The sequence below is a fragment of the Pleurodeles waltl genome, chromosome 5, assembly GCF_031143425.1.
Source record: "Pleurodeles waltl isolate 20211129_DDA chromosome 5, aPleWal1.hap1.20221129, whole genome shotgun sequence".
Taxonomy (NCBI): domain Eukaryota; kingdom Metazoa; phylum Chordata; class Amphibia; order Caudata; family Salamandridae; genus Pleurodeles; species Pleurodeles waltl.
In genome coordinates this window covers 1,088,448,107-1,088,520,195 of record NC_090444.1, presented here as the reverse complement: position 1 = coordinate 1,088,520,195, position 72,089 = coordinate 1,088,448,107, and positions in this window count along the sequence as shown.

Sequence of the window (72,089 nt, the reverse complement as noted above, 5' to 3'; positions counted from 1 at the left end):
ACCCGCGACAGGAATCACCTAAACACAACGTGAACACATCCCGTTTTTTGACAGAAAACAGAGGTGTTTTTTGCAAAGTGCCTACCTGTAGATTTTGGCCTCTAGCTCAGTCGGCACCTAGGGAAACCTACCAAACGTGTGCATTTTGTAAAACTAGAGACCTAGGGGAATCCAAGATGGGGTGACTTGTGGAGCTCTGACCAGGTTCTGTTACCCAGAATCCTTTGCAAACCTCAAAATTTGGCTTAAAAAAACACATTTTCCTCACATTTCGGTGACAGAAAGTTCTGGAATCTGAGAGGATCCACAAATTTCCTTCCACCCAACGTCCCCCCAAGTCTCCTGATAAAAATGATACCTCACTTGTGTGGGTAGGCCTAGCGCCCGCGACAGGAAATGCCCCAAAACACAACATGGACACATCCCATTTTTTTACAGAAAACAGAGGTGTTTTTTGCAAAGTGCCTACCTGTTGATTTTGGCCTCTAGCTCAGCCGGCACCTAGGGAAACCTACCAAACCTGTGCATTTTTGAAAACTAGAGACCTAGGGGAATCCAAGATGGTGTGACTTGTGGGGCTCTGACCAGGTTCTGGTACCCAGAATCCTTTGCAAACCTCAAAATTTGACTAAAAAAAACACATTTTCCTCAAATTTCAGTGACAGAAAGTTCTGGAATCTGAGAGGAGCCACAAGTTTCCTTCCACCCAGCGTTCACCCAAGTCTCCTGATTAAAATGATACCTCACTTGTGTGGGTAGGCCTAGCACCCGCGACAGGAATCACCTAAACACAACGTGAACACATCCCGTTTTTTGACAGAAAACAGAGGTGTTTTTTGCAAAGTGCCTACCTGTAGATTTTGGCCTCTAGCTCAGTCGGCACCTAGGGAAACCTACCAAACCTGTGCATTTTTGAAAACTAGAGACGTAGGGGAATCCAAGATGGGGTGACTTGTGGGGCTCTGACCAGGTTCTGTTACCCAGTATCCTTTGCAAACCTCAAAATTTGGCTCAAAAAAACACATTTTCCTCACATTTCGGTGACAGAAAGTTCTGGAATCTGAGAGGAGCCACACATTTCCTTCCACCCAGCATCCCCCCAAGTCTCCTGATAAAAATGATACCTCACTTGTGTGGGTAGGCCTAGCGCCTGCGACAGGAAATGCCCCAAAACACAACATGGACACATCCCATTTTTTTACAGAAAACAGAGGTGTTTTTTGCAAAGTGCCTACCTGTTGATTTTGGCCTCTAGCTCAGCCGGCACCTAGGGAAACCTACCAAACCTGTGCATTTTTGAAAACTAGAGACCTAGGGGAATCCAAGATGGTGTGACTTGTGGGGCTCTGACCAGGTTCTGGTACCCAGAATCCTTTGCAAACCTCAAAATTTGACAAAAAAAAACACATTTTCCTCAAATTTCAGTGACAGAAAGTTCTGGAATCTGAGAGGAGCCACAAGTTTCCTTCCACCCAGCGTTCACCCAAGTCTCCTGATTAAAATGATACCTCACTTGTGTGGGTAGGCCTAGCACCCGCGACAGGAATCACCTAAACACAACGTGAACACATCCCGTTTTTTGACAGAAAACAGAGGTGTTTTTTGCAAAGTGCCTACCTGTAGATTTTGGCCTCTAGCTCAGTCGGCACCTAGGGAAACCTACCAAACCTGTGCATTTTTGAAAACTAGAGACGTAGGGGAATCCAAGATGGGGTGACTTGTGGGGCTCTGACCAGGTTCTGTTACCCAGTATCCTTTGCAAACCTCAAAATTTGGCTAAAAAAAACACATTTTCCTCACATTTCGGTGACAGAAAGTTCTGGAATCTGAGAGGAGCCACACATTTCCTTCCACCCAGCATCCCCCCAAGTCTCCTGATAAAAATGATACCTCACTTGTGTGGGTAGGCCTAGCGCCTGCGAAAGGAAATGCCCCAAAACACAACATGGACACATCCCATTTTTTGACAGAAAACAGAGGTGTTTTTTGCAAAGTGCCTACCTGTTGATTTTGGCCTCTAGCTCAGCCGGCACCTAGGAAACCTACCAAACCTGTGCATTTTTTAAAACTAGAGACCTAGGGGAATCCAAGATGGTGTGACTTGTGGGGCTCTGACCAGGTTCTGGTACCCAGAATCCTTTGCAAACCTCAAAATTTGACTAAAAAAAAGCACGTTTTCCTCAAATTTCAGTGACAGAAAGTTCTGGAATCTGAGAGGTGCCACAAGTTTCCTTCCACCCAGCGTTCACCCAAGTCTCCTGATTAAAATGATACCTCACTTGTGTGGGTAGGCCTAGCACCCGCGACAGGAATCACCTAAACACAACGTGAACACATCCCGTTTTTTGACAGAAAAAAGAGGTGTTTTTTGCAAAGTGCCTACCTGTAGATTTTGGCCTCTAGCTCAGTCGGCACCTAGGGAAACCTACCAAACCTGTGCATTTTTGAAAACTAGAGACGTAGGGGAATCCAAGATGGGGTGACTTGTGGGGCTCTGACCAGGTTCTGTTACCCAGAATACTTTGCAAACCTCAAAATTTGGTTAAAAAAAACACATTTTCCTCACATTTCGGTGACGGAAAGTTCTGGAATCTGAGAGGAGCCACAAATTTCCTTCCACCCAGTGTTCCTCCAACTCTCCCGATAAAAATGATACCTCACTTGTGTGGGTAGATCTAGCGCCCGCGACTGGAAATGCCCCAAAACACAAAGTGGACACTTCCCATTTTTTGACAGAAAACAGAGTTTTTTTTTTGCAAAGTGCCAACCTGTAGATTTTGGCCTCTAGCTCAGCCGGCACCTAGGGAAACCTACCTAACCTGTGCATTTTTGAAAACCAGAGATCTAGGGGAATCCAAGATGGGGTTACTTGTGGGGCTCTGACCAGGTTCTGTTACCCAGAATCCTTTGCAAACCTCAAAATTTGTCTAAAAAAAACACATTTTCCTCACATTTCGGTGACAGAAAGTTCTGGAATCTGAGAGGAGCCACAAACTTCCTTCCACCCAGCGTTTACCCAAGTCTCCTGATAAAAATGATACCTCACTTGTGTGGGTAGGCCTAGCACCCGCGACAGGAATGGCCTAAACACAACGTGGACACATCCCATTTTTTGACAGAAAACAGAGGTGTTTTTTGCAAAGTGCCTACCTGTAGATTTTGGCCTCTAGCTCAGCCGGCACCTAGGGAAACCTACCAAACCTGTGCATTTTTTTAAAACTAGAGACCTAGGGGAATCCAAGATGAGCTGACTTGTGGGGCTCTGACCAAGTTCTGTTACCCAGAATCCTTTGCAAACCTCAAAATTTGGCTAAAAAAAACACATTTTCCTCACATTTCGGTGACAGAAAGTTCTGGAATCTGAAAGGAGCCACAAATGTCCTTCCACCCAGTGTTCCTCCAAGTCTCCCGATAAAAATGATACCTCACTTGTGTGGGTAGGCCTAGCGCGCGCGACTGGAAATGCCCCAAAACACAACGTGGACACTTCCCATTTTTTAACAGAAAGCAGAGGTTTTTTTTTGCAAACTGCCTACCTGTAGATTTTGGCCTCTAGCTCAGCCGGCACCTAGGGAAACCTACCAAACCTGTGCATTTTTGAAAAACAGAGACCTAGGGGAATCCAAGATGTGGTTACTTGTGGGGCTCTGACCAGGTTCTGTTACCCAGAATTCTTTGCAAACCTCAAAATTTGGTTAAATAAAACCACATTTTCCTCACATTTTGGTGACAGAAAGTTCTGGAATCTGAGAGGATCCACAAATTTCCTTCCACCCAGTGTTCCTCCAAGTCTCCCGATGAAAATGATACCTGACTTGTGTGGGTAGGACTAGCGCCCGCGACTGGAAATGCCCCAAAACACAACGTGGACACTTCCCATTTTTTGACAGAAAACAGAGGTTTTTTTTTGCAAAGTGCCTACCTGTAGAATTTGGCCTCTAGCTCAGCCGGCACCTAGGGAAACCTACCAAACCTGTGCATTTTTGAAAACCAGAGACCTATGGGAATCCAAGATGGGGTTACTTGTGGGGCTCTGACCAGGTTCTGTTACCCAGAATCCTTTGCAAACCTCAAAATTTGCCTAAAAAAAAGCACATTTTCCTCACAATTCGGTGACAGAAAGTTCTGGAATCTGATAGGAGCCACACATTTCCTTCCACCCAGCGTCCCCCCAAGTCTCCTGATAAAAATGATACCTCACTTGTGTGGGTAGGCCTAGCGCCCGCAACAGGAAATGCCCAAAACACAACGTGGACACATCCCATTTTTTGATAGAAAACAGCGGTGTTTTTTGCAAAGTGCCTACCTGTAAAATTTGGCCTCTAGCTCAGCCGGCACCTAGGGAAACCTACCAAACCTGTGCATTTTTTAAAACTAGAGAACTAGGGGAATCCAAGATGGGGTGACTTGTGGGGCTCTGACCAGGTTCTGGTACCCAGAATCCTTTGCAAACCTCAAAATTTGACTAAAAAAAAACACGTTTTCCTCAAATTTCAGTGACAGAAAGTTCTGGAATCTGAGAGGAGCCACAAGTTTCCTTCCACCCAGCGTTCACCCAAGTCTCCTGATTAAAATGATACCTCACTTGTGTGGGTAGGCCTAGCACCCGCAACAGGAATCACCTAAACACAACGTGAACACATCCCGTTTTTTGACAGAAAACAGAGGTGTTTTTTGCAAAGTGCCTACCTGTAGATTTTGGCCTCTAGCTCAGTCGGCACCTAGGGAAACCTACCAAACCTGTGCATTTTTGAAAACTAGAGACGTAGGGGAATCCAAGATGGGGTGACTTGTGGGGCTCTGACCAGGTTCTGTTACCCAGTATCCTTTGCAAACCTCAAAATTTGGCTAAAAAAAACACATTTTCCTCACATTTCGGTGACAGAAAGTTCTGGAATCTGAGAGGAGCCACACATTTCCTTCCACCCAGCGTCCCCCCAAGTCTCCTGATAAAAATGATACCTCACTTGTGTGGGTAGGCCCAGTGCCTGCGAAAGGAAATGCCCCAAAACACAACATGGACACATCCCATTTTTTGACAGAAAACTGAGGTGTTTTTTGCAAAGTGCCTACCTGTTGATTTTGGCCTCTAGCTCAGCCGGCACCTAGGGAAACCTACCAAACCTGTGCATTTTTGAAAACTAGAGACCTAGGGGAATTTAAGATGGTGTGACTTGTGGGGCTCTGACCAGGTTCTGGTACACAGAATCCTTTGCAAACATGAAAAATTTGACTAAAAAAAACACGTTTTCCTCAAATTTCAGTGACAGAAAGTTCTGGAATCTGAGAGGAGCCACAAGTTTCCTTCCACCCAGCGTTCACCCAAGTCTCCTGATTAAAATGATACCTCACTTGTGTGGGTAGGCCTAGCACCCGCGACAGGAATCACCTAAACACAACGTGAACACATCCCGTTTTTTGACAGAAAACAGAGGTGTTTTTTGCAAAGTGCCTACCTGTAGATTTTGGCCTCTAGCTCAGTCGGCACCTAGGGAAACCTACCAAACGTGTGCATTTTGTAAAACTAGAGACCTAGGGGAATCCAAGATGGGGTGACTTGTGGAGCTCTGACCAGGTTCTGTTACCCAGAATCCTTTGCAAACCTCAAAATTTGGCTAAAAAAAACACATTTTCCTCACATTTCGGTGACAGAAAGTTCTGGAATCTGAGAGGATCCACAAATTTCCTTCCACCCAGCGTCCCCCCAAGTCTCCTGATAAAAATGATACCTCACTTGTGTGGGTAGGCCTAGCGCCCGCGACAGGAAATGCCCCAAAACACAACATGGACACATCCCATTTTTTTACAGAAAACAGAGGTGTTTTTTGCAAAGTGCCTACCTGTTGATTTTGGCCTCTAGCTCAGCCGGCACCTAGGGAAACCTACCAAACCTGTGCATTTTTGAAAACTAGAGACCTAGGGGAATCCAAGATGGTGTGACTTGTGGGGCTCTGACCAGGTTCTGGTACCCAGAATCCTTTGCAAACCTCAAAATTTGACTAAAAAAAACACATTTTCCTCAAATTTCAGTGACAGAAAGTTCTGGAATCTGAGAGGAGCCACAAGTTTCCTTCCACCCAGCGTTCACCCAAGTCTCCTGATTAAAATGCTACCTCACTTGTGTGGGTAGGCCTAGCACCCGCGACAGGAATCACCTAAACACAACGTGAACACATCCCGTTTTTTGACAGAAAACAGAGGTGTTTTTTGCAAAGTGCCTACCTGTAGATTTTGGCCTCTAGCTCAGTCGGCACCTAGGGAAACCTACCAAACCTGTGCATTTTTGAAAACTAGAGACGTAGGGGAATCCAAGATGGGGTGACTTGTGGGGCTCTGACCAGGTTCTGTTACCCAGTATCCTTTGCAAACCTCAAAATTTGGCTAAAAAAAACACATTTTCCTCACATTTCGGTGACAGAAAGTTCTGGAATCTGAGAGGAGCCACAAGTTTCCTTCCACCCAGCATCCCCCCAAGTCTCCTGATAAAAATGATACCTCACTTGTGTGGGTAGGCCTAGCGCCTGCGAAAGGAAATGCCCCAAAACACAACATGGACACATCCCATTTTTTGACAGAAAACAGAGGTGTTTTTTGCAAAGTGCCTACCTGTTGATTTTGGCCTCTAGCTCAGCCGGCACCTAGGGAAACCTACCAAACCTGTGCATTTTTGAAAACTAGAGACCTAGGGGAATCCAAGATGGTGTGACTTGTGGGGCTCTGACCAGGTTCTGGTACCCAGAATCCTTTGCAAACCTCAAAATTTGACTAAAAAAAAAACACGTTTTCCTCAAATTTCAGTGACAGAAAGTTCTGGAATCTGAGAGGAGCCACAAGTTTCCTTCCACCCAGCGTTCACCCAAGTCTCCTGATTAAAATGATACCTCACTTGTGTGGGTAGGCCTAGCACCCGCGACAGGAATCACCTAAACACAACGTGAACACATCCCGTTTTTTGACAGAAAAAAGAGGTGTTTTTTGCAAAGTGCCTACCTGTAGATTTTGGCCTCTAGCTCAGTCGGCACCTAGGGAAACCTACCAAACCTGTGCATTTTTTAAAACTAGAGACGTAGGGGAATCCAAGATGAGCTGACTAGTGGGGCTCTGACCAGATTCTGTTACCCAGAATACTTTGCAAACCTCAAAATTTGGTTAAAAAAAACACATTTTCCTCACATTTCGGTGACGGAAAGTTCTGGAATCTGAGAGGAGCCACAAATGTCCTTCCACCCAGTGTTCCTCCAAGTCTCCCGATAAAAATGATACCTCACTTGTGTGGGTAGGCCTAGCGCCCGCGACTGGAAATGCCCCAAAACACAACGTGGACACTTCCCATTTTTTGACAGAAAACAGAGTTTTTTTTTTGCAAAGTGCCTACCTGTAGATTTTGGCCTCTAGCTCAGTCGGCACCTAGGGAAACCTACCAAACCTGTGCATTTTTGAAAACTAGAGACGTAGGGGAATCCAAGATGGGGTGACTTGTGGGGCTCTGACCAGGTTCTGTTACCCAGTATCCTTTGCAAACCTCAAAATTTGGCTAAAAAAAACACATTTTCCTCACATTTCGGTGACAGAAAGTTCTGGAATCTGAGAGGAGCCACACATTTCCTTCCACCCAGCATCCCCCCAAGTCTCCTGATAAAAATGATACCTCACTTGTGTGGGTAGGCCTAGCGCCTGCGAAAGGAAATGCCCCAAAACACAACATGGACGCATCCCATTTTTTGACAGAAAACAGAGGTGTTTTTTGCAAAGTGCCTACCTGTTGATTTTGGCCTCTAGCTCAGCCGGCACCTAGGGAAACCTACCAAACCTGTGCATTTTCGAAAACTAGAGACCTAGGGGAATCCAAGATGGTGTGACTTGTGGGGCTCTGACCAGGTTCTGGTACCCAGAATCCTTTGCAAACCTCAAAATTTGACTAAAAAAAACACGTTTTCCTCAAATTTCAGTGACAGAAAGTTCTGGAATCTGAGAGGAGCCACAAGTTTCCTTCCACCCAGCGTTCACCCAAGTCTCCTGATTAAAATGATACCTCACTTGTGTGGGTAGGCCTAGCACCCGCGACAGGAATCACCTAAACACAACGTGAACACATCCCGTTTTTTGACAGAAAAAAGAGGTGTTTTTTGCAAAGTGCCTACCTGTAGATTTTGGCCTCTAGCTCAGTCGGCACCTAGGGAAACCTACCAAACCTGTGCATTTTTTAAAACTAGAGACGTAGGGGAATCCAAGATGAGCTGACTAGTGGGGCTCTGACCAGGTTCTGTTACCCAGAATACTTTGCAAACCTCAAAATTTGGTTAAAAAAAACACATTTTCCTCACATTTCGGTGACGGAAAGTTCTGGAATCTGAGAGGAGCCACAAATGTCCTTCCACCCAGTGTTCCTCCAAGTCTCCCGATAAAAATGATACCTCACTTGTGTGGGTAGGCCTAGCGCCCGCGACTGGAAATGCCCCAAAACACAACGTGGACACTTCCCATTTTTTGACAGAAAACAGATTTTTTTTTTTGCAAAGTGCCTACCTGTAGATTTTGGCCTCTAGCTCAGCCGGCACCTAGGGAAACCTACCAAACCTGTGCATTTTTTAAAACCAGAGATCTAGGGGAATCCAAGATGGGGTTACTTGTGGGGATCTGACCAGGTTCTGTTACCCAGAATCCTTTGCAAACCTCAAAATTTTTCTAAAAAAAACACATTTTCCTCACATTTCGGTGACAGAAAGTTCTGGAATCTGAGAGGAGCCACAAACTTCCTTTCACCCAGCGTTTACCCAAGTCTCCTGATAAAAATGATACCTCACTTGTGTGGGTAGGCCTAGCACCCGCGACAGGAATGGCCTAAACACAACGTGGACACATCCCATTTTTTGACAGAAAACAGAGGTGTTTTTTGCAAAGTGCCTACCTGTAGATTTTGGCCTCTAGCTCAGCCGGCACCTAGGGAAACCTACCAAACCTGTGCATTTTTGAAAACTAGAGACCTAGGGGAATCCAAGATGGGGTTACTTGTGGGGCTCTGACCAGGTTCTGTTTCCCAGAATCCTTTGCAAACCTCAAAATTTGACTAAAAAAACACATTTTCCTCACATTTCGGTGACAGAAATTTCAGGAATCTGATAGGAGCCACACATTTCCTTCCACCCAGCGTCCCCCCAAGTCTCCTGATAAAAATGATACCTCACTTGTGTGGGTAGGCCTAGCGCCCGCAACAGGAAATGCCCCAAAACACAACGTGGACACATCCCATTTTTTGACAGAAAACAGAGGTGTTTTTTGCAAAGTGCCTACCTGTAAAATTTGGCCTCTAGCTCAGCCGGCACCTAGGGAAACCTACCAAACCTGTGCATTTTTTAAAACTAGAGAACTAGGGGAATCCAAGATGGGGTGACTTGTGGGGCTCTGACCAGGTTCTGGTACCCAGAATCCTTTGCAAACCTCAAAATTTGACTAAAAAAAACACGTTTTCCTCAAATTTCAGTGACAGAAATTTCTGGAATCTGAGAGGAGCCACAAGTTTCCTTCCACCCAGAGTTCACCCAAGTCTCCTGATTAAAATGATACCTCACTTGTGTGGGTAGGCCTAGCACCCACGACAGGAATCACCTAAACACAACGTGAACACATCCCGTTTTTTGACAGAAAACAGAGGTGTTTTTTGCAAAGTGCCTACCTGTAGATTTTGGCCTCTAGCTCAGTCGGCACCTAGGGAAACCTACCAAACCTGTGCATTTTTTAAAACTAGAGACGTAGGGGAATCCAAGATGGGGTGACTTGTGGGGCTCTGACCAGGTTCTGTTACCCAGAATACTTTGCAAACCCCAAAATTTGGTTAAAAAAAACACATTTTCCTCACATTTCGGTGACGGAAAGTTCTGGAATCTGAGAGGAGCCACAAATTTCCTTCCACCCAGTGTTCCTCCAACTCTCCCGATAAAAATGATACCTCACTTGTGTGGGTAGATCTAGCGCCCGCGACTGGAAATGCCCCAAAACACAAAGTGGACACTTCCCATTTTTTGACAGAAAACAGAGTTTTTTTTTTGCAAAGTGCCAACCTGTAGATTTTGGCCTCTAGCTCAGCCGGCACCTAGGGAAACCTACCTAACCTGTGCATTTTTGAAAACCAGAGATCTAGGGGAATCCAAGATGGGGTTACTTGTGGGGCTCTGACCAGGTTCTGTTACCCAGAATCCTTTGCAAACCTCAAAATTTGTCTAAAAAAAACACATTTTCCTCACATTTCGGTGACAGAAAGTTCTGGAATCTGAGAGGAGCCACAAACTTCCTTCCACCCAGCGTTTACCCAAGTCTCCTGATAAAAATGATACCTCACTTGTGTGGGTAGGCCTAGCACCCGCGACAGGAATGGCCTAAACACAACGTGGACACATCCCATTTTTTGACAGAAAACAGAGGTGTTTTTTGCAAAGTGCCTACCTGTAGATTTTGGCCTCTAGCTCAGCCGGCACCTAGGGAAACCTACCAAACCTGTGCATTTTTTAAAACTAGAGACCTAGGGGAATCCAAGATGAGCTGACTTGTGGGGCTCTTACCAAGTTCTGTTACCCAGAATCCTTTGCAAACCTCAAAATTTGGCTAAAAAAAACACATTTTCCTCACATTTCGGTGACAGAAAGTTCTGGAATCTGAAAGGAGCCACAAATGTCCTTCCACCCAGTGTTCCTCCAAGTCTCCCGATAAAAATGATACCTCACTTGTGTGGGTAGGCCTAGCGCGCGCGACTGGAAATGCCCCAAAACACAACGTGGACACTTCCCATTTTTTAACAGAAAGCAGAGGTTTTTTTTTGCAAACTGCCTACCTGTAGATTTTGGCCTCTAGCTCAGCCGGCACCTAGGGAAACCTACCAAACCTGTGCATTTTTGAAAAACAGAGACCTAGGGGAATCCAAGATGTGGTTACTTGTGGGGCTCTGACCAGGTTCTGTTACCCAGAATACTTTGCAAACCTCAAAATTTGGTTAAATAAAACCACATTTTCCTCACATTTCGGTGACAGAAAGTTCTGGAATCTGAGAGGAGCCACAAATTTCCTTCCACCCAGTGTTCCTCCAAGTCTCCCGATGAAAATGATACCTGACTTGTGTGGGTAGGACTAGCGCCCGCGACTGGAAATGCCCCAAAACACAACGTGGACACTTCCCATTTTTTGACAGAAAACAGAGGTTTTTTTTTGCAAAGTGCCTACCTGTAGAATTTGGCCTCTAGCTCAGCCGGCACCTAGGGAAACCTACCAAACCTGTGCATTTTTGAAAAACAGAGACCTATGGGAATCCAAGATGGGGTTACTTGTGGGGCTCTGACCAGGTTCTGTTACCCGGAATCCTTTGCAAACCTCAAAATTTGCCTAAAAAAAAGCACATTTTCCTCACAATTCGGTGACAGAAAGTTCTGGAATCTGATAGGAGCCACACATTTCCTTCCACCCAGCGTCCCCCCAAGTCTCCTGATAAAAATGATACCTCACTTGTGTGGGTAGGCCTAGCGCCCGCAACAGGAAATGCCCAAAACACAACGTGGACACATCCCATTTTTTGATAGAAAACAGCGGTGTTTTTTGCAAAGTGCCTACCTGTAAAATTTGGCCTCTAGCTCAGCCGGCACCTAGGGAAACCTACCAAACCTGTGCATTTTTTAAAACTAGAGAACTAGGGGAATCCAAGATGGGGTGACTTGTGGGGCTCTGACCAGGTTCTGGTACCCAGAATCCTTTGCAAACCTCATAATTTGACTAAAAAAAACACATTTTCCTCAAATTTCAGTGACAGAAAGTTCTGGAATCTGAGAGGAGCCACAAGTTTCCTTCCACCCAGCGTTCACCCAAGTCTCCTGATTAAAATGATACCTCACTTGTGTGGGTAGGCCTAGCACCCGCGACAGGAATCACCTAAACACAACGTGAACACATCCCGTTTTTTGACAGAAAACAGAGGTGTTTTTTGCAAAGTGCCTACCTGTAGATTTTGGCCTCTAGCTCAGTCGGCACCTAGGGAAACCTACCAAACCTGTGCATTTTTGAAAACTAGAGACGTAGGGGAATCCAAGATGGGGTTACTTGTGGGGCTCTGACCAGGTTCTGTTACCCAGAATCCTTTGCAAACCTCAAAATTTGACTAAAAAAAGCACATTTTCCTCACAATTCGGTGACAGAAAGTTCTGGAATCTGATAGGAGCCACACATTTCCTTCCACCCAGCGTCCCCCAAAGTCTCCTGATAAAAATGATACCTCACTTGTGTGGGTAGGCCTAGCGCGCGCGACTGGAAATGCCCCAAAACACAACGTGGACACTTCCCATTTTTTAACAGAAAGCAGAGGTTTTTTTTTGCAAACTGCCTACCTGTAGATTTTGGCCTCTAGCTCAGCCGGCACCTAGGGAAACCTACCAAACCTGTGCATTTTTGAAAAACAGAGACCTAGGGGAATCCAAGATGTGGTTACTTGTGGGGCTCTGACCAGGTTCTGTTACCCAGAATACTTTGCAAACCTCAAAATTTGGTTAAATAAAACCACATTTTCCTCACATTTCGGTGACAGAAAGTTCTGGAATCTGAGAGGAGCCACAAATTTCCTTCCACCCAGTGTTCCTCCAAGTCTCCCGATGAAAATGATACCTGACTTGTGTGGGTAGGACTAGCGCCCGCGACTGGAAATGCCCCAAAACACAACGTGGACACTTCCCATTTTTTGACAGAAAACAGAGGTTTTTTTTTGCAAAGTGCCTACCTGTAGAATTTGGCCTCTAGCTCAGCCGGCACCTAGGGAAACCTACCAAACCTGTGCATTTTTGAAAACCAGAAACCTATGGGAATCCAAGATGGGGTTACTTGTGGGGCTCTGACCAGGTTCTGTTACCCAGAATCCTTTGCAAACCTCAAAATTTGTCTAAAAAAAACACATTTTCCTCACATTTCGGTGACAGAAAGTTCTGGAATCTGAGAGGAGCCACAAACTTCCTTCCACCCAGCGTTTACCCAAGTCTCCTGATAAAAATGATACCTCACTTGTGTGGGTAGGCCTAGCACCCGCGACAGGAATGGCCTAAACACAACGTGGACACATCCCATTTTTTGACAGAAAACAGAGGTGTTTTTTGCAAAGTGCCTACCTGTAGATTTTGGCCTCTAGCTCAGCCGGCACCTAGGGAAACCTACCAAACCTGTGCATTTTTTAAAACTAGAGACCTAGGGGAATCCAAGATGAGCTGACTTGTGGGGCTCTTACCAAGTTCTGTTACCCAGAATCCTTTGCAAACCTCAAAATTTGGCTAAAAAAAACACATTTTCCTCACATTTCGGTGACAGAAAGTTCTGGAATCTGAAAGGAGCCACAAATGTCCTTCCACCCAGTGTTCCTCCAAGTCTCCCGATAAAAATGATACCTCACTTGTGTGGGTAGGCCTAGCGCGCGCGACTGGAAATGCCCCAAAACACAACGTGGACACTTCCCATTTTTTAACAGAAAGCAGAGGTTTTTTTTTGCAAACTGCCTACCTGTAGATTTTGGCCTCTAGCTCAGCCGGCACCTAGGGAAACCTACCAAACCTGTGCATTTTTGAAAAACAGAGACCTAGGGGAATCCAAGATGTGGTTACTTGTGGGGCTCTGACCAGGTTCTGTTACCCAGAATACTTTGCAAACCTCAAAATTTGGTTAAATAAAACCACATTTTCCTCACATTTCGGTGACAGAAAGTTCTGGAATCTGAGAGGAGCCACAAATTTCCTTCCACCCAGTGTTCCTCCAAGTCTCCCGATGAAAATGATACCTGACTTGTGTGGGTAGGACTAGCGCCCGCGACTGGAAATGCCCCAAAACACAACGTGGACACTTCCCATTTTTTGACAGAAAACAGAGGTTTTTTTTTGCAAAGTGCCTACCTGTAGAATTTGGCCTCTAGCTCAGCCGGCACCTAGGGAAACCTACCAAACCTGTGCATTTTTGAAAAACAGAGACCTATGGGAATCCAAGATGGGGTTACTTGTGGGGCTCTGACCAGGTTCTGTTACCCGGAATCCTTTGCAAACCTCAAAATTTGCCTAAAAAAAAGCACATTTTCCTCACAATTCGGTGACAGAAAGTTCTGGAATCTGATAGGAGCCACACATTTCCTTCCACCCAGCGTCCCCCCAAGTCTCCTGATAAAAATGATACCTCACTTGTGTGGGTAGGCCTAGCGCCCGCAACAGGAAATGCCCAAAACACAACGTGGACACATCCCATTTTTTGATAGAAAACAGCGGTGTTTTTTGCAAAGTGCCTACCTGTAAAATTTGGCCTCTAGCTCAGCCGGCACCTAGGGAAACCTACCAAACCTGTGCATTTTTTAAAACTAGAGAACTAGGGGAATCCAAGATGGGGTGACTTGTGGGGCTCTGACCAGGTTCTGGTACCCAGAATCCTTTGCAAACCTCATAATTTGACTAAAAAAAACACATTTTCCTCAAATTTCAGTGACAGAAAGTTCTGGAATCTGAGAGGAGCCACAAGTTTCCTTCCACCCAGCGTTCACCCAAGTCTCCTGATTAAAATGATACCTCACTTGTGTGGGTAGGCCTAGCACCCGCGACAGGAATCACCTAAACACAACGTGAACACATCCCGTTTTTTGACAGAAAACAGAGGTGTTTTTTGCAAAGTGCCTACCTGTAGATTTTGGCCTCTAGCTCAGTCGGCACCTAGGGAAACCTACCAAACCTGTGCATTTTTGAAAACTAGAGACGTAGGGGAATCCAAGATGGGGTTACTTGTGGGGCTCTGACCAGGTTCTGTTACCCAGAATCCTTTGCAAACCTCAAAATTTGACTAAAAAAAGCACATTTTCCTCACAATTCGGTGACAGAAAGTTCTGGAATCTGATAGGAGCCACACATTTCCTTCCACCCAGCGTCCCCCAAAGTCTCCTGATAAAAATGATACCTCACTTGTGTGGGTAGGCCTAGCGCGCGCGACTGGAAATGCCCCAAAACACAACGTGGACACTTCCCATTTTTTAACAGAAAGCAGAGGTTTTTTTTTGCAAACTGTCTACCTGTAGATTTTGGCCTCTAGCTCAGCCGGCACCTAGGGAAACCTACCAAACCTGTGCATTTTTGAAAAACAGAGACCTAGGGGAATCCAAGATGTGGTTACTTGTGGGGCTCTGACCAGGTTCTGTTACCCAGAATACTTTGCAAACCTCAAAATTTGGTTAAATAAAACCACATTTTCCTCACATTTCGGTGACAGAAAGTTCTGGAATCTGAGAGGAGCCACAAATTTCCTTCCACCCAGTGTTCCTCCAAGTCTCCCGATGAAAATGATACCTGACTTGTGTGGGTAGGACTAGCGCCCGCGACTGGAAATGCCCCAAAACACAACGTGGACACTTCCCATTTTTTGACAGAAAACAGAGGTTTTTTTTTGCAAAGTGCCTACCTGTAGAATTTGGCCTCTAGCTCAGCCGGCACCTAGGGAAACCTACCAAACCTGTGCATTTTTGAAAACCAGAAACCTATGGGAATCCAAGATGGGGTTACTTGTGGGGCTCTGACCAGGTTCTGTTACCCAGAATCCTTTGCAAACCTCAAAATTTGTCTAAAAAAAACACATTTTCCTCACATTTCGGTGACAGAAAGTTCTGGAATCTGAGAGGAGCCACAAACTTCCTTCCACCCAGCGTTTACCCAAGTCTCCTGATAAAAATGATACCTCACTTGTGTGGGTAGGCCTAGCACCCGCGACAGGAATGGCCTAAACACAACGTGGACACATCCCATTTTTTGACAGAAAACAGAGGTGTTTTTTGCAAAGTGCCTACCTGTAAAATTTGGCCTCTAGCTCAGCCGGCACCTAGGGAAACCTACCAAACCTATGCATTTTTTAAAACTAGAGAACTAGGGGAATCCAAGATGGGGTGACTTGTGGGGCTCTGACCAGGTTCTGGTACCCAGAATTCTTTGCAAACCTCATAATTTGACTAAAAAAAACACATTTTCCTCACAATTCGGTGACAGAAAGTTCTGGAATCTGATAGGAGCCACACATTTCCTTCCACCCAGCGTCCCCCAAAGTCTCCTGATAAAAATGATATCTAAACACAACGTGAACACATCCCGTTTTTTGACAGAAAACAGAGGTGTTTTTTGCAAAGTGCCTACCTGTAGATTTTGGCCTCTAGCTCAGTCGGCACCTAGGGAAACCTATCAAACCTGTGCACTTTTGAAAACTAGAGACGTAGGGGAATCCAAGATGGGGTTACTTGTGGGGCTCTGACCAGGTTCTGTTACCCAGAATCCTTTGCAAACCTCAAAATTTGACTAAAAAAAGCACATTTTCCTCACAATTCGGTGACAGAAAGTTCTGGAATCTGATAGGAGCCACACATTTCCTTCCACCCAGCGTCCCCCAAAGTCTCCTGATAAAAATGATACCTCACTTGTGTGGGTAGGCATAGCGCCCGCAACAGGAAATGCCCAAAACACAACGTGGACACATCCCATTTTTTGACAGAAAACAGAGGTGTTTTTTGCAAAGTGCCTACCTGTAAAATTTGGCCTCTAGCTCAGCCGGCACCTAGGGAAACCTACCAAACCTGTGCATTTTTTAAAACTAGAGAACTAGGGGAATCCAAGATGGGGTGACTTGTGGGGCTCTGACCAGGTTCTGGTACCCAGAATCCTTTGCAAACCTCAAAATTTGACTAAAAAAAACACGTTTTCCTCAAATTTCAGTGACAGAAAGTTCTGGAATCTGAGAGGAGCCACAAGTTTCCTTCCACCCAGCGTTCACCCAAGTCTCCTGATTAAAATGATACCTCACTTGTGTGGGTAGGCCTAGCACCCGCGACAGGAATCACCTAAACACAATGTGAACACATCCCGTTTTTTGACAGAAAACAGAGGTGTTTTTTGCAAAGTTCCTACCTGTAGATTTTGGCCTCTAGCTCAGTCGGCACCTAGGGAAACCTACCAAACCTGTGCATTTTTGAAAACTAGAGACGTAGGGGAATCCAAGATGGTGTGACTTGTGGGGCTCTGACCAGGTTCTGGTACCCAGAATCCTTTGCAAACCTCAAAATTTGACTAAAAAAAAAACACGTTTTCCTCAAATTTCAGTGACAGAAAGTTCTGGAATCTGAGAGGAGCCACAAGTTTCCTTCCACCCAGCGTTCACCCAAGTCTCCTGATTAAAATGATACCTCACTTGTGTGGGTAGGCCTAGCACCCGCGACAGGAATCACCTAAACACAACGTGAACACATCCCGTTTTTTGACAGAAAAAAGAGGTGTTTTTTGCAAAGTGCCTACCTGTAGATTTTGGCCTCTAGCTCAGTCGGCACCTAGGGAAACCTACCAAACCTGTGCATTTTTTAAAACTAGAGACGTAGGGGAATCCAAGATGAGCTGACTAGTGGGGCTCTGACCAGATTCTGTTACCCAGAATACTTTGCAAACCTCAAAATTTGGTTAAAAAAAACACATTTTCCTCACATTTCGGTGACGGAAAGTTCTGGAATCTGAGAGGAGCCACAAATGTCCTTCCACCCAGTGTTCCTCCAAGTCTCCCGATAAAAATGATACCTCACTTGTGTGGGTAGGCCTAGCGCCCGCGACTGGAAATGCCCCAAAACACAACGTGGACACTTCCCATTTTTTGACAGAAAACAGAGTTTTTTTTTTGCAAAGTGCCTACCTGTAGATTTTGGCCTCTAGCTCAGTCGGCACCTAGGGAAACCTACCAAACCTGTGCATTTTTGAAAACTAGAGACGTAGGGGAATCCAAGATGGGGTGACTTGTGGGGCTCTGACCAGGTTCTGTTACCCAGTATCCTTTGCAAACCTCAAAATTTGGCTAAAAAAAACACATTTTCCTCACATTTCGGTGACAGAAAGTTCTGGAATCTGAGAGGAGCCACACATTTCCTTCCACCCAGCATCCCCCCAAGTCTCCTGATAAAAATGATACCTCACTTGTGTGGGTAGGCCTAGCGCCTGCGAAAGGAAATGCCCCAAAACACAACATGGACGCATCCCATTTTTTGACAGAAAACAGAGGTGTTTTTTGCAAAGTGCCTACCTGTTGATTTTGGCCTCTAGCTCAGCCGGCACCTAGGGAAACCTACCAAACCTGTGCATTTTCGAAAACTAGAGACCTAGGGGAATCCAAGATGGTGTGACTTGTGGGGCTCTGACCAGGTTCTGGTACCCAGAATCCTTTGCAAACCTCAAAATTTGACTAAAAAAAACACGTTTTCCTCAAATTTCAGTGACAGAAAGTTCTGGAATCTGAGAGGAGCCACAAGTTTCCTTCCACCCAGCGTTCACCCAAGTCTCCTGATTAAAATGATACCTCACTTGTGTGGGTAGGCCTAGCACCCGCGACAGGAATCACCTAAACACAACGTGAACACATCCCGTTTTTTGACAGAAAAAAGAGGTGTTTTTTGCAAAGTGCCTACCTGTAGATTTTGGCCTCTAGCTCAGTCGGCACCTAGGGAAACCTACCAAACCTGTGCATTTTTTAAAACTAGAGACGTAGGGGAATCCAAGATGAGCTGACTAGTGGGGCTCTGACCAGGTTCTGTTACCCAGAATACTTTGCAAACCTCAAAATTTGGTTAAAAAAAACACATTTTCCTCACATTTCGGTGACGGAAAGTTCTGGAATCTGAGAGGAGCCACAAATGTCCTTCCACCCAGTGTTCCTCCAAGTCTCCCGATAAAAATGATACCTCACTTGTGTGGGTAGGCCTAGCGCCCGCGACTGGAAATGCCCCAAAACACAACGTGGACACTTCCCATTTTTTGACAGAAAACAGATTTTTTTTTTTGCAAAGTGCCTACCTGTAGATTTTGGCCTCTAGCTCAGCCGGCACCTAGGGAAACCTACCAAACCTGTGCATTTTTTAAAACCAGAGATCTAGGGGAATCCAAGATGGGGTTACTTGTGGGGATCTGACCAGGTTCTGTTACCCAGAATCCTTTGCAAACCTCAAAATTTTTCTAAAAAAAACACATTTTCCTCACATTTCGGTGACAGAAAGTTCTGGAATCTGAGAGGAGCCACAAACTTCCTTTCACCCAGCGTTTACCCAAGTCTCCTGATAAAAATGATACCTCACTTGTGTGGGTAGGCCTAGCACCCGCGACAGGAATGGCCTAAACACAACGTGGACACATCCCATTTTTTGACAGAAAACAGAGGTGTTTTTTGCAAAGTGCCTACCTGTAGATTTTGGCCTCTAGCTCAGCCGGCACCTAGGGAAACCTACCAAACCTGTGCATTTTTGAAAACTAGAGACCTAGGGGAATCCAAGATGGGGTTACTTGTGGGGCTCTGACCAGGTTCTGTTTCCCAGAATCCTTTGCAAACCTCAAAATTTGACTAAAAAAACACATTTTCCTCACATTTCGGTGACAGAAATTTCAGGAATCTGATAGGAGCCACACATTTCCTTCCACCCAGCGTCCCCCCAAGTCTCCTGATAAAAATGATACCTCACTTGTGTGGGTAGGCCTAGCGCCCGCAACAGGAAATGCCCCAAAACACAACGTGGACACATCCCATTTTTTGACAGAAAACAGAGGTGTTTTTTGCAAAGTGCCTACCTGTAAAATTTGGCCTCTAGCTCAGCCGGCACCTAGGGAAACCTACCAAACCTGTGCATTTTTTAAAACTAGAGAACTAGGGGAATCCAAGATGGGGTGACTTGTGGGGCTCTGACCAGGTTCTGGTACCCAGAATCCTTTGCAAACCTCAAAATTTGACTAAAAAAAACACGTTTTCCTCAAATTTCAGTGACAGAAATTTCTGGAATCTGAGAGGAGCCACAAGTTTCCTTCCACCCAGAGTTCACCCAAGTCTCCTGATTAAAATGATACCTCACTTGTGTGGGTAGGCCTAGCACCCACGACAGGAATCACCTAAACACAACGTGAACACATCCCGTTTTTTGACAGAAAACAGAGGTGTTTTTTGCAAAGTGCCTACCTGTAGATTTTGGCCTCTAGCTCAGTCGGCACCTAGGGAAACCTACCAAACCTGTGCATTTTTTAAAACTAGAGACGTAGGGGAATCCAAGATGGGGTGACTTGTGGGGCTCTGACCAGGTTCTGTTACCCAGAATACTTTGCAAACCCCAAAATTTGGTTAAAAAAAACACATTTTCCTCACATTTCGGTGACGGAAAGTTCTGGAATCTGAGAGGAGCCACAAATTTCCTTCCACCCAGTGTTCCTCCAACTCTCCCGATAAAAATGATACCTCACTTGTGTGGGTAGATCTAGCGCCCGCGACTGGAAATGCCCCAAAACACAAAGTGGACACTTCCCATTTTTTGACAGAAAACAGAGTTTTTTTTTTGCAAAGTGCCAACCTGTAGATTTTGGCCTCTAGCTCAGCCGGCACCTAGGGAAACCTACCTAACCTGTGCATTTTTGAAAACCAGAGATCTAGGGGAATCCAAGATGGGGTTACTTGTGGGGCTCTGACCAGGTTCTGTTACCCAGAATCCTTTGCAAACCTCAAAATTTGTCTAAAAAAAACACATTTTCCTCACATTTCGGTGACAGAAAGTTCTGGAATCTGAGAGGAGCCACAAACTTCCTTCCACCCAGCGTTTACCCAAGTCTCCTGATAAAAATGATACCTCACTTGTGTGGGTAGGCCTAGCACCCGCGACAGGAATGGCCTAAACACAACGTGGACACATCCCATTTTTTGACAGAAAACAGAGGTGTTTTTTGCAAAGTGCCTACCTGTAGATTTTGGCCTCTAGCTCAGCCGGCACCTAGGGAAACCTACCAAACCTGTGCATTTTTTAAAACTAGAGACCTAGGGGAATCCAAGATGAGCTGACTTGTGGGGCTCTTACCAAGTTCTGTTACCCAGAATCCTTTGCAAACCTCAAAATTTGGCTAAAAAAAACACATTTTCCTCACATTTCGGTGACAGAAAGTTCTGGAATCTGAAAGGAGCCACAAATGTCCTTCCACCCAGTGTTCCTCCAAGTCTCCCGATAAAAATGATACCTCACTTGTGTGGGTAGGCCTAGCGCGCGCGACTGGAAATGCCCCAAAACACAACGTGGACACTTCCCATTTTTTAACAGAAAGCAGAGGTTTTTTTTTGCAAACTGCCTACCTGTAGATTTTGGCCTCTAGCTCAGCCGGCACCTAGGGAAACCTACCAAACCTGTGCATTTTTGAAAAACAGAGACCTAGGGGAATCCAAGATGTGGTTACTTGTGGGGCTCTGACCAGGTTCTGTTACCCAGAATACTTTGCAAACCTCAAAATTTGGTTAAATAAAACCACATTTTCCTCACATTTCGGTGACAGAAAGTTCTGGAATCTGAGAGGAGCCACAAATTTCCTTCCACCCAGTGTTCCTCCAAGTCTCCCGATGAAAATGATACCTGACTTGTGTGGGTAGGACTAGCGCCCGCGACTGGAAATGCCCCAAAACACAACGTGGACACTTCCCATTTTTTGACAGAAAACAGAGGTTTTTTTTTGCAAAGTGCCTACCTGTAGAATTTGGCCTCTAGCTCAGCCGGCACCTAGGGAAACCTACCAAACCTGTGCATTTTTGAAAAACAGAGACCTATGGGAATCCAAGATGGGGTTACTTGTGGGGCTCTGACCAGGTTCTGTTACCCGGAATCCTTTGCAAACCTCAAAATTTGCCTAAAAAAAAGCACATTTTCCTCACAATTCGGTGACAGAAAGTTCTGGAATCTGATAGGAGCCACACATTTCCTTCCACCCAGCGTCCCCCCAAGTCTCCTGATAAAAATGATACCTCACTTGTGTGGGTAGGCCTAGCGCCCGCAACAGGAAATGCCCAAAACACAACGTGGACACATCCCATTTTTTGATAGAAAACAGCGGTGTTTTTTGCAAAGTGCCTACCTGTAAAATTTGGCCTCTAGCTCAGCCGGCACCTAGGGAAACCTACCAAACCTGTGCATTTTTTAAAACTAGAGAACTAGGGGAATCCAAGATGGGGTGACTTGTGGGGCTCTGACCAGGTTCTGGTACCCAGAATCCTTTGCAAACCTCATAATTTGACTAAAAAAAACACATTTTCCTCAAATTTCAGTGACAGAAAGTTCTGGAATCTGAGAGGAGCCACAAGTTTCCTTCCACCCAGCGTTCACCCAAGTCTCCTGATTAAAATGATACCTCACTTGTGTGGGTAGGCCTAGCCCCCGCGACAGGAATCACCTAAACACAACGTGAACACATCCCGTTTTTTGACAGAAAACAGAGGTGTTTTTTGCAAAGTGCCTACCTGTAGATTTTGGCCTCTAGCTCAGTCGGCACCTAGGGAAACCTACCAAACCTGTGCATTTTTGAAAACTAGAGACGTAGGGGAATCCAAGATGGGGTTACTTGTGGGGCTCTGACCAGGTTCTGTTACCCAGAATCCTTTGCAAACCTCAAAATTTGACTAAAAAAAGCACATTTTCCTCACAATTCGGTGACAGAAAGTTCTGGAATCTGATAGGAGCCACACATTTCCTTCCACCCAGCGTCCCCCAAAGTCTCCTGATAAAAATGATACCTCACTTGTGTGGGTAGGCCTAGCGCGCGCGACTGGAAATGCCCCAAAACACAACGTGGACACTTCCCATTTTTTAACAGAAAGCAGAGGTTTTTTTTTGCAAACTGCCTACCTGTAGATTTTGGCCTCTAGCTCAGCCGGCACCTAGGGAAACCTACCAAACCTGTGCATTTTTGAAAAACAGAGACCTAGGGGAATCCAAGATGTGGTTACTTGTGGGGCTCTGACCAGGTTCTGTTACCCAGAATACTTTGCAAACCTCAAAATTTGGTTAAATAAAACCACATTTTCCTCACATTTCGGTGACAGAAAGTTCTGGAATCTGAGAGGAGCCACAAATTTCCTTCCACCCAGTGTTCCTCCAAGTCTCCCGATGAAAATGATACCTGACTTGTGTGGGTAGGACTAGCGCCCGCGACTGGAAATGCCCCAAAACACAACGTGGACACTTCCCATTTTTTGACAGAAAACAGAGGTTTTTTTTTGCAAAGTGCCTACCTGTAGAATTTGGCCTCTAGCTCAGCCGGCACCTAGGGAAACCTACCAAACCTGTGCATTTTTGAAAACCAGAAACCTATGGGAATCCAAGATGGGGTTACTTGTGGGGCTCTGACCAGGTTCTGTTACCCAGAATCCTTTGCAAACCTCAAAATTTGTCTAAAAAAAACACATTTTCCTCACATTTCGGTGACAGAAAGTTCTGGAATCTGAGAGGAGCCACAAACTTCCTTCCACCCAGCGTTTACCCAAGTCTCCTGATAAAAATGATACCTCACTTGTGTGGGTAGGCCTAGCACCCGCGACAGGAATGGCCTAAACACAACGTGGACACATCCCATTTTTTGACAGAAAACAGAGGTGTTTTTTGCAAAGTGCCTACCTGTAAAATTTGGCCTCTAGCTCAGCCGGCACCTAGGGAAACCTACCAAACCTGTGCATTTTTTAAAACTAGAGAACTAGGGGAATCCAAGATGGGGTGACTTGTGGGGCTCTGACCAGGTTCTGGTACCCAGAATTCTTTGCAAACCTCATAATTTGACTAAAAAAAACACATTTTCCTCACAATTCGGTGACAGAAAGTTCTGGAATCTGATAGGAGCCACACATTTCCTTCCACCCAGCGTCCCCCAAAGTCTCCTGATAAAAATGATATCTAAACACAACGTGAACACATCCCGTTTTTTGACAGAAAACAGAGGTGTTTTTTGCAAAGTGCCTACCTGTAGATTTTGGCCTCTAGCTCAGTCGGCACCTAGGGAAACCTACCAAACCTGTGCACTTTTGAAAACTAGAGACGTAGGGGAATCCAAGATGGGGTTACTTGTGGGGCTCTGACCAGGTTCTGTTACCCAGAATCCTTTGCAAACCTCAAAATTTGACTAAAAAAAGCACATTTTCCTCACAATTCGGTGACAGAAAGTTCTGGAATCTGATAGGAGCCACACATTTCCTTCCACCCAGCGTCCCCCAAAGTCTCCTGATAAAAATGATACCTCACTTGTGTGGGTAGGCATAGCGCCCGCAACAGGAAATGCCCAAAACACAACGTGGACACATCCCATTTTTTGACAGAAAACAGAGGTGTTTTTTGCAAAGTGCCTACCTGTAAAATTTGGCCTCTAGCTCAGCCGGCACCTAGGGAAACCTACCAAACCTGTGCATTTTTTAAAACTAGAGAACTAGGGGAATCCAAGATGGGGTGACTTGTGGGGCTCTGACCAGGTTCTGGTACCCAGAATCCTTTGCAAACCTCAAAATTTGACTAAAAAAAACACGTTTTCCTCAAATTTCAGTGAGAGAAAGTTCTGGAATCTGAGAGGAGCCACAAGTTTCCTTCCACCCAGCGTTCACCCAAGTCTCCTGATTAAAATGATACCTCACTTGTGTGGGTAGGCCTAGCACCCGCGACAGGAATCACCTAAACACAATGTGAACACATCCCGTTTTTTGACAGAAAACAGAGGTGTTTTTTGCAAAGTTCCTACCTGTAGATTTTGGCCTCTAGCTCAGTCGGCACCTAGGGAAACCTACCAAACCTGTGCATTTTTGAAAACTAGAGACGTAGGGGAATCCAAGATGGGGTGACTTGTGGGGCTCTGACCAGGTTCTGTTACCCAGAATCCTTTGCAAACCTCAAAATTTGTCTAAAAAAAACACATTTTCCTCACATTTCGGTGACAGAAAGTTCTGGAATCTGAGAGGAGCCACAAACTTCCTTCCACCCAGCGTTTACCCAAGTCTCCTGATAAAAATGATACCTCACTTGTGTGGGTAGGCCTAGCACCCGCGACAGGAATGGCCTAAACACAACGTGGACACATCCCATTTTTTGACAGAAAACAGAGGTGTTTTTTGCAAAGTGCCTACCTGTAAAATTTGGCCTCTAGCTCAGCCGGCACCTAGGGAAACCTACCAAACCTGTGCATTTTTTAAAACTAGAGAACTAGGGGAATCCAAGATGGGGTGACTTGTGGGGCTCTGACCAGGTTCTGGTACCCAGAATTCTTTGCAAACCTCATAATTTGACTAAAAAAAACACATTTTCCTCACAATTCGGTGACAGAAAGTTCTGGAATCTGATAGGAGCCACACATTTCCTTCCACCCAGCGTCCCCCAAAGTCTCCTGATAAAAATGATATCTAAACACAACGTGAACACATCCCGTTTTTTGACAGAAAACAGAGGTGTTTTTTGCAAAGTGCCTACCTGTAGATTTTGGCCTCTAGCTCAGTCGGCACCTAGGGAAACCTACCAAACCTGTGCACTTTTGAAAACTAGAGACGTAGGGGAATCCAAGATGGGGTTACTTGTGGGGCTCTGACCAGGTTCTGTTACCCAGAATCCTTTGCAAACCTCAAAATTTGACTAAAAAAAGCACATTTTCCTCACAATTCGGTGACAGAAAGTTCTGGAATCTGATAGGAGCCACACATTTCCTTCCACCCAGCGTCCCCCAAAGTCTCCTGATAAAAATGATACCTCACTTGTGTGGGTAGGCATAGCGCCCGCAACAGGAAATGCCCAAAACACAACGTGGACACATCCCATTTTTTGACAGAAAACAGAGGTGTTTTTTGCAAAGTGCCTACCTGTAAAATTTGGCCTCTAGCTCAGCCGGCACCTAGGGAAACCTACCAAACCTGTGCATTTTTTAAAACTAGAGAACTAGGGGAATCCAAGATGGGGTGACTTGTGGGGCTCTGACCAGGTTCTGGTACCCAGAATCCTTTGCAAACCTCAAAATTTGACTAAAAAAAACACGTTTTCCTCAAATTTCAGTGAGAGAAAGTTCTGGAATCTGAGAGGAGCCACAAGTTTCCTTCCACCCAGCGTTCACCCAAGTCTCCTGATTAAAATGATACCTCACTTGTGTGGGTAGGCCTAGCACCCGCGACAGGAATCACCTAAACACAATGTGAACACATCCCGTTTTTTGACAGAAAACAGAGGTGTTTTTTGCAAAGTTCCTACCTGTAGATTTTGGCCTCTAGCTCAGTCGGCACCTAGGGAAACCTACCAAACCTGTGCATTTTTGAAAACTAGAGACGTAGGGGAATCCAAGATGGGGTGACTTGTGGGGCTCTGACCAGGTTCTGTTACCCAGAATACTTTGCAAACCTCAAAATTTCGTTATAAAAACACATTTTCCTCACATTTCGGTGACGGAAAGTTCTGGAATCTGAGAGGAGCCACAAATTTCCTTCCACCCAGTGTTCCTCCAAGTCTCCCGATAAAAATGATACCTCACTTGTGTGGGTAGGCCTAGCGCCCGCGACTGGAAATGCCCCAAAACACAACGTGGACACTTCCCATTTTTTGACAGAAAACAGAGGTTTTTTTTTGCAAAGTTCCTACCTGTAGATTTTGGCCTCTAGCTCAGCCGGTACCTAGGGAAACCTACCAAACCTGTGCATTTTTGAAAACCAGAGATCTAGGGGAATCCAAGATGGGGTTACTTGTGGGGCTCTGACCAGGTTCTGTTACCCAGAATCCTTTGCAAACCTCAAAATTTGAATAAAAAAAACACATTTTCCTCACATTTCGGGGACAGAAAGTTCTGGAATCTGAGAGGAGCCACAAACTTCCTTCCACCCAGCGTTTACCCAAGTCTCCTGATAAAAATGATACCTCACTTGTGTGGGTAGGCCTAGCACCCGCGACAGGAATGGCCTAAACACAACGTGGACACATCCCATTTTTTGACAGAAAACAGAGGTGATTTTTGCAAAGTGCCTACCTGTAGATTTTGGCCTCTAGCTCAGCCGGCACCTAGGGAAACCTACCAAACCTGTGCATTTTTTAAAACTAGAAACCTAGGGGAATCTAGGATGAGCTGACTTGTTGGGCTCTGACCAGGTTCTGTTACCCAGAATCCTTTGCAAACCTCAAAATTTGGCCAAAAAAAAAAAAAAATTCCTCACATTTCGGTGACACAAAGTTCTGGAATCTGAAAGGAGCCACAAATGTCCTTCCACCCAGTGTTCCTCCAAGTTTCCCGATAAAAATGATACCTCACTTGTGTGGGTAGGCCTAGCGCGCGCGACTGGAAATGCCCCAAAACACAACGTGGACACTTCCCATTTTTTAACAGAAAGCAGAGGTTTTTTTTTGCAAACTGCCTACCTGTAGATTTTGGCCTCTAGCTCAGCCGGCACCTAGGGAAACCTACCAAACCTGTGCATTTTTGAAAACCAGAGACCTAGGGGAATCCAAGATGTGGTTACTTGTGGGGCTCTGACCAGGTTCTGTTACCCAGAATCCTTTGCAAACCTCAAAATTTGACTAAAAAAAACACATTTTCCTCACATTTCGGTGACAGAAAGTTCTGGAATCTGATAGGAGCCACACATTTCCTTCCACCCAGCGTCCCCCCAAGTCTCCTGATAAAAATGATACCTCACTTGTGTGGGTAGGCCTAGCGCCCGCAACAGGAAATGCCACAAAACACAACGTGGACACATCACATTTTTTGACAGAAAACAGAGGTGTTTTTTGCAAAGTGCCTACCTGTAAAATTTGGCCTCTAGCTCAGCCGGCACCTAGGGAAACCTACCAAACCTGTGCATTTTTTAAAACTAGAGAACTAGGGGAATCCAAGATGGGGTGACTTGTGGGGCTCTGGCCAGGTTTTGTTACCCAGAATCCTTTGCAAACCTCAAAATTTGGCTAAAAAAAAAAAAATTCCTCACATTTCGGTGACAGAAAGTTCTGGAATCTGAGAGGAGCCACAAATTTCCTTCCACCCAGCGTTCACCCAAGTCTCCTGATAAAAATGATACCTCACTTGTGTGGGTAGGCCTAGCACCCGTGACAGGAATGGCCTAAACACAACGTGGACACATCCCATTTTTTGACAGAAAACAGAGGTGTTTTTTGCAAAGTGCCTACCTGTAGATTTTGGCCTCTAGCTCAGCCGGCACCTAGGGAAACCTACCAAACCTGTGCATTTTTTAAAACTAGAGACCTAGGGGAATCCAAGATGGGGTGACTTGTGGGGCTCTGACCAGGTTCTGTTACCCAGAATCCTTTGCAAACCTCAAACTTTGGCTAACAAAAACAAATTTTCCTCACATTTTGGTGACAGAAAGTTGTGAAATCTGAGAGGAGCCACAAATTTCGTTCCACCCAGTGTTCCTCCAAGTCTCCCGATAAAAATTATACCTCACTTGTGTGGGTAGGCCTAGCGCCCGCGACAGGAAATGCCCCAAAACACAACGTGGACACATCACATTTTTTGACAGAAAACAGAGGTATTTTTTGCAAAGTGCCTTCCTGTAGATTTTGGCCTCTAGCTCAGCAGGAACCTAGGGAAACCTACCAAACCTGTGCATTTTTTAAAACTAGAGACCTAGGGGAATCCAAGATGGGGTGACTTGTCGGGCTCTGACCAGGTTCTGTTACCCAGAATCCTTTGCAAACCTCACAATTTGGTTAAAAAAAACACATTTTCCTCACATTTCGGTGACAGAAAGTTCTGGAATCTGAGAGGAGCCACAAATTTCGTTCCACCCAGTGTTCCTCCAAGTCTCCCGATAAAAATGATACCTCACTTGTCTGGGTAGGCCTAGCGCCCGCGACAGGAAATGCCCCAAAACACAACGTGGACACATCACATTTTTTGACAGAAAACAGAGGTATTTTTTGCAAAGTGCCTTCCTGTAGATTTTGGCCTCTAGCTCAGCCGGAACCTAGGGAAACCTACCAAACCTGTGCATTTTTTAAAACTAGAGACCTAGGGGAATCCAAGATGGGGTGACTTGTCGGGCTCTGACCAGGTTCTGTTACCCAGAATCCTTTGCAAACCTCACAATTTGGTTAAAAAAAACACATTTTCCTCACATTTCGGTGACAGAAAGTTCTGGAATCTGAGATGAGCCACAAATTTCCTTCCACCCAGTGTTCCTCCAAGTCTCCCGATAAAAATGATACCTCACTTGTGTGGGTAGTCCTAGCGCCCGCGACTGGAAATGCCCCCAAAACACAACGTGGACACTTCCCATTTTTTGACAGAAAACAGAGGGTTTTTTTGCAAAGTGCCTACCTGTAGATTTTGGCCTCTAGCTCAACCGGTACCTAGGGAAACCTACCAAACCTGTGCATTTTTGAAAACCAGAGACCTAGGGGAATCCAAGATGGGGTTACTTGTGGAGCTCTGACCAGGTTCTGTTACCCAGAATCCTTTGCAAACCTCAAAATTTGGCTAAAAAAAACACATTTTCCTCACATTTCGGTGACAGAAAGTTCTGGAATCTGAGAGGAGCCACAAATTTCGTTCCACCCAGTGTTCCTCCAAGTCTCCCGATAAAAATGATACCTCACTTGTGTGGGTAGGCCTAGAGCCCGCAACAGGAAATGCCCTAAAACACAACGTGGACACATCACATTTTTTGACAGAGAACAGAGGTATTTTTTGCAAAGTGCCTACCTGTAGATTTTGGCCTCTAGCTCAGCCGGCACCTAGGGAAACCTACCAAACCTGTGCATTTTGTAAAACTAGAGACCTAGGGGAATCCAAGATGGGGTGACTTGTGGGGCTCTGACCAGGTTCTGGTACCCAGAATCCTTTGCAAACCTCAAAATTTGGCTAAAAAAACACGTTTTCCTCAAATTTCAGTGACAGAAAGTTCTGGAATCTGAGAGGAGCCACAAGTTTCCTTCCACTCAGCATTCACCCATGTCTCCTGATTAAAATGATACCTCACTTGTGTGGATAGGCCTAGCACCCGCAACAGGAATCACCTAAACACAACGTGAACACATCCAATTTTTTGACAGAAAACAGAGATGTTTTTTGCAAAGTGCCTACCTGTAGATTTTGGCCTCTAGCTCAGCCGGCACCTAGGGAAACCTACCAAACCTGTGCATTTTTGAAAACCAGAGACCTAGGGAAATCCAAGATTGGGTTACTTGTGGGGCTCCGACCAGGTTCTGTTACCCAGAATCCTTTGCAAACCTCAAAATTTGGCTAAAAAAACACATTTTCCTCACATTTCGGAGACAGAAAGTTAAAGGAATCTGAGAGGAGCCACAAATTTCGTTCCACCCAGTGTTCCACCAAGTCTCCCGATAAAAATGATACCTCACTTGTGTGGGTAGGCCTAGCGCCCGCGACAGGAAATTCCCCAAAACACAACGTGGACACATCACATTTTTTGACAGAAAACAGAGGTATTTTTTGCAAAGTGCCTACCTGTAGATTTTGGCCTCTAGCTCAGCCGGCACCTAAGGAAACCTACCAAACCTGTGCATTTTTTAAAACTAGAGACGTAGGGGAATCCAAGATGGGGTGACTTGTGGGGCTCTGACCAGGTTCTGTTACCCAGAATACTTTGCAAACTTCAAAATTTGGCTAAAAAACCCACATTTTCCTCACATTTCGGTGACAGAAAGTTCTGGAATCTGAGAGGAGCCACACATTTCCTTCCACCCAGCGTCCCCCCAAGTCTCCTGATAAAAATGATACCTCACTTGTGTGGGTAGGCCTAGCGCCTGCGAAAGGAAATGCCCCAAAACACAACATGGACACATCCCATTTTTTGACAGAAAACAGAGGTGTTTTTTGCAAAGTGCCTACCTGTTGATTTTGGCCTCTAGCTCAGCCGGCACCTAGGGAAACCTACCAAACCTGTGCATTTTTTAAAACTAGAGACGTAGGGGAATCCAAGATGGGGTGACTTGTGGGGCTCTGATCAGGTTCTGTTACCCAGAATACTTTGCAAACCTCAAAATTTGGTTAAGAAAAACACATTTTCCTCACATTTCGGTGACGGAAAGTTCTGGAATCTGAGAGGAGCCACAAATTTCCTTCCACCCAGTGTTCCTCCAAGTCTCCCGATAAGAATGATACCTCACTTGTGTGGGTAGGCCTAGCGCCCGCGACTGGAAATGCCCCAAAACACAATGTGGACACTTCCCACTTTTTGACGGAAAACAGGTGTTTTTTGCAAAGTGCCTACCTGTAGATTTTGGCCTCTAGCTCAGCCGGCACCTAGGGAAACCTACCAAACCTGTGCATTTTTGAAAAACAGAGATCTAGGGGAATACAAGATGGGGTTACTTGTGGGGCTCTGACCAGGTTCTGTTACCCAGAATCCTTTGCAAACCTCAAAATTTGGCTAAAAAAACACATTTTCCTCACATTTCGGTGACAGAAAGTTCTGGAATCTGAGAGGAGCCACAAACTTCCTTCCACCCAGCGTTTACCCAAGTCTCCTGATAAAAATGATACCTCACTTGTGTGGGTAGGCCTAGCACCCGCGACAGGAATGGCCTAAACACAACGTGGACACATCCCATTTTTTGACAGAAAACAGAGGTGTTTTTTGCAAAGTGCCTACCTGTAGATTTTGGCCACTAGCTCAGCCGGCACCTAGGGAAACCTACCAAACCTGTGCATTTTTGAAAACTAGAGACCTAGGGGAATCCAAGATGAGTTGAATTGTGGGGCTCTGACCAGGTTCTGTTACCCAGAATCCTTTGCAAACCTCAAAATTTGGCTAAAAAAAACACATTTTCCTCACATTTCGGTGACAGAAAGTTCTGGAATCTGAAAGGAGCCACAAATGTCCTTCCACCCAGTGTTCCTCCAAGTCTCCCGATAAAAATGATACCTCACTTGTGTGGGTAGGCCTAGCGCGCGCGACTGGAAATGCCCCAAAACACAACGTGGACACTTCCCATTTATTAACAGAAAGCAGAGGGTTTTTTTTGCAAACTGCCTACCTGTAGATTTTGGCCTCTAGCTCAGCCGGCACCTAGAGAAACCTACCAAACCTGTGCATTTTTGAAAACCAGAGACCTAGGGGAATCCAAGATGTGGTTACTTGTGGGGCTTTGACCAGGTTCTGTTACCCAGAATACTTTGCAAACCTCAAAATTTGGTTAAATAAAACCAAATTTTCCTCACATTTCGGTGACAGAAAGTTCTGGAATCTGAGAGGAGCCACAAATTTCCTTCCACCTAGCGTCCCCCCAAGTCTCCTGATAAAAATGATACCTCACTTGTGTGGGTAGGCCTAGCGCCCGCGACAGGAAATGCCCCAAAACACAACATGGACACATCCCATTTTTTGACAGAAAACAGAGGTGTTTTTTGCAAAGTGCCTACCTGTTGATTTTGGCCTCTAGCTCAGCCGGCACCTAGGGAAACCTACCAAACCTGTGCATTTTTTAAAACTAGAGACCTAGGGGAATCCAAGATGGTGTGACTTGTGGGGCTCTGACCAGGTTCTGGTACCCAGAATCCTTTGCAAACCTCAAAATTTGGCTAAAAAAAACACATTTTCGTCACATTTTGGTGACAGAAAGTTCTGGAATCTGAGAGGAGCCACAAATTTCGTTCCACCCAGTGTTCCTCCAAGTCTCCCGATAAAAATGATACCTCACTTGTGTGGGTAGGCCTAGCGCCCGCGACAGGAAATGCCCCAAAACACAACGTGGACACATCACATTTTTTGACAGAAAACAGAGGTGTTTTTTGCAAAGTGCCTACCTGTAGATTTTGGCCTCTAGCTCAGCCGGCACCTAGGGAAACCTACCAAACCTGTGCATTTTTTAAAACTAGAGACCTAGGGGAATCCAAGATGGGGTGACTTGTGGGGCTCTGACCAGGTTCTGTTACCCAGAATCCTTTGCAAACCTCAAACTTTGGCTAAAAAAAACAAATTTTCCTCACATTTTGGTGACAGAAAGTTGTGAAATCTGAGAGGAGCCACAAATTTCGTTCCACCCAGTGTTCCTCCACGTCTCCCGATAAAAATTATACCTCACATGTGTGGGTAGGCCTAGCACCCGCGACAGGAAATGCCCCAAAACACAACGTGGACACATCACATTTTTTGACAGAAAACAGAGGTATTTTTTGCAAAGTGCCTACCTGTAGATTTTGGCCTCTAGCTCAGCCGGCACCTAGGGAAACCTACCAAACCTGTGCATTTTTGAAAACTAGAGACCTAGGGGAATCCAAGATGGGGTGACTTGTGGGGCTCTAACCAGGTTCTGTTACCCAGAATCCTTTGCAAACCTCAAAATTTGGCTAAAAAAAACACATTTTCCTCACATTTCGGTGACAGAAAGTTCTGGAATCTGGGAGGAGCCACAAATTTCCTTCCACCCAGCGTTCGCCCAAGTCTCCTGACAAAAATGATACCTAACTTGTGTGGGTAGGCCTAGCACCCGCAACAGGAATGGCCTAAACACAACGTGGACACATTCCATTTTTTGACAGAAAACAGAGGTGTTTTTTGCAAAGTGCCTACCTGTAGATTTTGGCCTCTAGCTCAGCCGGCACCTAGGGAAACCTACCAAACCTGTGCATTTTTATAAACTAGAGACCTAGGGGAATCCAAAATGAGCTGACTTGTGTGGCTCTGACCAGGTTCTGTTACCCAGAATCCTTTGCAATCCTCAAAATTTGGCTAAAAAAAAACACATTTTCCTCACATTTCGGTGACAGAAAGTTCTGGAATCTGAGAGGAGCCACAAACTTCCTTCCACCCAGCGTTCACCCAAGTCTCCTGATAAAAATGATACCTCACTTGTGTGGGTAGGCCTAGCACCCGCGACAGGAATGGCCTAAACACAACGTGGACACATGCCATTTTTTGACAGAAAACAGAGGTGTTTTTTGCAAAGTGCCTACCTGTAGATTTTGGCCTCTAGCTCTGCCGGCACCTAGGGAAACCTACCAAACTGTGTGGGTATGCTTGGCGCCCGAGACAGGAAATGCCCCAAAACACAACGTGGACACATCCCATTTTTTGACAGAAAACAGAGGTGTTTTTTGCAAAGTGCCTACCTGTTGATTTTGGCCTCTAGCTCAGCCGGCACCTAGTGAAACCTACCAAACCTGTGCATTTCTGAAAACTTGAGACCTAGGGGAATCCAAGATGGGGTGACTTGTGGGGCTCTGACCAGGTTCTGTTACCCAGAATCCTTTGCAAACCTCAAAATCTGGTTAAAAAAACCACATTTTCCTCACATTTCGGTGACAGAAAGTTCTGGAATCTGAGAGGAGCCACAAATTTCCTTCCACCCAGTGTTCATCCAAGTCTCCCGATAAAAATGATACCTCACTTGTGTGGGTAGGCCTAGTGCCCGCGACTGGAAATGCCCCAAAACAAAACGTGGACACTTCCCATTTTTTGACAGAAAACAGAGTTTTTTTTTTGCAATGTGCCTACATGTAGATTTTGGCCTCTAGCTCAGCCGGCACCTAGGGAAACCTACCAAACCTGTGCAGTTTTGAAAACTAGGGACCTAGGGGAATCCAAGATGGGGTGACTTGTGGGGCTCTGACCAGGTTCTGTTACCCAGAATACTTTGCAAACCTCAAAATTTGGTTAAAAAAAACACATTTCCTCACATTTCGGAGACAGAAAGTTCTGGAATCTGAGAGGAGCCACACATTTCCTTCCACCCAGTGTTCCTCCAAGTCTCCCGATAAAAATGATTCCTCACTTGTGTGGGTAGGCCTAGCGCCCGCGACTGGAAATGCCCCAAAACACAACGTGGACACTTCCCATTTTTTGACAGAAAACAGAGGTTTTTTTTTACAAAGTGCCTACCTGTAGATTTTGGCCTCTAGCTCAGCCAGCACCTAGGGAAACCTACCAAACCTGTGCATTTTTGAAAACCAGAGACCTAGGGGAATCCAAGATGGGGTTACTTGTGGGGCTCTGACCAGGTTCTGTTACCCAGAATCCTTTGCAAACCTCAAAATTTGGCTAAAAAAACACATTTTCCTCACATTTCGGTGACAGAAAGTTCTGGAATCTGAGAGGAGCCACAAACTTCCTTCCACCCAGCGTTCACCCAAGTCTCCTGACAAAAATGATACCTCACTTGTGTGAGTAGGCCTAGGATCCGCGACAGGAATGGCCTAAACACAACGTAGACACATCCCATTTTTTGACAGAAAACAGAGGTGTTTTTTGCAAAGTGCCTATCTGTAGATTTTGGCCTCTAGCTCAGCCGGCACCTAGGGAAACCTACCAAACCTGTGCATTTTTTAAAACTAGAGACCTAGGGGAATCCAAGATGAGCTGACTTGTGGGGCTCTGACCAGGTTCTGTTACCCAGAATCCTTTGCAAACCTCAAAATTTGGCTAAAAAAACAAATTTTCCTCACATTTTGGTGATAGAAAGTTCTGAAATCTGAGAGGAGCCACAAATTTCGTTCCACCCAGTGTTCCTCCAAGTCTCCCGATAAAAATGATACCTCACTTGTGTGGGTAGGCCTAGCGCCCGCGACAGGAAATGCCCCAAAACACAACGTGGACACTTCCCATTTTTTGACAGAAAACAGAGTTTTTTTTGTGCAAAGTGCCTACCTGTAGATTTTGGCCTCTAGCTCAGTCGGCACCTAGGGAAACCTACCAAACCTGTGCATTTTTTAAAACTAGAGACCTAGGGGAATCCAAGATGGTGTGACTTGTGGGGCTCTGACCAGGTTCTGGTACCCAGAATCCTTTGCAAACCTCAAAATTTGGCTAAAAAAAACACATTTTCCTCACATTTTGGTGACAGAAAGTTCTGGAATCTGAGAGGAGCCACAAATTTCGTTCCACCCAGTGTTCCTCCAAGTCTCCCGATAAAAATGATACCTCACTTGTGTGGGTAGGCCTAGCGCCCGCGACAGGAAATGCCCCAAAACACAACGTGGACACATCACATTTTTTGACAGAAAACAGAGGTGTTTTTTGCAAAGTGCCTACCTGTAGATTTTGGCCTCTAGCTCAGCCGGCACCTAGGGAAACCTACCAAACCTGTGCATTTTTGAAAACTAGAGACCTAGGGGAATCCAAGATGGGGTGACTTGTGGGGCTCTAACCAGGTTCTGTTACCCAGAATCCTTTGCAAACCTCAAAATTTGGCTAAAAAAAACACATTTTCCTCACATTTCGGTGACAGAAAGTTCTGGAATCTGGGAGGAGCCACAAATTTCCTTCCACCCAGCGTTCGCCCAAGTCTCCTGACAAAAATGATACCTAACTTGTGTGGGTAGGCCTAGCACCCGCAACAGGAATGGCCTAAACACAACGTGGACACATTCCATTTTTTGACAGAAAACAGAGGTGTTTTTTGCAAAGTGCCTACCTGTAGATTTTGGCCTCTAGCTCAGCCGGCACCTAGGGAAACCTACCAAACCTGTGCATTTTTTTAAACTAGAGACCTAGGGGAATCCAAAATGAGCTGACTTGTGTGGCTCTGACCAGGTTCTGTTACCCAGAATCCTTTGCAAACCTCAAAATTTGGCTAAAAAAAACACATTTTCCTCACATTTCGGTGACAGAAAGTTCTGGAATCTGAGAGGAGCCACAAACTTCCTTCCACCCAGCGTTCACCCAAGTCTCCTGATAAAAATGATACCTCACTTGTGTGGGTAGGCCTAGCACCCGCGACAGGAATGGCCTAAACACAACGTGGACACATGCCATTTTTTGACAGAAAACAGAGGTGTTTTTTGCAAAGTGCCTACCTGTAGATTTTGGCCTCTAGCTCTGCCGGCACCTAGGGAAACCTACCAAACTGTGTGGGTATGCCTGGCGCCCGAGACAGGAAATGCCCCAAAACACAACGTGGACACATCCCATTTTTTGACAGAAAACAGAGGTGTTTTTTGCAAAGTGCCTACCTGTTGATTTTGGCCTCTAGCTCAGCCGGCACCTAGTGAAACCTACCAAACCTGTGCATTTCTGAAAACTTGAGACCTAGGGGAATCCAAGATGGGGTGACTTGTGGGGCTCTGACCAGGTTCTGTTACCCAGAATCCTTTGCAAACCTCAAAATCTGGTTAAAAAAACCACATTTTCCTCACATTTCGGTGACAGAAAGTTCTGGAATCTGAGAGGAGCCACAAATTTCCTTCCACCCAGTGTTCATCCAAGTCTCCCGATAAAAATGATACCTCACTTGTGTGGGTAGGCCTAGTGCCCGCGACTGGAAATGCCCCAAAACAAAACGTGGACACTTCCCATTTTTTGACAGAAAACAGAGGTTTTTTTTTGCAATGTGCCTACATGTAGATTTTGGCCTCTAGCTCAGCCGGCACCTAGGGAAACCTACCAAACCTGTGCAGTTTTGAAAACTAGGGACCTAGGGGAATCCAAGATGGGGTGACTTGTGGGGCTCTGACCAGGTTCTGTTACCCAGAATACTTTGCAAACCTCAAAATTTGGTTAAAAAAAACACATTTCCTCACATTTCGGAGACAGAAAGTTCTGGAATCTGAGAGGAGCCACACATTTCCTTCCACCCAGTGTTCCTCCAAGTCTCCCGATAAAAATGATTCCTCACTTGTGTGGGTAGGCCTAGCGCCCGCGACTGGAAATGCCCCAAAACACAACGTGGACACTTCCCATTTTTTGACAGAAAACAGAGGTTTTTTTTTACAAAGTGCCTACCTGTAGATTTTGGCCTCTAGCTCAGCCAGCACCTAGGGAAACCTACCAAACCTGTGCATTTTTGAAAACCAGAGACCTAGGGGAATCCAAGATGGGGTTACTTGTGGGGCTCTGACCAGGTTCTGTTACCCAGAATCCTTTGCAAACCTCAAAATTTGGCTAAAAAAACACATTTTCCTCAAATTTCGGTGACAGAAAGTTCTGGAATCTGAGAGGAGCCACAAACTTCCTTCCACCCAGCGTTCACCCAAGTCTCCTGACAAAAATGATACCTCACTTGTGTGAGTAGGCCTAGGATCCGCGACAGGAATGGCCTAAACACAACGTAGACACATCCCATTTTTTGACAGAAAACAGAGGTGTTTTTTGCAAAGTGCCTATCTGTAGATTTTGGCCTCTAGCTCAGCCGGCACCTAGGGAAACCTACCAAACCTGTGCATTTTTTAAAACTAGAGACCTAGGGGAATCCAAGATGAGCTGACTTGTGGGGCTCTGACCAGGTTCTGTTACCCAGAATCCTTTGCAAACCTCAAAATTTGGCTAAAAAAAACAAATTTTCCTCACATTTTGGTGATAGAAAGTTCTGAAATCTGAGAGGAGCCACAAATTTCGTTCCACCCAGTGTTCCTCCAAGTCTCCTGATAAAAATGATACCTCACTTGTGTGGGTAGGCCTAGCGCCCGCGACAGGAAATGCCCCAAAACACAACGTGGACACTTCCCATTTTTTGACAGAAAACAGAGGTTTTTTTTTGCAAAGTGCCTACCTGTAGATTTTGGCCTCTAGATCAGCCGGCACCTAGGGAAACCTACCAAACCTGTGCATTTTTGAAAACCAGAGACCTAGGGGAATCCAAGATGGGGTTACTAGTGGCGCTCTGACCAGGTTCTGTTACCCAGAATCCTTTGCAAACCTCAAAATTTGGCTAAAAAAAACACATTTTCCTCACATTTCGGTGACAGAAAGTTCTGGAATCTGAGAGGAGCCACAAACTTCCTTCAACCCAGCGTTCACCCAAGTCTCCTGATAAAAATGATACCTCACTTGTGTGGGTAGGCCTAGCACCTGCGACAGGAATGGCCTAAACACAACGTGGACACATCCCATTTTTTGACAGAAAACAGAGGTGTTTTTTGCAAAGTGCCTACCTGTAGATTTTGGACCTCTAGCTCAGCCGGCAACTAGGGAAACCTACCAAACCTGTGCATTTTTTAAAACTAGAGACCTAGGGGAATCCAAGACGAGCTGACTTGTGGGGCTCTGACCAGGTTCTGTTACCCAGAATCCTTTGCAAACCTCAAAATTTGGCTAAAAAAAACAAATTTTCCTCACATTTTGGTGACAGAAAGTTCTGAAATCTGAGAGGAGCCACAAATTTCGTTCCACCCAGTGTTCCTCCAAGTCTCCTGATAAAAATTATACCTCACTTGTGTGGGTAGGCCTAGCGCCCGCGACAAGAAATGCCCCAAAACACAACATGGACACATCCCATTTTTTGACAGAAAACAGAGGTGTTTTTTGCAAAGTGCCTACCTGTTGATTTTGGCCTCTAGCTCAGCCGGCACCTAGGGAAACCTACCAAACCTGTGCATTTTTTAAAACTAGAGACCTAGGGGAATCCAAGATGGGGTGACTTGTGGGGCTCTGACCAGGTTCTGTTACCCAGAATCCTTTGCAAACCTCAAAATCTGGTTAAAAAAAAAACATTTTCCTCACATTTCGGTGACAGAAAGTTCTGGAATCTGAGAGGAGCCACAAATTTCCTTCCACCCAGTGTTCATCCAAGTCTCCCGATAAAAATTTTACCTCACTTGTGTGGGTAGGCCTAGTGCCCGCGACTGGAAATGCCCCAAAACACAACGTGGACACTTCCCATTTTTTGACAGAAAACAGAGTTTTTTTTTTGCAATGTGCCTACCTGTAGATTTTGGCCTCTAGCTCAGCCGGCACCTAGGGAAACCTACCAAACCTGTGCATTTTTGAAAACTAGAGACCTAGGGGAATCCAAGATGGGGTGACTTGTGGGGCTCTGACCAGGTTCTGTTACCCAGAATACTTTGCAAACCTCAAAATTGGGTTAAAAAAAACACATTTCCTCACATTTCGGAGACAGAAAGTTCTGGAATCTGAGAGGAGCCACAAATTTCCTTCCACCCAGTGTTCCTCCTAGTCTCCCGATAAAAATGATACCTCAGTTGTGTGGGTAGGCCTAGCGCCCGCAACTGAAAATGCCCCAAAACACCACGTGGACACTTCCCATTTTTTGACAGAAAACAGAGGTCTTTTTTTTGCAAAGTGCCTACCTGTAGATTTTGGCCTCTAGCTCAGCCAGCACCTAGGGAAACCTACCAAACCTGTGCATTTTTGAAAACCAGAGACCTAGGGGAATCCAAGATGGGGTTACTTGTGGGGCTCTGACCAGGTTCTGTTACCCAGAATCCTTTGCAAACCTCAAAATTTGGCTAAAAAAACCACATTTTCCTCACATTTCGGTGACAGAAAGTTCTGGAATCTGAGAGGAGCCACAAACTTCCTTCCACGCAGTGTTCACCCAAGTCTCCTGATAAAAATGATACCTCACTTGTGTGGGTAGGCCTAGCACCCGCGACAGGAAATGCACCAAAACACAACGTGGACACTTCCCATTTTTTGACAGAAAACAGAGGTTTTTTTTTGCAAAGTGCCTACCTGTAGATTTTGGCCTCTAGCTCAGCCGGCACCTAGGGAAATCTACCAAACCTGTGCATTTTTTAAAACCAGAGACCTAGGGGAATCCAAGATGGGGTTACTAGTGGCGCTCTGACCAGGTTCTGTTACCCAGAATCCTTTGCAAACCTCAAAATTTGGCTAAAAAAAACACATTTTCCTCACATTTCGGTGACAGAAAGTTCTGGAATCTGAGAGGAGCCACAAACTTCCTTCCACCCAGCGTTCACCCAAGTCTCCTGATAAAAATGATACCTCACTTGTGTGGGTAGGCCTAGCACCCGCGACAGGAATGGCCTAAACACAACGTGGACACATCCCATTTTTTGACAGAAAACAGAGGTGTTTTTTGCAAAGTGCCTACCTGTAGATTTTGGCCTCTAGCTCAGCCGGCACCTAGGGAAACCTACCAAACCTGTGCATTTTTTAAAACTAGAGACCTAGGGGAATCCAAGATGAGCTGACTTGTGGGGCTCTGACCAGGTTCTGTTACCCAGAATCCTTTGCAAACCTCAAAATTTGGCTAAAAAAAACAAATTTTCCTCACATTTTGGTGACAGAAAGTTCTGAAATCTGAGAGGAGCCACAAATTTCGTTCCACCCAGTGTTCCTCCAAGTCTCCTGCTAAAAATGATACCTCACTTGTGTGGGTAGGCCTAGCGCCCGCGACAAGAAATGCCCCAAAACACAACATGGACACATCCCATTTTTTGACAGAAAACAGAGGTGTTTTTTGCAAAGTGCCTACCTGTTGATTTTGGCCTCTAGCTCAGCCGGCACCTAGGGAAACCTACCAAACCTTTGCATTTTTGAAAACTAGAGACGTAGGGGAATCCAAGATGGGGTGACTTGTGGGACTCTGACCAGGTTCTGTTACCCAGAATCCTTTGCAAACCTCAAAATCTGGTTAAAAAAAAAACATTTTCCTCACATTTCGGTGACATAAAGTTCTGGAATCTGAGAGGAGCCACAAATTTCCTTCCACCCAGTGTTCCTCCTAGTCTCCCGATAAAAATGATACCTCACTTGTGTGGGTAGGCCTAGCGCCCGCGACTGGAAATGCCCAAAAACACAACGTGGACACTTCCCATTTTTTGACAGAAACAGAGGTTTTTTTTTGCAAAGTGCCTACCTGTAGATTTTGGCCACTAGCTCAGCCAGCACCTAGGGAAACCTACCAAACATGTGCATTTTTGCAAACCAGAGACCTAGGGGAATCCAAGATGGGGTTACTTGTGGGGCTCTGACCAGGTTCTGTTACCCAGAATCCTTTGCAAACCTCAAAATTTGGCTAAAAAACCCACATTTTCCTCACATTTCGGTGACAGAAAGTTCTGGAATCTGAGAGGAGCCACAAACTTCCTTCCACGCAGTGTTCACCCAAGTCTCCTGACAAAAATGATACCTCACTTGTGTGGGTAGGCCTAGCGCCCGCGACTGGAAATGCCCCAAAACACAACGTGGACACTTCCCATTTTTTGACAGAAAACAGAGGGTTATTTTTTGCAAAGTGCCTACCTGTAGATTTTGGCCTCTAGCTCAGCCGGCACCTAGGGAAACCTACCAAACCTGTGCATTTTTGAAAACCAGAGACCTAGGGGAATCTAAGATGGGGTTACTAGTGGCGCTCTGACCAGGTTCTGTTACCCAGAATCCTTTGCAAACCTCAAAATTTGGCTAAAAAAAACACATTTTCCTCACATTTCGGTGACAGAAAGTTCTGGAATCTGAGAGGAGCCACAAACTTCCTTCCACCCAGCGTTCACGCAAGTCTCCTGATAAAAATGATACCTCACTTGTGTGGGTAGCCCTAGCACCCACGACAGGAATGGCCTAAACACAACGTGGACACATGCCATTTTTTGACAGAAAACAGAGGTGTTTTTTGCAAAGTGCCTTCCTGCAGATTTTGGCCTCTAGCTCTGCCGGCACCTAGGGAAACCTACCAAACTGTGTGGGTAGGCCTGGCGCCCGAGACAGGAAATGCCCCAAAACACAACGTGGACACATCCCATTTTTTGACAGAAAACAGAGGTGTTTTTTGCAAAGTGCCTACCTGTTGATTTTGGCCTATAGCTCAGCCGGCACCTAGGGAAACCTACCAAACCTGTGCATTTTTGAAAACTAGAGACCTAGGGGAATCTAAGATGGGGTGACTTGTGGGGCTCTGACCAGGTTCTGTTACCCAGAATCCTTTGCAAACCTCAAAATCTGGTTAAAAAAAACACATTTTCCTCACATTTCGGTGACAGAAAGTTCTGGAATCTGAGAGGAGCCACAAATTTCCTTCCACTCAGTGTTCATCCAAGTCTCCCGATAAAAATGATACCTCACTTGTGAGGGTAGGCCTAGTGCCCGCGACTGGAAATGCCCCAAAACACAACGTGGACACTTCCCATTTTTTGACAGAAAACAGAGGTTTTTTTTTGCAATGTGCCTACCTGTAGATTTTGGCCTCTAGCTCAGCCGGCACCTAGGGAAACCTACCAAACCTGTGCATTTTTGAAAACTAGGGACCTAGGGGAATCCAAGATGGGGTGACTTGTGGGGCTCTGACCAGGTTCTGTTACCCAGAATACTTTGCAAACCTCAAAATTTGGTTAAAAAAAACACATTTCCTCACATTTCGGAGACAGAAAGTTCTGGAATCCGAGAGGAGCCACAAATTTCCTTCCACCCAGTGTTCCTCCAAGTCTCCCGATAAAAATGATACCTCACTTGTGTGGGTAGGCCTAGCGCCCGCGACTGGAAATGCCCCAAAACACAACATGGACACATCCCATTTTTTGACAGAAAACAGAGGTGTTTTTTGCAAAGTGCCTATCTGTAGATTTTGGCCTCTAGCTCAGCCGGCACCTAGGGAAACCTACCAAACCTGTGCATTTTTTAAAACTAGAGACCTAGGGGAATCCAAGATGAGCTGACTTGTGTGGCTCTGACCAGGTTCTGTTACCCAGAATCCTTTGCAAACCTCAAAATTTGGCTAAAAAAAACAAATTTTCCTCACATTTTGGTGATAGAAAGTTCTGAAATCTTAGAGGAGCCACAAATTTCGTTCCACCCAGTGTTCCTCCAAGTCTCCTGATAAAAATGATACCTCACTTGTGTGGGTAGGCCTAGCGCCCGCGACAAGAAATGCCCCAAAACACAACATGGACACATCCCATTTTTTGACAGAAAACAGAGGTGTTTTTTGCAAAGTGCCTACCTGTTGATTTTGGCCTCTAGCTCAGCCGGCACCTAGGGAAACCTACCAAACCTGTGCATTTTTGAAAACTAGAGACCTAGGGGAATCCAAGATGGGGTGACTTGTGGGGCTCTGACCAGGTTCTGTTACCCAGAATCCTTTGCAAACCTCAAAATCTGGTTAAAAAAAACACATTTTCCTCACATTTCGGTGACAGAAAGTTCTGGAATCTGAGAGGAGCCACAAATTTCCTTCCACCCAGTGTTCATCCAAGTCTCCCGATAAAAATGATACCTCACTTGTGTGGGTAGGCCTAGTGCCCGCGACTGGAAATGCCCCAAAACACAACGTGGACACTTCCCATTTTTTGACAGAAAACAGAGGTTTTTTTTTGCAATGTGCCTACCTGTAGATTTTGACCTCTAGCTCAGCCGGCACCTAGGGAAACCTACCAAACCTGTGCATTTTTTAAAACTAGAGACCTAGGGGAATCCAAGATGGGGTGACTTGTGGGGCTCTGACCAGGTTCTGTTACCCAGAATACTTTGCAAACCTCAAAATTTGTTTAAAAAAAACACATTTCCTCATATTTCGGAGGCAGAAAGTTCTGGAATCTGAGAGGAGCCACAAATTTCCTTCCACCCAGTGTTCCTCCTAGTCTCCCGATAAAAATGATACCTCACTTGTGTGGGTAGGCCTAGCGCCCGCGACTGAAAATGCCCCAAAACACAACGTGGACACTTCCCATTTTTTGACAGAAAACAGAGGTTTTTTTTTGCAAAGTGCCTACCTGTAGATTTTGGCCTCTAGCTCAGCCGGCACCTAGGGAAACCTACCAAACCTGTGCATTTTTGAAAACCAGAGACCTAGGGGAATCCAAGATGGGGTTACTAGTGGCGCTCTGACCAGGTTCTGTTACCCAGAATCCTTTGCAAACCTCAAAATTTGGCTAAAAAAAACACATTTTCCTCACATTTCGGTGACAGAAAGTTCTGGAATCTGAGAGGAGCCACAAATTTCCTTCCACCCAGTGTTCATCCAAGTCTCCCGATAAAAATGATACCTCACTTGTGTGGGTAGGCCTAGTGCCCGCGACTGGAAATGCCCCAAAACACAACGTGGACACTTCCCATTTTTTGACAGAAAACAGAGGTTTTTTTTTGCAATGTGCCTACCTGTAGATTTTGGCCTCTAGCTCAGCCGGCACCTAGGGAAACCTACCAAACCTGTGCATTTTTGAAAACTAGAGACCTAGGGGAATCCAAGATGGGGTGACTTGTGGGGCTCTGACCAGGTTCTGTTACCCAGAATACTTTGCAAACCTCAAAATTTGTTTAAAAAAAACACATTTCCTCATATTTCGGAGGCAGAAAGTTCTGGAATCTGAGAGGAGCCACAAATTTCCTTCCACCCAGTGTTCCTCCTAGTCTCCCGATAAAAATGATACCTCAGTTGTGTGGGTAGGCCTAGCGCCCGCGACTGGAAATGCCCCAAAACACAACGTGGACACTTCCCATTTTTTGACAGAAAACAGAGGTTTTTTTTTGCAAAGTGCCTACCTGTAGATTTTGGCCTCTAGCTCAGCCAGCACCTAGGGAAACCAACCAAACCTGTGCATTTTTGAAAACCAGAGACCTAGGGGAATCCAAGATGGGGTTACTTGTGGGGCTCTGACCAGGTTCTGTTACCCAGAATCCTTTGCAAACCTCAAAATTTGGCTAAAAAAAACACATTTTCCTCACATTTAGGTGACAGAAAGTTCTGGAATCTGAGAGGAGCCACAAACTTCCTTCAACCCAGCGTTCACCCAAGTCTCCTGATAAAAATGATACCTCACTTGTGTGGGTAGGCCTAGCACCTGCGACAGGAATGGCCTAAACACAACGTGGACACATCCCATTTTTTGACAGAAAACAGAGGTGTTTTTTGCAAAGTGCCTACCTGTAGATTTTGGACCTCTAGCTCAGCCGGCAACTAGGGAAACCTACCAAACCTGTGCATTTTTTAAAACTAGAGACCTAGGGGAATCCAAGACGAGCTGACTTGTGGGGCTCTGACCAGGTTCTGTTACCCAGAATCCTTTGCAAACCTCAAAATTTGGCTAAAAAAAACAAATTTTCCTCACATTTTGGTGACAGAAAGTTCTGAAATCTGAGAGGAGCCACAAATTTCGTTCCACCCAGTGTTCCTCCAAGTCTCCTGATAAAAATTATACCTCACTTGTGTGGGTAGGCCTAGCGCCCGCGACAAGAAATGCCCCAAAACACAACATGGACACATCCCATTTTTTGACAGAAAACAGAGGTGTTTTTTGCAAAGTGCCTACCTGTTGATTTTGGCCTCTAGCTCAGCCGGCACCTAGGGAAACCTACCAAACCTGTGCATTTTTTAAAACTAGAGACCTAGGGGAATCCAAGATGGGGTGACTTGTGGGGCTCTGACCAGGTTCTGTTACCCAGAATCCTTTGCAAACCTCAAAATCTGGTTAAAAAAAAAAACATTTTCCTCACATTTCGGTGACAGAAAGTTCTGGAATCTGAGAGGAGCCACAAATTTCCTTCCACCCAGTGTTCATCCAAGTCTCCCGATAAAAATTTTACCTCACTTGTGTGGGTAGGCCTAGTGCCCGCGACTGGAAATGCCCCAAAACACAACGTGGACACTTCCCATTTTTTGACAGAAAACAGAGTTTTTTTTTTGCAATGTGCCTACCTGTAGATTTTGGCCTCTAGCTCAGCCGGCACCTAGGGAAACCTACCAAACCTGTGCATTTTTGAAAACTAGAGACCTAGGGGAATCCAAGATGGGGTGACTTGTGGGGCTCTGACCAGGTTCTGTTACCCAGAATACTTTGCAAACCTCAAAATTGGGTTAAAAAAAACACATTTCCTCACATTTCGGAGACAGAAAGTTCTGGAATCTGAGAGGAGCCACAAATTTCCTTCCACCCAGTGTTCCTCCTAGTCTCCCGATAAAAATGATACCTCAGTTGTGTGGGTAGGCCTAGCGCCCGCAACTGAAAATGCCCCAAAACACCACGTGGACACTTCCCATTTTTTGACAGAAAACAGAGGTCTTTTTTTTGCAAAGTGCCTACCTGTAGATTTTGGCCTCTAGCTCAGCCAGCACCTAGGGAAACCTACCAAACCTGTGCATTTTTGAAAACCAGAGACCTAGGGGAATCCAAGATGGGGTTACTTGTGGGGCTCTGACCAGGTTCTGTTACCCAGAATCCTTTGCAAACCTCAAAATTTGGCTAAAAAAACCACATTTTCCTCACATTTCGGTGACAGAAAGTTCTGGAATCTGAGAGGAGCCACAAACTTCCTTCCACGCAGTGTTCACCCAAGTCTCCTGATAAAAATGATACCTCACTTGTGTGGGTAGGCCTAGCACCCGCGACAGGAAATGCACCAAAACACAACGTGGACACTTCCCATTTTTTGACAGAAAACAGAGGTTTTTTTTTGCAAAGTGCCTACCTGTAGATTTTGGCCTCTAGCTCAGCCGGCACCTAGGGAAATCTACCAAACCTGTGCATTTTTTAAAACCAGAGACCTAGGGGAATCCAAGATGGGGTTACTAGTGGCGCTCTGACCAGGTTCTGTTACCCAGAATCCTTTGCAAACCTCAAAATTTGGCTAAAAAAAACACATTTTCCTCACATTTCGGTGACAGAAAGTTCTGGAATCTGAGAGGAGCCACAAACTTCCTTCCACCCAGCGTTCACCCAAGTCTCCTGATAAAAATGATACCTCACTTGTGTGGGTAGGCCTAGCACCCGCGACAGGAATGGCCTAAACACAACGTGGACACATCCCATTTTTTGACAGAAAACAGAGGTGTTTTTTGCAAAGTGCCTACCTGTAGATTTTGGCCTCTAGCTCAGCCGGCACCTAGGGAAACCTACCAAACCTGTGCATTTTTTAAAACTAGAGACCTAGGGGAATCCAAGATGAGCTGACTTGTGGGGCTCTGACCAGGTTCTGTTACCCAGAATCCTTTGCAAACCTCAAAATTTGGCTAAAAAAAACAAATTTTCCTCACATTTTGGTGACAGAAAGTTCTGAAATCTGAGAGGAGCCACAAATTTCGTTCCACCCAGTGTTCCTCCAAGTCTCCTGCTAAAAATGATACCTCACTTGTGTGGGTAGGCCTAGCGCCCGCGACAAGAAATGCCCCAAAACACAACATGGACACATCCCATTTTTTGACAGAAAACAGAGGTGTTTTTTGCAAAGTGCCTACCTGTTGATTTTGGCCTCTAGCTCAGCCGGCACCTAGGGAAACCTACCAAACCTTTGCATTTTTGAAAACTAGAGACGTAGGGGAATCCAAGATGGGGTGACTTGTGGGACTCTGACCAGGTTCTGTTACCCAGAATCCTTTGCAAACCTCAAAATCTGGTTAAAAAAAAAACATTTTCCTCACATTTCGGTGACATAAAGTTCTGGAATCTGAGAGGAGCCACAAATTTCCTTCCACCCAGTGTTCCTCCTAGTCTCCCGATAAAAATGATACCTCACTTGTGTGGGTAGGCCTAGCGCCCGCGACTGGAAATGCCCAAAAACACAACGTGGACACTTCCCATTTTTTGACAGAAAACAGAGGTTTTTTTTTGCAAAGTGCCTACCTGTAGATTTTGGCCACTAGCTCAGCCAGCACCTAGGGAAACCTACCAAACATGTGCATTTTTGCAAACCAGAGACCTAGGGGAATCCAAGATGGGGTTACTTGTGGGGCTCTGACCAGGTTCTGTTACCCAGAATCCTTTGCAAACCTCAAAATTTGGCTAAAAAAAACACATTTTCCTCACATTTAGGTGACAGAAAGTTCTGGAATCTGAGAGGAGCCACAAACTTCCTTCAACCCAGCGTTCACCCAAGTCTCCTGATAAAAATGATACCTCACTTGTGTGGGTAGGCCTAGCACCTGCGACAGGAATGGCCTAAACACAACGTGGACACATCCCATTTTTTGACAGAAAACAGAGGTGTTTTTTGCAAAGTGCCTACCTGTAGATTTTGGACCTCTAGCTCAGCCGGCAACTAGGGAAACCTACCAAACCTGTGCATTTTTTAAAACTAGAGACCTAGGGGAATCCAAGACGAGCTGACTTGTGGGGCTCTGACCAGGTTCTGTTACCCAGAATCCTTTGCAAACCTCAAAATTTGGCTAAAAAAAACAAATTTTCCTCACATTTTGGTGACAGAAAGTTCTGAAATCTGAGAGGAGCCACAAATTTCGTTCCACCCAGTGTTCCTCCAAGTCTCCTGATAAAAATTATACCTCACTTGTGTGGGTAGGCCTAGCGCCCGCGACAAGAAATGCCCCAAAACACAACATGGACACATCCCATTTTTTGACAGAAAACAGAGGTGTTTTTTGCAAAGTGCCTACCTGTTGATTTTGGCCTCTAGCTCAGCCGGCACCTAGGGAAACCTACCAAACCTGTGCATTTTTTAAAACTAGAGACCTAGGGGAATCCAAGATGGGGTGACTTGTGGGGCTCTGACCAGGTTCTGTTACCCAGAATCCTTTGCAAACCTCAAAATCTGGTTAAAAAAAAAAACATTTTCCTCACATTTCGGTGACAGAAAGTTCTGGAATCTGAGAGGAGCCACAAATTTCCTTCCACCCAGTGTTCATCCAAGTCTCCCGATAAAAATTTTACCTCACTTGTGTGGGTAGGCCTAGTGCCCGCGACTGGAAATGCCCCAAAACACAACGTGGACACTTCCCATTTTTTGACAGAAAACAGAGTTTTTTTTTTGCAATGTGCCTACCTGTAGATTTTGGCCTCTAGCTCAGCCGGCACCTAGGGAAACCTACCAAACCTGTGCATTTTTGAAAACTAGAGACCTAGGGGAATCCAAGATGGGGTGACTTGTGGGGCTCTGACCAGGTTCTGTTACCCAGAATACTTTGCAAACCTCAAAATTGGGTTAAAAAAAACACATTTCCTCACATTTCGGAGACAGAAAGTTCTGGAATCTGAGAGGAGCCACAAATTTCCTTCCACCCAGTGTTCCTCCTAGTCTCCCGATAAAAATGATACCTCAGTTGTGTGGGTAGGCCTAGCGCCCGCAACTGAAAATGCCCCAAAACACCACGTGGACACTTCCCATTTTTTGACAGAAAACAGAGGTCTTTTTTTTGCAAAGTGCCTACCTGTAGATTTTGGCCTCTAGCTCAGCCAGCACCTAGGGAAACCTACCAAACCTGTGCATTTTTGAAAACCAGAGACCTAGGGGAATCCAAGATGGGGTTACTTGTGGGGCTCTGACCAGGTTCTGTTACCCAGAATCCTTTGCAAACCTCAAAATTTGGCTAAAAAAACCACATTTTCCTCACATTTCGGTGACAGAAAGTTCTGGAATCTGAGAGGAGCCACAAACTTCCTTCCACGCAGTGTTCACCCAAGTCTCCTGATAAAAATGATACCTCACTTGTGTGGGTAGGCCTAGCACCCGCGACAGGAAATGCACCAAAACACAACGTGGACACTTCCCATTTTTTGACAGAAAACAGAGGTTTTTTTTTGCAAAGTGCCTACCTGTAGATTTTGGCCTCTAGCTCAGCCGGCACCTAGGGAAATCTACCAAACCTGTGCATTTTTTAAAACCAGAGACCTAGGGGAATCCAAGATGGGGTTACTAGTGGCGCTCTGACCAGGTTCTGTTACCCAGAATCCTTTGCAAACCTCAAAATTTGGCTAAAAAAAACACATTTTCCTCACATTTCGGTGACAGAAAGTTCTGGAATCTGAGAGGAGCCACAAACTTCCTTCCACCCAGCGTTCACCCAAGTCTCCTGATAAAAATGATACCTCACTTGTGTGGGTAGGCCTAGCACCCGCGACAGGAATGGCCTAAACACAACGTGGACACATCCCATTTTTTGACAGAAAACAGAGGTGTTTTTTGCAAAGTGCCTACCTGTAGATTTTGGCCTCTAGCTCAGCCGGCACCTAGGGAAACCTACCAAACCTGTGCATTTTTTAAAACTAGAGACCTAGGGGAATCCAAGATGAGCTGACTTGTGGGGCTCTGACCAGGTTCTGTTACCCAGAATCCTTTGCAAACCTCAAAATTTGGCTAAAAAAAACAAATTTTCCTCACATTTTGGTGACAGAAAGTTCTGAAATCTGAGAGGAGCCACAAATTTCGTTCCACCCAGTGTTCCTCCAAGTCTCCTGCTAAAAATGATACCTCACTTGTGTGGGTAGGCCTAGCGCCCGCGACAAGAAATGCCCCAAAACACAACATGGACACATCCCATTTTTTGACAGAAAACAGAGGTGTTTTTTGCAAAGTGCCTACCTGTTGATTTTGGCCTCTAGCTCAGCCGGCACCTAGGGAAACCTACCAAACCTTTGCATTTTTGAAAACTAGAGACGTAGGGGAATCCAAGATGGGGTGACTTGTGGGACTCTGACCAGGTTCTGTTACCCAGAATCCTTTGCAAACCTCAAAATCTGGTTAAAAAAAAAACATTTTCCTCACATTTCGGTGACATAAAGTTCTGGAATCTGAGAGGAGCCACAAATTTCCTTCCACCCAGTGTTCCTCCTAGTCTCCCGATAAAAATGATACCTCACTTGTGTGGGTAGGCCTAGCGCCCGCGACTGGAAATGCCCAAAAACACAACGTGGACACTTCCCATTTTTTGACAGAAAACAGAGGTTTTTTTTTGCAAAGTGCCTACCTGTAGATTTTGGCCACTAGCTCAGCCAGCACCTAGGGAAACCTACCAAACATGTGCATTTTTGCAAACCAGAGACCTAGGGGAATCCAAGATGGGGTTACTTGTGGGGCTCTGACCAGGTTCTGTTACCCAGAATCCTTTGCAAACCTCAAAATTTGGCTAAAAAACCCACATTTTCCTCACATTTCGGTGACAGAAAGTTCTGGAATCTGAGAGGAGCCACAAACTTCCTTCCACGCAGTGTTCACCCAAGTCTCCTGACAAAAATGATACCTCACTTGTGTGGGTAGGCCTAGCGCCCGCGACTGGAAATGCCCCAAAACACAACGTGGACACTTCCCATTTTTTGACAGAAAACAGAGGGTTATTTTTTGCAAAGTGCCTACCTGTAGATTTTGGCCTCTAGCTCAGCCGGCACCTAGGGAAACCTACCAAACCTGTGCATTTTTGAAAACCAGAGACCTAGGGGAATCTAAGATGGGGTTACTAGTGGCGCTCTGACCAGGTTCTGTTACCCAGAATCCTTTGCAAACCTCAAAATTTGGCTAAAAAAAACACATTTTCCTCACATTTCGGTGACAGAAAGTTCTGGAATCTGAGAGGAGCCACAAACTTCCTTCCACCCAGCGTTCACGCAAGTCTCCTGATAAAAATGATACCTCACTTGTGTGGGTAGCCCTAGCACCCACGACAGGAATGGCCTAAACACAACGTGGACACATGCCATTTTTTGACAGAAAACAGAGGTGTTTTTTGCAAAGTGCCTTCCTGCAGATTTTGGCCTCTAGCTCTGCCGGCACCTAGGGAAACCTACCAAACTGTGTGGGTAGGCCTGGCGCCCGAGACAGGAAATGCCCCAAAACACAACGTGGACACATCCCATTTTTTGACAGAAAACAGAGGTGTTTTTTGCAAAGTGCCTACCTGTTGATTTTGGCCTATAGCTCAGCCGGCACCTAGGGAAACCTACCAAACCTGTGCATTTTTGAAAACTAGAGACCTAGGGGAATCTAAGATGGGGTGACTTGTGGGGCTCTGACCAGGTTCTGTTACCCAGAATCCTTTGCAAACCTCAAAATCTGGTTAAAAAAAACACATTTTCCTCACATTTCGGTGACAGAAAGTTCTGGAATCTGAGAGGAGCCACAAATTTCCTTCCACTCAGTGTTCATCCAAGTCTCCCGATAAAAATGATACCTCACTTGTGTGGGTAGGCCTAGTGCCCGCGACTGGAAATGCCCCAAAACACAACGTGGACACTTCCCATTTTTTGACAGAAAACAGAGGTTTTTTTTTGCAATGTGCCTACCTGTAGATTTTGGCCTCTAGCTCAGCCGGCACCTAGGGAAACCTACCAAACCTGTGCATTTTTGAAAACTAGGGACCTAGGGGAATCCAAGATGGGGTGACTTGTGGGGCTCTGACCAGGTTCTGTTACCCAGAATACTTTGCAAACCTCAAAATTTGGTTAAAAAAAACACATTTCCTCACATTTCGGAGACAGAAAGTTCTGGAATCCGAGAGGAGCCACAAATTTCCTTCCACCCAGTGTTCCTCCAAGTCTCCCGATAAAAATGATACCTCACTTGTGTGGGTAGGCCTAGCGCCCGCGACTGGAAATGCCCCAAAACACAACATGGACACATCCCATTTTTTGACAGAAAACAGAGGTGTTTTTTGCAAAGTGCCTATCTGTAGATTTTGGCCTCTAGCTCAGCCGGCACCTAGGGAAACCTACCAAACCTGTGCATTTTTTAAAACTAGAGACCTAGGGGAATCCAAGATGAGCTGACTTGTGTGGCTCTGACCAGGTTCTGTTACCCAGAATCCTTTGCAAACCTCAAAATTTGGCTAAAAAAAACAAATTTTCCTCACATTTTGGTGATAGAAAGTTCTGAAATCTTAGAGGAGCCACAAATTTCGTTCCACCCAGTGTTCCTCCAAGTCTCCTGATAAAAATGATACCTCACTTGTGTGGGTAGGCCTAGCGCCCGCGACAAGAAATGCCCCAAAACACAACATGGACACATCCCATTTTTTGACAGAAAACAGAGGTGTTTTTTGCAAAGTGCCTACCTGTTGATTTTGGCCTCTAGCTCAGCCGGCACCTAGGGAAACCTACCAAACCTGTGCATTTTTGAAAACTAGAGACCTAGGGGAATCCAAGATGGGGTGACTTGTGGGGCTCTGACCAGGTTCTGTTACCCAGAATCCTTTGCAAACCTCAAAATCTGGTTAAAAAAAACACATTTTCCTCACATTTCGGTGACAGAAAGTTCTGGAATCTGAGAGGAGCCACAAATTTCCTTCCACCCAGTGTTCATCCAAGTCTCCCGATAAAAATGATACCTCACTTGTGTGGGTAGGCCTAGTGCCCGCGACTGGAAATGCCCCAAAACACAACGTGGACACTTCCCATTTTTTGACAGAAAACAGAGGTTTTTTTTTGCAATGTGCCTACCTGTAGATTTTGACCTCTAGCTCAGCCGGCACCTAGGGAAACCTACCAAACCTGTGCATTTTTTAAAACTAGAGACCTAGGGGAATCCAAGATGGGGTGACTTGTGGGGCTCTGACCAGGTTCTGTTACCCAGAATACTTTGCAAACCTCAAAATTTGGTTAAAAAAAACACATTTCCTCACATTTCGGAGACAGAAAGTTCTGGAATCTGAGAGGAGCCACAAATTTCCTTCCACCCAGTGTTCCTCCTAGTCTCCCGATAAAAATGATACCTCACTTGTGTGGGTAGGCCTAGCGCCCGCGACTGAAAATGCCCCAAAACACAACGTGGACACTTCCCATTTTTTGACAGAAAACAGAGGTTTTTTTTTGCAAAGTGCCTACCTGTAGATTTTGGCCTCTAGCTCAGCCGGCACCTAGGGAAACCTACCAAACCTGTGCATTTTTGAAAACCAGAGACCTAGGGGAATCCAAGATGGGGTTACTAGTGGCGCTCTGACCAGGTTCTGTTACCCAGAATCCTTTGCAAACCTCAAAATTTGGCTAAAAAAAACACATTTTCCTCACATTTCGGTGACAGAAAGTTCTGGAATCTGAGAGGAGCCACAAATTTCCTTCCACCCAGTGTTCATCCAAGTCTCCCGATAAAAATGATACCTCACTTGTGTGGGTAGGCCTAGTGCCCGCGACTGGAAATGCCCCAAAACACAACGTGGACACTTCCCATTTTTTGACAGAAAACAGAGGTTTTTTTTTGCAATGTGCCTACCTGTAGATTTTGGCCTCTAGCTCAGCCGGCACCTAGGGAAACCTACCAAACCTGTGCATTTTTGAAAACTAGAGACCTAGGGGAATCCAAGATGGGGTGACTTGTGGGGCTCTGACCAGGTTCTGTTACCCAGAATACTTTGCAAACCTCAAAATTTGTTTAAAAAAAACACATTTCCTCATATTTCGGAGGCAGAAAGTTCTGGAATCTGAGAGGAGCCACAAATTTCCTTCCACCCAGTGTTCCTCCTAGTCTCCCGATAAAAATGATACCTCAGTTGTGTGGGTAGGCCTAGCGCCCGCGACTGGAAATGCCCCAAAACACAACGTGGACACTTCCCATTTTTTGACAGAAAACAGAGGTTTTTTTTTGCAAAGTGCCTACCTGTAGATTTTGGCCTCTAGCTCAGCCAGCACCTAGGGAAACCTACCAAACCTGTGCATTTTTGAAAACCAGAGACCTAGGGGAATCCAAGATGGGGTTACTTGTGGGGCTCTGACCAGGTTCTGTTACCCAGAATCCTTTGCAAACCTCAAAATTTGGCTAAAAAAAACACATTTTCCTCACATTTAGGTGACAGAAAGTTCTGGAATCTGAGAGGAGCCACAAATTTCCTTCCACCCAGTGTTCATCCAAGTCTCCCGATAAAAATGATACCTCACTTGTGTGGGTAGGCCTAGTGCCCGCTACTGGAAATGCCCCAAAACACAACGTGGACACTTCCCATTTTTTGACAGAAAACAGAGTTTTTTTTTTGCAATGTGCCTACCTGTAGATTTTGGCCTCTAGCTCAGCCGGCACCTAGGGAAACCTACCAAACCTGCGCATTTTTTAAAACTAGAGACCTAGGGGAATCCAAGATGGGGTGACTTGTGGGGCTCTGACCAGGTTCTCTTACCCAGAATACTTTGCAAACCTCAAAATTTGTTTAAAAAAAACACATTTCCTCACATTTCGTAGGCAGAAAGTTCTGGAATCTGAGAGGAGCCACAAATTTCCTTCCACCCAGTGTTCCTCCTAGTCTCCCGATAAAAATGATACCTCACTTGTGTGGGTAGGCCTAGCGCCCGCGACTGGAAATGCCCCAAAACACAACGTGGACACTTCCCATTTTTTGACAGAAAACAGAGTTTTTTTTTTGCAATGTGCCTACCTGTAGATTTTGGCCTCTAGCTCAGCCGGCACCTAGGGAAACCTACCAAACCTGTGCATTTATGAAAACCAGAGACCTAGGGGAATCCAAGATGGGGTTACTTGTGGGGCTCTGACCAGGTTCTGTTACCCAGAATCCTTTGCAAACCTCAAAATTTGTCTAAAAAAAACACATTTTCCTCATATTTCGGTGACAGAAAGTTCTGGAATCTGAGAGGAGCCACAAACTTCCTTCCACCCAGCGTTCACCCAAGTCTCCTGATAAAAATGATACCTCACTTGTGTGGGTAGGCCTAGCACCCGCGACAGGAATGGCCTAAACACAACGTGGACACATGCCATTTTTTGACAGAAAACAGAGGTGTTTTTTGCAAAGTGCCTACCTGTAGATTTTGGCCTCTAGCTCTGCCGGCACCTAGGGAAACCTACCAAACTGTTTGGGTAGGCCTGGCGCCCGAGACAGGAAATGCCCCAAAACACAACGTGGACACATCCCATTTTTTTACAGAAAACAGAGGTGTTTTTTGCAAAGTGCCTACCTGTTGATTTTGGCCTCTAGCTCAGCCGGCACCTAGGGAAACCTACCAAACCTGTGCATTTTTGAAAACTAGAGACCTAGGGGAATCCAAGATGGGGTGACTTGTGGGGCTCTGACCAGGTTCTGTTACCCAGAATCCTTTGCAAACCTCAAAATCTGGCTAAAAAAACCACATTTTCCTCACATTTCGGTGACAGAAAGTTCTGGAATCTGAGAAGAGCCACAAATTTCCTTCCACCCAGTTTTCATCCAAGTCTCCCGATAAAAATGATACCTCACTTGTGTGGGTAGGCCTAGTGCCCGCGACTGGAAATGCCCCAAAACACAACGTGGACACTTCCCATTTTTTGACAGAAAACAGAGGTTTTTTTTTGCAATGTGCCTACCTGTAGATTTTGGCCTCTAGCTCAGCCGGCACCTAGGGAAACCCACCAAACCTGTGCATTTTTGAAAACTAGGGACCTAGGGGAATCCAAATGGTGTGACTTGTGGGGCTCTGACCAGGTTCTGTTACCCAGAATACTTTGCAAACCTCAAAATTTGGCTAAAAAAAACACATTTCCTCACATTTCGGAGACAGAAAGTTCTGGAATCTGAGAGGAGCCACAAATTTCCTTCCACCCAGTGTTCCTCCAAGTCTCCCGATAAAAATGATACCTCACTTGTGTGGGTAGGCCTATCGCCCGCAACTGGAAATGCCCCAAAACACAACGTGGACACTTCCCATTTTTTGACAGAAAACAGAGTTTTTTTTTTGCAATGTGCCTACCTGTAGATTTTGGCCTCTAGCTCAGCCGGCACCTAGGGAAACCTACCAAACCTGTGCTTTTATGAAAACCAGAGACCTAGGGGAATCCAAGATGGGGTTACTTGTGGGGCTCTGACCAGGTTCTGTTACCCAGAATCCTTTGCAAACCTCAAAATTTGGCTAAAAAAAACACATTTTCCTCACATTTCGGTGACAGAAAGTTCTGGAATCTGAGAGGAGGCACAAATTCCTTCCACCCAGTGTTCACCCAAGTCTCCTGACAAAAATGATACCTCACTTGTGTGGGTAGGCCTAGCGCCCGCGACTGGAAATGCCCCAAAACACAACATGGACACTTCCCATTTTTTGACAGAAAACAGAGGTTTTTTTTTGCAAAGTGCCTACCTGTAGATTTTGGCCTCTAGCTCAGCCGGCACCTAGGGAAACCTACCAAACCTGTGCATTTTTGAAAACCAGAGACCTAGGGGAATCTAAGATGGGGTTACTAGTGGCGCTCTGACCAGGTTCTGTTACCCAGAATCCTTTGCAAACCTCAAAATTTGTCTAAAAAAAACACATTTTCCTCACATTTCGGTGACAGAAAGTTCTGGAATCTGAGAGGAGCCACAAACTTCCTTCCACCCAGCGTTCACCCAATTCTCCTGATAAAAATGATACCTCACTTGTGTGGGTAGGCCTAGCACCCGCGACAGGAATGGCCTAAACACAACGTGGACACATGCCATTTTTTGACAGAAAACAGAGGTGTTTTTTGCAAAGTGCCTACCTGTAGATTTTGGCCTCTAGCTCTGCCGGCACCTAGGGAAACCTACCAAACTGTGTGGGTAGGCCTGGCGCCCGAGACAGGAAATGCCCCAAAACACAACGTGGACACATCCCATTTTTTTACAGAAAACAGAGGTGTTTTTTGCAAAGTGCCTACCTGTTGATTTTGGCCTCTAGCTCAGCCGGCACCTAGGGAAACCTACCAAACCTGTGCATTTTTGAAAACTAGAGACCTAGGGGAATCCAAGATGGGGTGACTTGTGGGGCTCTGACCAGGTTCTGTTACCCAGAATCCTTTGCAAACCTCAAAATCTGGCAAAAAAAACCACATTTTCCTCACATTTCGGTGACAGAAAGTTCTGGAATCTGAGAAGAGCCACAAATTTCCTTCCACCCAGTTTTCATCCAAGTCTCCCGATAAAAATGATACCTCACTTGTGTGGGTAGGCCTAGTGCCCGCGACTGGAAATGCCCCAAAACACAACGTGGACACTTCCCATTTTTTGACAGAAAACAGAGGTTTTTTTTTGCAATGTGCCTACCTGTAGATTTTGGCCTCTAGCTCAGCCGGCACCTAGGGAAACCCACCAAACCTGTGCATTTTTGAAAACTAGGGACCTAGGGGAATCCAAATGGTGTGACTTGTGGGGCTCTGACCAGGTTCTGTTACCCAGAATACTTTGCAAACCTCAAAATTTGGCTAAAAAAAACACATTTCCTCACATTTCGGAGACAGAAAGTTCTGGAATCTGAGAGGAGCCACAAATTTCCTTCCACCCAGTGTTCCTCCAAGTCTCCCGATAAAAATGATACCTCACTTGTGTGGGTAGGCCTATCGCCCGCAACTGGAAATGCCCCAAAACACAACGTGGACACTTCCCATTTTTTGACAGAAAACAGAGGTTTTTTTTTGCAAAGTGCCTACCTGTAGATTTTGGCCTCTAGCTCAGCCAGCACCTAGGGAAACCTACCAAACCTGTGCATTTTTGAAAACCAGAGACCTAGGGGAATCCAAGATGGGGTTACTTGTGGGGCTCTGACCAGGTTCTGTTACCCAGAATCCTTTGCAAACCTCAAAATTTGGCTAAAAAAAACACATTTTCCTCACATTTCGGTGACAGAAAGTTCTGGAATCAGAGAGGAGCCACAAACTTCCTTCCACCCAGCGTTCACCCAAGTCTCCTGACAAAAATGATACCTCACTTGTGTGAGTAGGCCTAGGATCCGCGACAGGAATGGCCTAAACACAATGTGGACACATCCCATTTTTTGACAGAAAACAGAGGTGTTTTTTGCAAAGTGCCTATCTGTAGATTTTGGCCTCTAGCTCAGCCGGCACCTAGGGAAACCTACCAAACCTGTGCATTTTTTAAAACTAGAGACCTAGGGGAATCCAAGATGAGCTGACTTGTGGGGCTCTGACCAGGTTCTGTTACCCAGAATCCTTTGCAAACCTCAAAATTTGGCTAAAAAAACAAAATTTCCTCACATTTTGGTGATAGAAAGTTCTGAAATCTGAGAGGAGCCACAAATTTCGTTCCACCCAGTGTTCCTCCAAGTCTCCTGATAAAAATGATACCTCACTTGTGTGGGTAGGCCTAGCGCCCGCGACAGGAAATGCCCCAAAACACAACGTGGACACTTCCCATTTTTTGACAGAAAACAGAGGTTTTTTTTTGCAAAGTGCCTACCTGTAGATTTTGGCCTCTAGCTCAGCCGGCACCTAGGGAAACCTACCAAACCTGTGCATTTTTGAAAAACAGAGACCTAGGGGAATCCAAGATGGGGTTACTAGTGGCGCTCTGACCAGGTTCTGTTACCCAGAATCCTTTGCAAACCTTAAAATTTGGCTAAAAAAAACACATTTTCCTCACATTTCGGTGACAGAAAGTTCTGAAATCTGAGAGGAGCCACAAATTTCGTTCCACCCAGTGTTCCTCCAAGTCTCCTGATAAAAATGATACCTCACTTGTGTGGGTAGGCCTAGCGCCCGCGACAACAAATGCCCCAAAACACAACATGGACACATCCCATTTTTTGACAGAAAACAGAGGTGTTTTTTGCAAAGTGCCTACCTGTTGATTTTGGCCTCTAGCTCAGCCGGCACCTAGGGAAACCTACCAAACCTGTGCATTTTTGAAAACTAGAGACCTAGGGGAATCCAAGATGGGGTGACTTGTGGGGCTCTGACCAGGTTCTGTTACCCAGAATCCTTTGCAAACCTCAAAATCTGGTTAAAAAAAACACATTTTCCTCACATTTCGGTGACAGAAAGTTCTGGAATCTGAGAGGAGCCACAAATTTCCTTCCACCCAGTGTTTATCCAAGTCTCCTGATAAAAATGATACCTCACTTGTGTGGGTAGGCCTAGTGCCCGCGACTGGAAATGCCCCAAAACACAACGTGGACACTTCCCATTTTTTGACAGAAAACAGAGGTTTTTTTTTGCAATGTGCCTACCTGTAGATTTTGGCCTCTAGCTCAGCCGGCACCTAGGGAAACCTACCAAACCTGTGCATTTTTTAAAACTAGAGACCTAGGGGAATCCAAGATGGGGTGACTTGTGGGGCTCTGACCACGTTCTGTTACCCAGAATACTTTGCAAACCTCAAAATTTGGTTACAAAAAACACATTTCCTCACATTTCGGAGACAGAAAGTTCTGGAATCTGAGAGGAGCCACAAATTTCCTTCCACCCAGTGTTCCTCCTAGTCTCCCGATAAAAATGATACCTCACTTGTGTGGGTAGGCCTAGCGCCCGCGACTGGAGATGCCCCAAAACACAACGTGGACACTTCCCATTTTTTGACAGAAAACAGAGGTTTTTTTTTGCAAAGTGCCTACCTGTAGATTTTGGCCTCTAGCTCAGCCGGCACCTAGGGAAACCTACCAAACCTGTGCATTTTTTAAAACCAGAGACCTAGGGGAATCCAAGATGGGGTTACTTGTGGGGCTCTGACCAGGTTCTGTTACCCAGAATCCTTTGCAAACCTCAAAATTTGGCTAAAAAAAACACATTTTCCTCACATTTCGGTGACAGAAAGTTCTGGAATCTGAGAGGAGCCACAAACTTCCTTCCACCCAGTGTTCACCCAAGTCTCCTGACAAAAATGATACCTCACTTGTGTGAGTAGGCCTAGCGCACGCGACAGGAAATGCCCCAAAACACAACATGGACACATCCCATTTTTTGACAGAAAACAGAGGTGTTTTTTGCAAAGTGCCTACCTGTTGATTTTGGCCTCTAGCTCAGCCGGCACCTAGGGAAACCTACCAAACCTGTGCATTTTTGAAAACTAGAGACCTAGGGGAATCCAAGATGGGGTGACTTGTGGGGCTCTGACCAGGTTCTGTTACCCAGAATACTTTGCAAACCTCAAAATTTGGTTAAAAAAAACACATTTCCTCACATTTCGGAGACAGAAAGTTCTGGAATCTGAGAGGAGCCACAAATTTCCTTCCACCCAGCGTTCACCCAAGTCTCCTGACACAAATGATACCTCACTTGTGTGAGTAGGCCTAGGATCCGCGACAGGAATGGCCTAAACACAACGTGGACACATCCCATTTTTTGACAGAAAACAGAGGTGTTTTTTGCAAAGTGCCTATCTGTAGATTTTGGCCTCTAGCTCAGCCAGCACCTAGGGAAACCTACCAAACCTGTGCATTTGTGAAAACCAGGGACCTAGGGGAATCCAAATGGTGTGACTTGTGGGGCTCTGACCAGGTTCTGTTACCCAGAATACTTTGCAAACCTCAAAATTTGGCTAAAAAAAACACATTTCCTCACATTTCGGAGACAGAAAGTTCTGGAATCTGAGAGGAGCCACAAATTTCCTTCCACCCAGTGTTCCTCCAAGTCTCCCGATAAAAATGATACCTCACTTGTGTGGGTAGGCCTATCGCCCGCAACTGGAAATGCCCCAAAACACAACGTGGACACTTCCCATTTTTTGACAGAAAACAGAGGTTTTTTTTTGCAAAGTGCCTACCTGTAGATTTTGGCCTCTAGCTCAGCCAGCACCTAGGGAAACCTACCAAACCTGTGCATTTTTGAAAACCAGAGACCTAGGGGAATCCAAGATGGGGTTACTTGTGGGGCTCTGACCAGGTTCTGTTACCCAGAATCCTTTGCAAACCTCAAAATTTGGCTAAAAAAAACACATTTTCCTCACATTTCGGTGACAGAAAGTTCTGGAATCTGAGAGGAGCCACAAACTTCCTTCCACCCAGCGTTCACCCAAGTCTCCTGACACAAATGATACCTCACTTGTGTGAGAAGGCCTAGGATCCGCGACAGGAATGGCCTAAACACAACGTGGACACATCCCATTTTTTGACAGAAAACAGAGGTGTTTTTTGCAAAGTGCCTATCTGTAGATTTTGGCCTCTAGCTCAGCCGGCACCTAGGGAAACCTACCAAACCTGTGCATTTTTTTAAACTAGAGACCTAGGGGAATCCAAGATGAGCTGACTTGTGGGGCTCTGACCAGGTTCTGTTACCCAGAATCCTTTGCAAACCTCAAAATTTGGCTAAAAAAAACAAATTTTCCTCACATTTTGGTGATAGAAAGTTCTGAAATCTGAGAGGAGCCACAAATTTCGTTCCACCCAGTGTTCCTCCAAGTCTCCCGATAAAAATGATACCTCACTTGTGTGGGTAGGCCTAGCGCCCGCGACTGGAAATGCCCCAAAACACAACGTGGACACTTCCCATTTTTTGACAGAAAACAGAGGTTTTTTTTTGCAAAGTGCCTACCTGTAGATTTTGGCCTCTAGCTCAGCCAGCACCTAGGGAAACCTACCAAACCTGTGCATTTTTGAAAACCAGAGACCTAGGGGAATCCAAGATGGGGTTACTTGTGGGGCTCTGACCAGGTTCTGTTACCCAGAATCCTTTGCAAACCTCAAAATTTGGCTAAAAAAAACACATTTTCCTCACATTTCGGTGACAGAAAGTTCTGGAATCTGAGAGGAGCCACAAACTTCCTTCCACCCAGCGTTCACCCAAGTCTCCTGACAAAAATGATACCTCACTTGTGTGAGTAGGCCTAGGATCCGCGATAGGAATGGCCTAAACACAATGTGGACACATCCCATTTTTTGACAGAAAACAGAGGTGTTTTTTGCAAAGTGCCTATCTGTAGATTTTGGCCTCTAGCTCAGCCGGCACCTAGGGAAACCTACCAAACCTGTGCATTTTTGAAAACTAGAGACCTAGGGGAATCCAAGATGTGCTGACTTGTGGGGCTCTGACCAGGTTCTGTTACCCAGAATCCTTTGCAAACCTCAAAATTTGACTAAAAAAAAAATTTTCCTCACATTTTGGTGATAGAAAGTTCTGAAATCTGAGAGGAGCCACAAATTTCGTTCCACCCAGTGTTCCTCCAAGTCTCCTGATAAAAATGATACCTCACTTGTGTGGGTAGGCCTAGCGCCCGCGACAACAAATGCCCCAAAACACAACATGGACACATCCCATTTTTTGACAGAAAACAGAGGTGTTTTTTGCAAAGTGCCTACCTGTTGATTTTGGCCTCTAGCTCAGCCGGCACCTAGGGAAACCTACCAAACCTGTGCATTTTTGAAAACTAGAGACCTAGGGGAATCCAAGATGGGGTGACTTGTGGGGCTCTGACCAGGTTCTGTTACCCAGAATCCTTTGCAAACCTCAAAATCTGGTTAAAAAAAACACATTTTCCTCACATTTCGGTGACAGAAAGTTCTGGAATCTGAGAGGAGCCACAAATTTCCTTCCACCCAGTGTTCATCCACGTCTCCCGATAAAAATGATACCTCACAAGTGTGGGTAGGCCTAGTGCCCGCGACTGGAAATGCCCCAAAACACAACGTGGACACTTCCCATTTTTTGACAGAAAACAGAGGTTTTTTTTTGCAATGTGCCTACCTGTAGATTTTGGCCTCTAGCTCAGCCGGCACCTAGGGAAACCTACCAAACCTGTGCATTTTTTAAAACTAGGGACCTAGGGGAATCAAAGATGGGGTGACTTGTGGGGCTCTGACCAGGTTCTGTTACCCAGAATCCTTTGCAAACCTCAAAATTTGGCTAAAAAAAACACATTTTCCTCACATTTCGGTGACAGAAAGTTCTGGAATCTGAGAGGAGCCACAAACTTCCTTCCACCCAGTGTTCACCCAAGTCTCCTGACAAAAATGATACCTCACTTGTGTGAGTAGGCCTAGCATCCGCGACAGGAATGGCCTAAACACAACGTGGACACATCCCATTTTTTGACAGAAAACAGAGGTGTTTTTTGCAAAGTGCCTATCTGTAGATTTTGGCCTCTAGCTCAGCCGGCACCTAGGGAAACCTACCAAACCTGTGCATTTTTGAAAACTAGAGACCTAGGGGAATCCAAGATGAGCTGACTTGTGGGGCTCTGACCAGGTTCTGTTACCCAGAATCCTATGCAAACCTCAACATTTGGCTAAAAAAACACATTTTCCTCACATTTTGGAGATAGAAAGTTCTGAAATCAAAGAGGAGCCACAAATTTCGTTCCACCCAGTGTTCCTCCAAATCTCCTGATAAAAATGATACCTCACTTGTGTGGGTAGGCCTAGCGCCCGCGACAGGAAATGCCCCAAAACACAACATGGACACATCCCATTTTTTGACAGAAAACAGAGGTGTTTTTTGCAAAGTGCCTACCTGTTGATTTTGGCCTCTAGCTCAGCCGGCACCTAGGGAAACCTACCAAACCTGTGCATTTCTGAAAACTAGAGACCTAGGGGAATCCAAGATGGGGTGACTTGTGGGGCTCTGACCAGGTTCTGTTACCCAGAATACTTTGCAAACCTCAAAATTTGGTTAAAAAAAACACATTTCCTCACATTTCGGAGACAGAAAGTTCTGGAATCTGAGAGGAGCCACAAATTTCCTTCCACCCAGTGTTCCTCCTAGTCTCCCGATAAAAATGATACCTCACTTGTGTGGGTAGGCCTAGCGCCCGCGACTGGAGATGCCCCAAAACACAACGTGGACACTTCCCATTTTTTGACAGAAAACAGAGGTTTTTTTTTGTAAAGTGCCTACCTGTAGATTTTGGCCTCTAGCTCAGCCGGCACCTAGGGAAACCTACCAAACCTGTGCATTTTTGAAAAACAGAGACCTAGGGGAATCCAAGATGGGGTTACTTGTGGGGCTCTGACCAGGTTCTGTTACCCAGAATCCTTTGCAAACCTCAAAATTTGGCTAAAAAAAACACATTTTCCTCACATTTCGGTGACAGAAAGTTCTGGAATCTGAGAGGAGCCACAAACTTCCTTCCACCCAGTGTTCACCCAAGTCTCCTGACAAAAATGATACCTCACTTGTGTGAGTAGGCCTAGCATCCGCGACAGGAATGGCCTAAACACAACGTGGACACATCCCATTTTTTGACAGAAAACAGAGGTGTTTTTTGCAAAGTGCCTATCTGTAGATTTTGGCCTCTAGCTCAGCCGGCACCTAGGGAAACCTACCAAACCTGTGCATTTTTGAAAACTAGAGACCTAGGGGAATCCAAGATGAGCTGACTTGTGGGGCTCTGACCAGGTTCTGTTACCCAGAATCCTTTGCAAACCTCAACATTTGGCTAAAAAAACACATTTTCCTCACATTTTGGAGATAGAAAGTTCTGAAATCAAAGAGGAGCCACAAATTTCGTTCCACCCAGTGTTCCTCCAAATCTCCTGATAAAAATGATACCTCACTTGTGTGGGTAGGCCTAGCGCCTGCGACAGGAAATGCCCCAAAACACAACATGGACACATCCCATTTTTTGACAGAAAACAGAGGTGTTTTTTGCAAAGTGCCTACCTGTTGATTTTGGCCTCTAGCTCAGCCGGCACCTAGGGAAACCTACCAAACCTGTGCATTTCTGAAAACTAGAGACCTAGGGGAATCCAAGATGGGGTGACTTGTGGGGCTCTGACCAGGTTCTGTTACCCAGAATCCTTTGCAAACCTCAAAATCTGGTTAAAAAAAACACATTTTCCTCACATTTCGGTGACAGAAAGTTCTGGAATCTGAGAGGAGCCACAAATTTCCTTCCACCCAGTGTTCATCCAAGTCTCCCGATAAAAATGATACCTCACTTGTGTGGGTAGGCCTAGTGCCCGCGACTGGAAATGCCCCAAAACACAACGTGGACACTTCCCATTTTTTGACAGAAAACAAAGGTTTTTTTTTGCAATGTGCCTACCTGTAGATTTTGGCCTCTAGCTCAGCCAGCACCTAGGGAAACCTACCAAACCTGTGCATTTTTTAAAACTAGGGACCTAGGGGAATCAAAGATGGGGTGACTTGTGGGGCTCTGACCAGGTTCTGTTACCCAGAATCCTTTGCAAACCTCAAAATGTGGCTAAAAAAAACACATTTTCCTCACATTTCGGTGACAGAAAGTTCTGGAATCTGAGAGGAGCCACAAACTTCCTTCCACCCAGCGTTCACCCAAGTCTCCTGACAAAAATGATACCTCACTTGTGTGAGTAGGCCTAGCATCCGCGACAGGAATGGCCTAAACACAATGTGGACACATCCCATTTTTTGATAGAAAACAGAGGTGTTTTTTGCAAAGTGCCTATCTGTAGATTTTGGCCTCTAGCTCAGCCGGCACCTAGGGAAACCTACCAAACCTGTGCATTTGTTAAAACTAGAGACCTAGGGGAATCCAAGATGAGCTGACTTGTGGCGCTCTGACCAGGTTCTGTTACCAAGAATCCTTTGCAAACCTCAAAATTTGGCTAAAAAAAACAAATTTTCCTCAGATTTGGTGATAGAAAGTTCTGAAATCTGAGAGGAGCCACAAATTTCGTTCCACCCAGTGTTCCTCCAAATCTCCTGATAAAAATGATACCTCACTTGTGTGGGTAGGCCTAGCGCCCGCGACTGGAGATGCCCCAAAACACAACGTGGACACTTCCCATTTTTTGACAGAAAACAGAGGGTTTTTTTTGTAAAGTGCCTACCTGTAGATTTTGGCCTCTAGCTCAGCCGGCACCTAGGGAAACCTACCAAACCTGTGCATTTTTGAAAAACAGAGACCTAGGGGAATCCAAGATGGGGTTACTTGTGGGGCTCTGACCAGGTTCTGTTACCCAGAATCCTTTGCAAACCTCAAAATTTGGCTAAAAAAAACACATTTTCCTCACATTTCGGTGACAGAAAGTTCTGGAATCTGAGAGGAGCCACAAACTTCCTTCCACCCAGTGTTCACCCAAGTCTCCTGACAAAAATGATACCTCACTTGTGTGAGTAGGCCTAGCATCCGCGACAGGAATGGCCTAAACACAACGTGGACACATCCCATTTTTTGACAGAAAACAGAGGTGTTTTTTGCAAAGTGCCTATCTGTAGATTTTGGCCTCTAGCTCAGCCGGCACCTAGGGAAACCTACCAAACCTGTGCATTTTTGAAAACTAGAGACCTAGGGGAATCCAAGATGAGCTGACTTGTGGGGCTCTGACCAGGTTCTGTTACCCAGAATCCTTTGCAAACCTCAACATTTGGCTAAAAAAACACATTTTCCTCACATTTTGGAGATAGAAAGTTCTGAAATCAAAGAGGAGCCACAAATTTCGTTCCACCCAGTGTTCCTCCAAATCTCCTGATAAAAATGATACCTCACTTGTGTGGGTAGGCCTAGCGCCTGCGACAGGAAATGCCCCAAAACACAACATGGACACATCCCATTTTTTGACAGAAAACAGAGGTGTTTTTTGCAAAGTGCCTACCTGTTGATTTTGGCCTCTAGCTCAGCCGGCACCTAGGGAAACCTACCAAACCTGTGCATTTCTGAAAACTAGAGACCTAGGGGAATCCAAGATGGGGTGACTTGTGGGGCTCTGACCAGGTTCTGTTACCCAGAATCCTTTGCAAACCTCAAAATCTGGTTAAAAAAAACACATTTTCCTCACATTTCGGTGACAGAAAGTTCTGGAATCTGAGAGGAGCCACAAATTTCCTTCCACCCAGTGTTCATCCAAGTCTCCCGATAAAAATGATACCTCACTTGTGTGGGTAGGCCTAGTGCCCGCGACTGGAAATGCCCCAAAACACAACGTGGACACTTCCCATTTTTTGACAGAAAACAAAGGTTTTTTTTTGCAATGTGCCTACCTGTAGATTTTGGCCTCTAGCTCAGCCAGCACCTAGGGAAACCTACCAAACCTGTGCATTTTTTAAAACTAGGGACCTAGGGGAATCAAAGATGGGGTGACTTGTGGGGCTCTGACCAGGTTCTGTTACCCAGAATCCTTTGCAAACCTCAAAATGTGGCTAAAAAAAACACATTTTCCTCACATTTCGGTGACAGAAAGTTCTGGAATCTGAGAGGAGCCACAAACTTCCTTCCACCCAGCGTTCACCCAAGTCTCCTGACAAAAATGATACCTCACTTGTGTGAGTAGGCCTAGCATCCGCGACAGGAATGGCCTAAACACAATGTGGACACATCCCATTTTTTGATAGAAAACAGAGGTGTTTTTTGCAAAGTGCCTATCTGTAGATTTTGGCCTCTAGCTCAGCCGGCACCTAGGGAAACCTACCAAACCTGTGCATTTGTTAAAACTAGAGACCTAGGGGAATCCAAGATGAGCTGACTTGTGGCGCTCTGACCAGGTTCTGTTACCAAGAATCCTTTGCAAACCTCAAAATTTGGCTAAAAAAAACAAATTTTCCTCAGATTTGGTGATAGAAAGTTCTGAAATCTGAGAGGAGCCACAAATTTCGTTCCACCCAGTGTTCCTCCAAGTCTCCTGATAAAAATAATACCTCACTTGTGTGGGTAGGCCTAGCGCCCGCGACAGGAAATGCCCCAAAACACACCATGGACACAACCCATTTTTTGACAGAAAACAGAGGGGTTTTTTGCAAAGTGCCTACCTGTTGATTTTGGCCTCTAGCTCAGCCGGCACCTAGGGAAACCTACCAAACCTGTGCATTTTTGAAAACTAGAGACCTAGGGGAATCCAAGATGGTGTGACTTGTGGGGCTCTGACCAGGTTCTGGTACCCAGAATCCTTTGCAAACCTCAAAATTTGGCTAAAAAAACACGTTTTCCTCAAATTTCAGTGACAGAAAGTTCTGGAATCTGAGAGGAGCCACAAGTTTCCTTCCACCCAGCGTTCACCCTAGTCTCCTGATTAAAATGATACCTCACTTGTGTGGTTAGGCCTAGCACCCGCAACAGGAATCACCTAAACACAACGTGAACACGTCCCATTTTTTTACAGAAAACAGAGATGTTTTTTGCAAAGTGCCTACCTGTAGATTTTGGCCTCTAGCTCAGCCGGCACCTAGGGAAACCTACCAAACCTGTGCATTTTTGATAACTAGAGACCTAGGGGAATCCAAGATGGGGTGACTTGTGGGGCTCTAACCAGGTTCTGTTACCCAGAATCCTTTGCAAACCTCAAAATTTGGTTAAAAAAAACACATTTTCCTCACATTTCGGTGACAGAAAGTTCTGGAATCTGAGAGGAGCCACAAATTTCCTTTCATCCAGTGTTCCTCCAAGTCTCCCGATAAAAATGATACCTCACTTGTGTGGGTAGGCCTAGTGCCCGTGACTGGAAATGCCCCAAAACCCAATGTGGACACTTCCCATTTTTTGACAGAAAACAGAGGGTTTTTTTTGCAATGTGCCTACCTGTAGATTTTGGCCTCTAGCTCAGCCGGCACGTAGGGAAACCTACCAAACCTGTGCATTTTTGAAAACTAGAGACCTAGGGGAATCCAAGATGGGGTGACTTGTGGGGCTCTGACCAGGTTCTGTTACCCAGAATATTTTGCAAACCTCAAAATTTGGTTAAAAAAAACACATTTTCCTCACATTTCGGTGACAGAAAGTTCTGGAATCTGAGAGGAGCCACAAATTTCCTTCCACCCAGTGTTCCTCCAAGTCTCCCGATAAAAATGATACCTCACTTGTGTGGGTAGGCCTAGCGCCCGCGACTGGAAATGCCCCAAAACACAACGTGGACACTTCCCATTTTTTGACAGAAAACAGAGGGTTTTTTTTGCAAAGTGCCTACCTGTAGATTTTGGCCTCTAGCTCAGCCAGCACCTAGGGAAACCTACCAAACCTGTGCATTTTTGAAAACCAGAGACCTAGGGGAATCCAAGATGGGGTTACTTGTGGGGCTCTGACCAGGTTCTGTTACCCAGAATCCTTTGCAAACCTCAAAATTTGGCTAAAAAAACACATTTTCCTCACATTTCGGTGACAGAAAGTTCTGGAATCTGAGAGGAGCCACAAACTTCCTTCCACCCAGCGTTCACCCAAGTCTCCTGACAAAAATGATACCTCACTTGTGTGAGTAGGCCTAGCATCCGCGACAGGAATGGCCTAAACACAACGTGGACACATCCCATTTTTTGACAGAAAACAGAGGTGTTTTTTGCAAAGTGCCTATCTGTAGATTTTGGCCTCTAGCTCAGCCGGCACCTAGGGAAACCTCCCAAACCTGTGCATTTTTGAAAACTAGAGACCTAGGGGAATCCAAGATGAGCTGACTTGTGGGGCTCTGACCAGGTTCTGTTACCCAGAATCCTTTGCAAACCTCAAAATTTGGCTAAAAAAAACAAATTTTCCTCACATTTCGGTGACAGAAAGTTCTGGAATCTGAGAGGAGCCACAAATTTCCTTCCACCCAGTGTTCCTCCAAGTCTCCCGATAAAAATGATACCTCACTTGTGTGGGTAGGCCTAGTGCCCGCGACTGGAAATGCCCCAAAATCCAATGTGGACACTTCCCATTTTTTGACAGAAAACAGAGGGTTTTTTTTGCAAAGTGCCTACCTGTAGATTTTGGCCTCTAGCTCAGCCAGCACCTAGGGAAACCTACCAAACCTGTGCATTTTTGAAAACCAGAGACCTAGGGGAATCCAAGATGGGGTTACTTGTGGGGCTCTGACCAGGTTCTGTTACCCAGAATCATTTGCAAACCTCAAAATTTGGCTAAAAAAACACATTTTCCTCACATTTCGGTGACAGAAAGTTCTGGAATCTGAGAGGAGCCACAAAATACCTTCCACCCAGCGTTTACCCAAGTCTCCCGATAAAAATGATACCTCACTTGTGTGGGTAGGCCGAGCACCCGCGACATGAAATGCCCCAAAACACAATGTGGACACATCCCATTTTTTGACAGAAAACAGAGGTGTTTTTTGCAAAGTGCCTACCTGTAGATTTTGGCCTCTAGCTCCGCCGGCACCTAGGGAAAGCTACCAAACCTGTGCATTTTTTAAAACTAGAGACCTAGGGGAATCCAAGATGGGGTGACTTGTGGGGCTCTGGCCAGGTTCTGTTACCAGAATCCTTTGCAAACCTCAAAATTTTGCTTAAAAAAACACATTTTCCTTACATTTCGGTGACAGAAAGTTCTGGAATCTGAGAGGAGCCAAACATTTCCTTCCACCCAGCGTTCACCCAAGTCTCTGATAAAAATGATACCTCACTTGTGTGGGTAGGCCTAGCGCCCGCGACAGGAAATGCTCCAAAACACAACGTGGACACATCCCATTTTTTGACGGAAAACAAAGGTGTTTTTTGCAAAGTGCCTACCTGCAGATTTCAGTCCTCTAGCTCAGCCGGTACCTAGGGAAACCTACCAAACTGTGTGGGTAGGCCTGGCGCCCGAGACAGGAAATGCCCCAAAACACAACGTGGACACATCCCATTTTTTGACAGAAAACAGAGGTGTTTTTTGCAAAGTGCCTACCTGTAGATTTTGGCATCTAGCTCTGCCGGCACCTAGGGAAACCTACCAAATCTGTGCATTTTTTAAAACTAGAGACCTAGGGGAATCCAAGATGGGGTGACTTGTGGGGCTCTGACCAGGTTCTGTTACCCAGAATCCTTTGCAAACTTAAAAATTTGGCTAAAAGAAACACATTTTCCTCACATTTCGGTGCCAGAAAGTTCTGGAATCTGAGAGGAGCCACAAATTAACTTCCACCCAGCATTCACCCAAGTCTCCTGATAAAAATGATACCTCACTTGTGTGGGTAGGCCTAGCGCCCGCGACAGGAAATGCCCCAAAACACAACGTGGACACATCGCATTTTTTGACAGAAAACAGAGGTGTTTTTTGCAAAGTGCCTACCTGCAGATTTTGGCCTCTAGCTCAGCCGGCACCTAGGGAAACCTACCAAACCTGTACTTTTTTTAAAACTAGAGGGCATATTTATACTCCGTTTGCGCCGAATTAGCGTCGTTTTTTTCGACGCAAATTCGGCGCAAAACTAACGTCATATTTATACTTTGGCGTTAGACGCGTCTAGCGCCAAAGTAGGAGTAAAGAGCGTCATTTTTTTGCGTGAACGCCTTCCTTGCGTTAATGAGATGCAAGGTAGGCGTTCCCGTCCCAAAAAATGTCTGCGACGCAAATGCGTCGTATTTATACTCCCGGGCAAAAATCACGCCCGGGAGTGGTCGGGTCAAAAAACCCCGCATTTGCGCCTCTTTTTAACGCCTGGGTCAGGGCAGGCGTTAAGGGACCTGTGGGCTCAAAATGAGCCCACAGCTGCCCTCCCATGCCCCCAGGGACCCCCCCT